This window comes from Balaenoptera musculus, chromosome 5, assembly GCF_009873245.2.
Source record: "Balaenoptera musculus isolate JJ_BM4_2016_0621 chromosome 5, mBalMus1.pri.v3, whole genome shotgun sequence".
Lineage (NCBI taxonomy): Eukaryota > Metazoa > Chordata > Mammalia > Artiodactyla > Balaenopteridae > Balaenoptera > Balaenoptera musculus.
The window spans coordinates 61,758,985-61,831,073 of NC_045789.1; positions in this window are offsets into that span (position 1 = coordinate 61,758,985).

The window sequence follows — 72,089 nt, forward strand, 5'->3', positions numbered from 1 at the left end:
ACAAAGTGAATCAGCCTTGTATACATACATCCCCATATCCCCTCCAGCTTGAGCCTCCCTCTCACCCTCCCTATCCCACCCCTCTAAGTGCTCACAAAGCACCAAGCTTGCCTCCCTGTGCTATGCAGCTCCTTCCCACTAGCTATCTATTTTACATTCGGTAGTGTATATATCTCAATACTAACTTAATCATTCTTTAAAGGTCTTATCTCCAAATGAAGTCCATTTGCTGACATGGGAGGTTAAGACATGAATTTTGGGGAAAAACAGTTCAGTCCCTAGCAGCAAGTTACTCAAACTCAGGGACCTAAATTTTCTCATCTCTCAGAGGAAGATTATATCATACAAACTGCATGGTATATGTAAGAATTTTTTTAAATTATGTACTGCTTTTCACATTGTGACCGTGGCTTAGTGCTTAATGAGTATTAGCATCTATATAAGTCAATATTACAAAAGGGAACAGGACACATTCAAGTTTAATTCAAGGTTTTATTTACAAAAGAATAATTGCAAAGGTGTTAGTAAAGTATAAGAGAAATCACAGGGGAAAATGGGTCTAGTAGCCCAAATCTGTTACCATCCTCAGCGATTAAGTCATGAAGAAAGGCAGAGGTTACTAAAACCTAAAAGGGGTCAATATCTTCAGCAGGGGAATAAATATGTTGACCTCAAGTTCTTTCTTCCTTCAGATTCCTTGCCAGAGTTTCCCAATGGTGGAACCCAAATGGAATCCAAAGATTATGGGAGCCCTTATGATAGGGTCCCTTTGTGTCAGTCCCCTGGGGCAGGGAGTAATGTGGAGAAGGAAGAAGAGTGTTTCTGTACAAGCAATTGGAAAAAGTAGGTAGCAAAGGATATTTGTCTATCAGGAGAGAGGTGAAGAGAAAGATATTCTTTTTTTTTGGCTGCGCCACACAGCTTGCAGGATCTCAGTTCCCCAACCAGGGATTGAGCCCGGCCACAGCAGTGGAAGCCTGGGAATCCTAACCACCAGGCTACCAGAGAACTCCCTGAGAAGGATATTCTTAGTATCTCTTATTTTCTCTCTCTCCCTCTCCACATATAGATATAGGTAAATATAGATATGAGTATAGATATGGTATATGTATAGGTATTGATTATATACAGATTTAAAGAAATGTAGTGATATAGATTTGTATGTAGATAGAGACATAATCCATATTATTATTTTTCTGAGCCACTTGAAAGTACATTTTAGACATCATGCTTCCTTACAAGGACATTCTCTTAAGTAACCACACTATAATAATACACAGGCAATTTAACATTGATACAATACTATTATCTAATATAGTCTATGCTTTTTTTGTTGTTTTTATTTTTTGCCAATTGCTCCAATAATGTCCTTTATAGCATTTTTTTCCCCTTTGATCCAGGACCCAATCAGGACTGTGCATTGAATTTAATTTCTCTGTTCAGTCTTTTTAAAATTTGAAACTGAGTAGATGTCTTGATTTTAATTTTGCAAATAGATTTATTTCCCAACTTACTACTCTGCATTTTAGCAACGAATGTTCTCTCTCAAGCAAAAATCTCTTGTTTTCACACATTTGAAAAAGTCTTAGATTTCCATTGCTGATGTACACGTTTTTGCAGTTTATATTATTTATGTCTTTTCATTTAGAAATGAGAAATTGAGGAAGAGTTCTATGTCTATCTTCTAGAAATCATGATGCTTGAAAATGATCATAATGATCTAGAACAAAAATGGTAATTCAGAATTTTTATATGAATGACAATTAATCATAATCAATAATGTATTTTGTCAAATCTGTTAAAAGAAGAAATTCCAATGAGTTTCAATGAATATTTGTTATACAAGTAAAGTCTGCAAGTTTTTTCTAAATGTCTATATTGTGTTAAAACTTATTTAGGATATAATCTAGAATGCAGAGGAATATTTATTTAACATCTCAAATTGCATAGGGGTCATATTTCTCTCATATAAAATATGAATGATTGGTCTTGGTCCATGTTATTTAAGAACTAAATCTTTTTTTCAATAAATATTGAATTCAAGCTTAACTGCAACCAAGCAAAACACAATTTTAGAGAATATTTAGTAACATTTGAAAGCCTGAAAGAAGTGATTTGTTTAAAGTAGAAGTTTTCTTATATTACTAAGTGTTAACTTTCACAGAAAAGCAATAAAAACAACCTGAATTCTGAAAAATATAGCTTTATAGACTTGCATTTTATGTTTTTCTCTTAAAGGACTGCTATCTTGTTCACATACATGCACACACACACATACATTTCAAAATATAATGGACTTATTTTTGCCTCTGGTACATTGGGCTTGACAAGAAACATACTGAGATATGGGCATTAATGTTCCAAGGGGACTCAGTAAGAAGACTTTTAGAATAAAATATATATGTACTCTTTTTAAAATCAAAACTCCATTAGATGAATCCTTATTTTTAAAGCCCTCAGAAAATAATTTTCTTTATCAAGTATATCTAAAAATATACTCATTTTGAAATATAAAAATGCAGACATTAGTTTTCAGAAATTAGCAAAAATATCTATTTAGAATAAACCTGTACACGTGTATAAGTTAATTTTTTTCATTTATAACTATACCAAAACTATATTCAAATAGGATTTGTAGTTAATCAAGATTTATCAAAAAGTTTATATTTCATTTTTTTTGTCAGAATGCAACCAGAGATAAAAATAAGATGGATGATAAAAACTGATGTGAAAAAAAGGATTAATGGCACAAGATTTAATCTATTGTGAGAATTAGTAAATTAGTTTACCCTGATAAGCAAGACAAAGGGTGTACTTTCCTTCTAAATCCCATCTATCTGACCTATTGGAAGAAACAAATTATCAGCAGTTCCATTACTCTCCTGAATTTTAAAAGCCCTTTGTGCTGAGGAATACCTATTAATTAAAATTTCTACTACCCAGAGAGGAAAACCTTTGGTCATTTTTGCAAAAAATATATCGCTGGTGAGACCTGGTTAAAGAATTTAAGAGATATTATCATCCACATAAAACAATTTACTACATTTGAGAAAGAAAGAAATAGGGGAGGGTTTCCAACATCCTTTGCCAGCCAAGTCTCCATAATTGTAAGTATTTTAAAAGTGAAGTGTGCATTGATTACTTTAAACCCATGAAAACAATTGTCAATATTTTTTACAGATTTAAATAAATATATGAGAATTTCTAAAATATATATGTGAATATACATGTGAATCTCTAAAACAGTAAACTAGGTTCTAAATATTTTATAATTCATATTTGTCACTTGTAAGATTGGCTGATTTTAAAATTAAAGTATCTTCAATAGTCTGAACATCAATGTTAACTAAACTGGCATCATACTGCTTCCATATTTAATCAAAATTTTAAATGTTTACGCCTCCATATTTACTGCACATGGAGTACCACACTTCCGTATTCAAAACAGTCACATTCTTACTTATGTTTTGACATTTATGTTGGTGTAGTCTACAATTTATAAATCAGATTAATATGGAAAATATAGAGCTCTATCCATGTCCCTTAGGAAAAGGGAATTTAAGTGGTCTTTCAAAGGCATCCAGCAGCATTTTGGTCAACAATTACATTGCCATTTGATATTAGATGTCTCTCACTCACATGAATGTGTGTACTGGGATGTTTCCATTCTACATGGAGCTATTATTCCAAGGGTAGCATAACCTCAGTTCTATCAGAGAAATAGACACAGAAGAAGGTATTCAATTCCTTCAAAAATTTCTGTTAGTTTTGATGGTTTTAATCTCCTATGATATCTTTACAAATATGGAACTGGATGTGTCTGTTGGATTTGCTTTAAGATGTATACTAAAGATAACCTAGCAGTATTTGTATTCGACCAGCCACTAAGTAAGCTTTTCAAGTCAACCAAGGAAAAATGTTTGTTGTATAAAATGAATTACTTTTTTGTAGGTTGAGCATTAATGCCATTTTATTTATGAGAGGAGAATAGCTCCCTTCTGCCTTAAAAAAAAAAAAAAAAGAAAGAAACTGAAATTTCTAAACATAACCGCACCCACAGATATTTATATCTCCTTATAATACATTTATCTTTAATTTGTTGTATGGATATATTACACAAAAATAATGAGTAACAACATGAGGGAGACTTTATTGTAAAATTGCTATGCAAACAACCCAGTTTCACAACAGCTTTTTCAAAGGCCAGAAACTGCTTACTCAAGGTCATACATGACATAAAGTAATGTCAATGGCTTCAAGTTTACTGTCTTATCAATCTAATGCTAAAGTTTTTAATCAGGTTTATTTCCCTGACCCCTCCTATCAATTGTTATGTGTTCACTTCTATCACTAGTCCAAGCCTTACTCCTCTGAAATAGATCCTTTTATTGAGTTGCTACAATATTGTATTTCAAATCATTTACACAATTTTTCATTTGTTAAAAAAAAAAATTCTACAATCACCGTCCTGAGCCTTCACTCTTTTTTCTTTTTCTTTTTTTTTTTTGGAATTTTTGAATTTTATTTTATTTACTTTTTATACAGCAGGGTCTTATTAGTTATCTATTTTATACATATTAGTGAATATATGTCAATCCCAATCTCCCAATTCATCCCAAGACGACCACCAGCACCCCCACTTTCCCCCCTTGGTGTCCATACATTTCTTCTCTACATCTGTGTCTCTGTTTCTGTCCTGCAAACCAGTTCATCTGTAATATTTTTCTAGATTCCACATATAGGCGTTAATATACGATATTTGTTTTTCTATTTCTGACTTACTTCACTCTGAATACAGTCTCTAGATCCTTCATGTCTCTACAAATGACCCAATTTTGGTCCTTTTTATGGCTGAGTAATATTCCATTGTATATATGTACCACATCTTCTTTATCCATTCATCTGTCGACGGGCATTTAGGTTGCTTCCATGACCTGGTTAATGTAAATAGTGCTCCAATGCACTATTTGGGGTTCATTGGGGTACATGCATTGGGGTGCATGTATCTTTTTGAATTATGGTTTTATCTGGGTATATGCCCAGTAGTGGGATTGCTGGGTCATATGGTAATTCTATTTTTAGTTTTTCAAGGAACCTCCACACTGTTCTCCATAGAGGCTGTAAAAATTTACATTCCTGCCAACAGTGCAAGAGGGTTTCCTTTTCTCCACACCCTCTCCAGCATTTGTTGTTTGTATATTTTCTGATGATGCCCATTGTAACTGGTGTGAGGTGATACCTCATTGTAGTTTTGATTTGCATTTCTCTAATAATTAGTGATGTTGAGCATATTTTCATGTGCTTCTTGGCCATCTGTATGTCTTCTTTGGAGAAATGTCTATTTAGGTCTTCTGCCCATTTTTGGATTGGGTTGTTTGTTTCTTTAATATTGAGCTGAATAAGCTGTTTATATATTTAGGAGATTAATCCTTTGTCCGTTGATTCATTTGTGTTGGAAGATTTTTAATCACAGTTTGAATTTCATTACTTGTGATTGGTCTGTTCATATTTTCTATTTCTTCCTGGTTCAGTCATGGAAGGTTATACCTTTCTAAGAATTTGTCCATTTCTTCCAGGTTCTCCATTTTATTGGCATAGAGTTGCTTCTAGCAGTCTCTTAATATGCTTTGTATTTGTGCATTGTCCATTGTAACTTCTCCTTTTCCATTTTGAGTTTTATTGATTTGAGTCCTTTCCATTCTTTTCTTGATGAGTCTGGCTAAAGGTTTATCAATTTTGTTTATCTTATCAACGAACCAGCTTTTAGTTTTATTGACCTTTGCTATTGTTTTCTTTGTTTCTATTTCATTTATTTATGCTCTGATCTGATTTCTTTCCTTCTACTAATTTTGGGTTTTGTTTGTTCTTCTTTCTCTAATTCCTTTAGATGTAAGCTTAGATTGTTTATTTGAGATTTTTCTTGGTTCCTGAGGTAGGCTTGTATTGCTATAAACTTCCCTCTAAGAACTGCTTTTGCTGCATCCCATAGGTTTTGGATCATCTTGATTTCATTGTCATTTGTCTCTAGGTACTTCTTGACTTCATCTTTGATTTCTTCAGTGATCTCTTGGTTATTTAGTAACGTATTGTTTAGCCTCCATGTGTTTGTGTTTTTTACATTTATTTCCCTGCAATTGATCTCTCCTCTCACAGTGTTGTGGTTGGAAAAGATGCTTGATATGATTTCAATTTTCTTAAATTTACTGAGGCTTGATTTGTGACTCAAGATGTGACCTATCCTGAAGAATGTTCTGTGCGCACTTGAGAGAAAGTGTAATCTGCGGTTTTTTGCATGGAATGTCCTATAAATATCAATTAAATCTATCTGTTCTTTTGTGTCATTTAAAGCTTGTGTTTCCTTATTAATTTTCTGTCTGGATGATCTGTCCATTGATTTAAGTGAGGTCTTAAAGTCCCGTACTATTATTGTGTTACTGTCAATTTCCTCTTTTATAGCTGTTAGCAGTTGCCTTAGGTATTGAGGTGCTCCTATGTTGGGTGCATAAATATTTACCACTGTTATATCTTCTTCTTGGATTGATCCCTTGATCATTATGTAGTGTCCTTCCTTGTCTCTTGTAACATTCTTTATTTTAAAGTCTAGTTTATCTTATGAGTATTGCTACTCCAGCTTTCTTTTGATTTCCATTTGCATGGAATATCTTTTTCCATCCCCTCACTTTCAGTCTGTATGTGTCCCTAGGTCTGAAGTGGGTCTCTTGTAGACAGCATATATATGGGTTTTGTTTTTGTATCCATTCAGCGAGCCTGTGTCTTTTGGTTGAAACATTTAATCCATTCATGTTTAAGGTAATTATCAATATGTATGTTCCTATTACCATTTTCTTAATTATTATGGGTTTGTTTTTGTAGGTCATTTTCTTCTGTTGTGTTTCCCACTTAGAGAAGTTCCTTTAGCATTTGTTGTATAGATGCTTTGGTGGTGCTGAATTCTCTTAGCTTTTGCTTGTCTATAAAGCTTTTGAGTTCTCCATCGAATCAGAATGAGATCCTTGCCGGCTAGACTAATATTGTTTTTAGGTTTTTCCCTTTCATCACTTTAAATATATTGTGCCACTCCCTTCTGGCTTGTAGAGTTTCTGCTGAGAAATCAGTTGTTAACCTTATGGGAGTTCCCCTATATGTTATTTGTCATTTTTCCCTTATTGCTTTCAATAATTTTTCTTTCTCTGTAATTTTTGTCAATTTGATTACTATGTGTCTTGGCTTGTTTCTCCTTGGGTTTATCCTTCCTGGGACTCTCTGCATTTCCTGGACTTGGGTGGCTATTTCCTTTCCCATGTTAGGGAAGTTTTCGACTATAATCTCTTCAAATATTTTCTCGGGTCCTTCCTCTCTCTCTTCTCCTTCTGGGACCCCTATAATGTGAATGTTGCTACATTTAATATTGTCCCAGAGGTCTCTTAGGCTGTCTTCATTTCTTTTCATTCTTTTTTCTTTATTCTGTTCTGCAGAAGTCAATCCAGCCATTCTGTCTTCCAGGTCACTTATCTGTTCTTCTGCCTCAGTTATTCTGCTATTGATTCCTTCTTGTGTATTTTTCATTTCAGTTATTGTATTGATCATCTCTGTTTGTTCTTTAATTCTTCTAGATGTTTGTTCTTTAATTCTTCTAGGTCTTTGTTAAACATTGTTGCATCTTCTCGATCTTTGCCTCCCTTCTTTTTCCAAGGTCCTGGAGTATCTTCACTATCATTATTCTGAATTCTTTTTCTGGAAGGTTGTCTATCTTCACTTCATTTAGTTGTTTTTCTCGGGTTTTATCTTGTTCCTTTATCTGGTACAAAGTACTCTGCCTTTTACTTTTGTCTGTCTTTCTGTGAATGTGGTTTTCCTGCCACAGGTTGCAGAATTGTAGTTCTTCTTGCTTCTGCTGTCTGCCCTCTGGTGGATGAGGTATCCTGAACTTTCACTCTTTTCCTAAATTTTCAACTAATGGAATTATTCTCCCCAACAATCTTCATTTAACTTATCAGCAAATTCCATTGATGCCCTCTGGAAAATGTTGAATGTATTTTTCTCAGTGTACCTCTATTGTCATGAGTCCCTTACTGGTTATTGCTAGTGTGATGGTTAATTTTATGGTCAACTTGACTGAGTCATGAGGTGCCCAGATATTTGATTAAATATTATTCTGGGTAAAACTGATGATGTTTTAGCATGAGATTACCATTTGAATAGGTGGATTAAGTAAAGCAGATTGCCTTCCCAAATTGTGTGGCCCTCATCCAATCAGCTGAAGGTCTGAATTGAACAAAAAGGCTGACTTTCTCTAAAGTAAAAGGGAACTCCTCCTGCCTGACTGGCTTGAATTGGAACATCAATTCTTTTCCTGCTGTCATCCTCAAATGAAGCATCAGCTCTTCTTGGGTCTCAAGCCTGCTGGCCTTTGGACTGAAACTTACACCACTGGCTCTCTTGGCTCTCTGGCCTTCAGACTTGGACTGGAACTCAGCTTGGCAACTGCACATATTGGGTGTTCTCAGCCTCTCTAATATGTTAGTCAAAATCTTATAACCTCTCTGTCGCTCTCTCTCACTCTCTCTCTCTCACCTTGCCTCCCTGCCTATCATCCCCTTCTGCTCCAATTCTTTTCTCTGAACTGTGGCCTGAGTTTTTTCCCACTCACCTTTCTGAATATTTTATTCCCTTGCTTGTATTTTTAGTTTTATTTATAATCATGCACTGGTATTGTAACAGAATATTATTTGGATATTGTAACAAGATAATATCTTCCTCATTAAGTTAATTAATTTACTCATTAATTTACTCATTCAGCAAATGTTTATTGCATGTTTACAATGTATCTTGCACTGTGCTAGATAAGTAGGTTATAGTAATGTACAAAGCAAAATTCTTTTCCCCATTGAACTTACATGTGAAGTGATAAACAATGAACTGTTTAATAAATTTAAATATACTATAATTTTATGTACAAATTAATATTATGAGGAAAAATAAAATGTGTAAAGGAATTAAGACTCATAGAAGATTGCCATTTTAGATAAAGTGGTTAGAAATGAGCTGCACAAGGAAATTATGACTGAGCAAAGATAGGATATATTCATATCAGTTTCTAAGGAAAGAATGACAATTCTAACTATAGGTACAACTAGTAAAATGTCTTTTTGATTAATTATAATAATAATAATGAAGAACAGTGGGGAATTATAATCATTACAATACTTAGAAAAGGGTCTTTTGGGGTTCTATATGGAAAAACAAAATGAAAGTGAGCCCATATTATACCCCATATTTCCAAATCGATTTCAAATATTTACAGCTAAATCTGTGAGGCCATACTTAAAAGAAAGTATAGGCAATTGTCTTCATGATGTTAATATAGCACACAATTTCTTAAACAAGTTACAGAAAGCACTAATTATAGTCGGTAATTGATAAATTTGACTACATTAAAATTAAGGCCTCTATTAAAAGAGACCATCAAATAATAGAGAAGCAAATGTTGAGCCTGATAATTGTGACTCATAAAACAACAAAGGTGCATATTCAGTATATATAAACATTATTACAAATCAATTAGAAAACAACAATTACCCAGTAGGAAAATGGGAAAATTACTTCAATGGGCATTCCACAATACAGAAAATCCAAATACCAAATAGCATATGAAAGTGCTTAACTTCACTAGTAATTGAGGAAATGAAAATTAAAATCAGAATGTTAAACATTACTCCACACTCAACAAACATTTAATGCCTGACAAAACCAAGTATGGGAGAAAATGTGGAATAATACAATGCTGTTGGAGTAGAAATTGATAATATTTATTTGTAAAACAGTTTGGCTCATTTCCTCAAGTTGAATACTCTGTATTTTACTAATTTAACTCTATGTTATGTAATCTACAGTACTGTATGTTTTTGTGTAGCAGGTTAAATGTTCAGAATGTTTATAACAGAATTATTCATAACTCCAACTGGAAACAAACCAAGTGTTTGGTAGAAGTGTGGATCAATAGGTTGTGGTATATTTACACAATGTTATGATTACAGTGAGGAAAATGAAAAAAATATGTATATCTGTCCTCAATAATATTGATGGAACTTAAAAATATAATTTTGCCACCAAAATCCAGAAAAAAGCAAAACAAAGCTGCGTGTGGTATTAATCTATTTACATATATATTTTTTAAAAGCATGAAACTTTATTGTTTATTGGGGCATAATTACATAAGCATAAAAAGTATAACAAAAAACATGGAGGTAATGGTCACAGATATCAGAGCTGTGGTAAGCTGTAGGAAAGAGGAAAGAAATTGTGACCAGGAAAACACATATGGAGGCTTTCTAGGGGTGCTGGCAATATTCTATTTCCTTATCTAAATAAATAGTTACACGAGTGTTAGTTTTATAAATTATTTAAGGTGTACATTTATGCTTAATGGATTTTATGTTGTATTCCACAATAAAATATTACAGACTGAATGTAAACCTCTTGTGCTGAATAAAACGGGGTGCCTTCAGATGGCTATGAGGAGAGAAGTAATATGACTTTCAATTAAATTAAGCAATATTTATTTATCGACTATAATGTTCTAGTTTCTTGTTAAAAGTCCAAAGAGAAAACCATCAGAATACCTTCTCTAATGGTATTTACACATGTGGGTGCATGAGTGACCCTAATATAATGTATATATAAACTATATGGTTTGTTACAAGATTCAAGATAGGATGATTGGGAGTAAATACAAGATGGGAGTTGCAGTTTGAAATGGGATAATCAGGGAAAAAAAGCCTTATCGAGTGGGTAATATTTGAGCAAATACTTGAAGGAAGTGGGGGAGGTAGCCATGTGGTGTCTATAGCCAGTGTAAAGACACTAATGCGTGAATAGAATAGTGGCCTCCCAACAGTATGCTCAAGTCCTAACCTCCAGTACCTATGAATGTGAAAGTATTTAGAAATAGAGTCTTTACAGTAGCAATTAAATTAAGACTCTCAAAATGAGATTATCCTGGAGTTAGAGTGGGCCCTAAATCCAATGACTGGTGTTTTTATAAGAGAAAGGAAAGGGAGATTTGGGGCATAGAGACACACAGGAAGAAGGCCATGTGAAGCTAGAGACAGATATTGGAGTTATGTAGCCCTAAACCGAAGTATGCCTGGAATCACCAGAAGCTGGAAGAGGCAAGAAAGGATTTTTCCCTAGAGTCTTTGGAATGAATGAAGCAGTCTGACACCTTAAGTTTGGCCCTCTAGCCTGTGAGAGAATTTCTTTTGTTCTAAGCCACAAAGTTTGTGGTAATTTTTTATAGCAGCCCTAGGAAACTAATACAAGGAGCATACTGGGAATGTTAATGTTAGTCTTCAATATTTTTCTTGATTTTTATTATTTACTCATCTCTTTAGATATTGAGGGTGGGGAATTGTTTGGCTTGTGAAAACTCTTAAGTTTTCACATTACATAAAAATTGTTCTGTAAATATCTAACAGTAAAATATGAAGTCTGGGTACACAGGAATAGTTTCCTATATATGTATGTATTTATTTATTTAATAATTAAACATGATATCATATAAAATTGAAAATTAAACACATTGAAATTACTGTTTTAGTTTTCCGTAATCTAACCCTAGCGAGATAATCATTTTGATATATTCTCTTCCAAATGTTGTACCGTAAACTCAATAATAAGGTGATAGTGAATATAAACCTTTAGTATTCTCCTTTTTAATTTAACTATGAACATTTTATCATACAACTTAGCAACCTACAAAACATGATTTTATTTTTAAAAATTTTTTTTAATTTTTTGGCCATGGCACACAACGTGCGGGATCTTAGTTCCCCAGCTAGAGATCGAACCCATTCCCCCTGCAGTGGAAGCACAGAGTCTTAACCACTGGACCACCAGGGAAGTCCCAACATGATTTTGAAATGGAAGCATAGTGTTTCATTCTTTGAATATAATTTATTTAGCTAATCCTCTAGTACTGAAATTTAGTTTTATTTAGCAGTTTTCTATTATAAATAATACTGTGATGATCCCCTTGTGTATAACTAACTCATTGTGTATATTTTTATCATTCCCTTGCAATGAATTCTTAGATTCAGAATTATTCTATCAAAAGAGACAACCATTTTAAAAGATCTTGTTTTATTTCATCAAATAGCTGTCCAGGAAGTGTATCAGTGGAAACTCACCCCAGGAGGAGTGCATGATGAGGCAGCACCATAATGGTTTTCAAGAATGGCCTTAGAGTCGTTGTTTTTCATTTTTGAAAGATAATTGGCTACTGAACTTTCTTATTTGTAAATTGGGGAAATAATATATAACTGACCAACATAGAATGGTTTAGAGGCTTAAAGATAATTTATGTAAAACATTTTAACTCGCTGCCAGAATGAGGAATCTCTTAAAAAGGGGGTTCCAGGGTATGCCTAAAAATTCACTGATCTGTGCCCCATATTACTTTAGATGCTTTGTGCCTTGCTGTTCCATGCCTGGCCCTTGGTTCTACACCACACCTTTCTACAGTATACATCGAGGGTGATATTCTGCTAGAAACTTTTCCAGTTACTCTCAAGTGCTGCTGCTTTTTCTCAGTTGGTATATTTTTTCCTTTGAGCCTGGGTTACTTATGCATTACCAGTAGAAATTCTTTCAAATCTGTGGAATGAAGATTGTAAACTTGCCCAGATTCTAGTAATATAGCACATTCCATAAACAAACCAATTGCTACTTTGTATTACCCTTTTTCATACTAATCATGTAATATATTGCATAGTAATCCTGACATTTTCAACAAATTTGTGCATAATTTCTATCCTCTGAATCTAGAAATTTACCATTCAGTATTTATTGCACAAATAAGTGCCAGGAAGTATTTTCACATATTTGGACAACTATGATCACTGTCTGTTTTTCAATATTGCATGCCATATGTGCCAAATAACTGGATATTTTGCATATATAAAAATAAGTATTTCACACTAGATTGTTAAGTAAAGCTACGTCTTTTTTTCCTGATAAGTACATTATTAATAAAATGAATGTACTACAGCAAATAGGGAGCATCCATATTTTAAAGAAAAGTCAAAAATAGTGTTTTCCACATCCTTGATTTTCTAAAAAGGTAGAAAAATTAATATCTGACTTTGATGACCAAATAGTTACCAGGTATTTCCTAAATTCTTATGGGTTAACCACAAATGTGTTAGATAACCACACACTAAAATCCAAAGAAAGACAAGAGCTTTGCCTGCTGTATGACGATGCTCTAAACCCAAGCACATTAAAAACAAACAAAAATCCAAAGCAATTTGTTCCTTTTCAGTAAAAGTACACAAACTTAAAATCAATCTGGTAAACAAAAGAAAAATATTTGTGATGGATTTGAAGGTTATAATAACAAAGCAGATTAAGTGTACCCAAAAGTACTGACCATTATCCATGTATTGAAATCTGAACTGTTTTCATTTTCTTAGCAAAATAAAAGACCCACCTTGATTTATAAACTCATCCCCCACAGATTAGCTACTAGAATCTTAAAGCACTGCCCTGATAATAACTTAGATAATATGAAATGAAAGAAAACAAAAAAATTGAAAGAAAAGAAAACTGAAAAGAAAGTGATCAAAAGTCAGAATGGCTTTCATGGAATTTTTTTTTTTTTTTAAGTGAGTAGAGGTAAGAAAGTGGATACAATCCCTGAACATTCCAGAAGTGTATTCCACAGAGTCCCCAGTGGAATTGTGCCCCAGTTGCCTATTGAGTAAATAGCTTATTAACATACTTTTTACAGCTTTTCTTCCCCTGCCTGACTCATTCTCTCAACTCACTCATTTCTGCTCCTCGATATCAACTTCCAGAAAAGTACTCCCACACAGCATACTCTCTCTCTGCCCTCCACATATACACACAAGAAAATAAATTAGTGTGCGTAGACAACAAAAAGCTTAGGGAAGACAAGCTCAGAAGTCATTCATTCTCTCCTGACTCAAATACTGAAAACCACATAAAAACAACATATATATCCATAAACTAAATAGTACCTGGGTACCAGAATTACAATTCTTCAATTGCATGCTCTTTATTCCTACATGTCTTTCTCCTTAAATATCTCTATCCATGCCAGTAGGTCTCAGTTTTATCCATTTTTAAAATCCATTCTCAAATACTCTATTCCTCATCCTGTCAACTAGATGTTAAACACTAGCCCTTTGAATTAATCGTATCTCTTTAAAATACTTAACCTTACTCAGCCCTGTATTGCAAACTTGAATCATCCATTCATTCAAGAGCTATTTATAAAACCTTGACACCTGACAAGAATAAAGTAGACTATGGGGATAAAGAATAAGCAAAGCAGACACATCCCAGGTTGCCATGGAGCTTATAGACTAATGAGAAAATATATATTACTTGCCATACCTTAAATGTCATTTTTGAAGAAGAAATATAAAGTTCTACGTGATAAGAAGAAAGCAACCAAATTTGTACATTATTATTAATACATATTTAGCTCCCTCTTTTCAGGGACTCTCATCAACATTACATCAAACAACTGCCATAGTGTGACCCATACAATAAGTAATTTATAAATATTTGAAATAGAAGTTGTTGAAGAGTTAAGAGACTATAAATTAAGGTAAGAGACTTACTGTATGCAAATGTATTATTTTCTTTCTATGATCTTATCAATAAACATATAGATGGTTTTGGCTGATCAGTTCAAGTGTTTTTGCTGTGTTGAGTTTTTAATTGCAGCTGAGATGGTGTAGAATAAACTAGTCTTTAAATTCTTAAGTTTTATATATGCATAAGTGTGCATTTTGTGTGTGTGCTACACTTCAAATTTAGTATAGATTTTGCCATTGATTTTTCAGAAATGGGCTATAGGAATTTCTATTTAAAAAGCTAAACCACATGTGTAATTGAAAATGTTGCATAGTCTCTACTGTATTCCTCATTAGATCTTCCTTTGAATTAAAATTGAGTTTGTAGGTTAGGTCAATACATCCCATACGAGTAATTAGGATTGTTTGGGCAACAGGTCAGAGTTCTAGACTCCAGTTGATATCATCCATCAAAATTATGTCTTCAATTCTTTTTTATGTGTTACTAGGAATACGAGAATCAAATTCTATAATGAAATTTCCACATATTAAAACGAACAGAAAAATAACCTGCTAGAAGATATATTCTCCTGAGTCCATTTTTGTTCATCGTCTTGTTTTATATTTTCTAAGCTACAATATTCAGAAATGAACAATAGTAATGTATTTCTCCTTGGGGTCTGGAAGCCAAATTATATGACTATTGCCATCACACAATCACAGAGTGGTAAGGGCCTGAATTAAATTGTTAATACCGGGAAATAAAGACAGATGGATTAGAGAGAGTGTGAGGAAAGGCTCAACAAAATTTCGTGGCTTACAGAGAAGCTGGTAAACCTGAAAGAAATGAAGCTAGGAGTATCTGACTTTTGATGTCTTGGAGAATGATGGTATACATTACTGATATTAGTAATAAATAAAGAGGAAAAAAGGTAGCAAACATTGAGTATATATTTAGCAAAACAGAAAGCTAATTCACCATAAAGAACGAAATGTCAATATTATTTGGAGATGTGTGAGGGAGCTCAAGAGTAAAGATTGAGGATAATTGTCTTGTGCTATTTGTCTGAAAGTAAGCAGGGAGTAGAAAGGGATACATGTGGTTATAAAAATAATCAAATAGTCATAATTTGATGTATATCTTAAACTGAGAGCTGTTGAATGGAGGCAAATTGATTTCCAAAGAAAATTTTTGAAATAGCATAATAGTACCAAGGTAGAATGCAATTAGATTGTATTTTATTCTGGTAAATGTTCTATTTATTTTAAAAATGAAGAACAAGGGAGAAACAGGAATGAAATTAGGAAGAAGTATATATAAGCTCAACTTTATCTGAAATATTAATTTCCTTAAAAGAGAATTTGAAGCAAATGTGGAGGTAAAATATTAAGATTTGATAAAGCTGTGTGAAAAGAATGTGGGTTTGTTACAGTATTCTTTATAACTTTCTGAATGCCTAAAATATTTCATAAAGAAATTTTTAAAATCTTGTAAAAGAATAAAGATTCAGAGAATGTTTAGGAGCCACTGGTTTAAAAAATAAAAAAAGACTGTAATAGGAAAATACAGTATAATGCCAATATTGTATATGTAAACATACCATACATACATATTCATATATAGATACTAAGTGATGAAACTGGCACTTTATCTCTGGGATCCTCCTCCCTGAAACCCATAACCCCAGTCTAATCATGAGAAAAACATCAGACAAATTCCAACTGAAAGACATTCTCAAAACACCTGATCAGTACTCTATAAAACTGTCAAGGTCATCAAAAACAAGGAAGTCTGAGAAACTGTCACAGCCAAGAGGAGTTGAAGGAGACATGACAACTAAATGCAATATGTTATCCTGGATGGGATCCTGGAATATAAAAAGGACTTCAGGTAAAAGCTAAGGAAATTAAATAAAGTATGGACTTTAGTTAATAATAATGTATCAATATTGGTTAATTAATTGTAGCACACAAACCATACTAATGTAAGATGTTAATAAGAGGGCAAATTGGGTGTAGGGTATATGGAAACTTTCTGTACTATATTCACAATTTTTTTGTAAATCTAAAATTATTCTAAAATTAAAAGTTTATTTTTAAAAAGTCAAAAAAAATCTGAATTTGAATTTTAGTCCAGGTATGAGTGTGCTGTGTAAAATTTAATACACTGATAAATTTCCTAAAAACAAAATATTAAGAAAAATTATCTTTGAAGTAAAGATATGATTTTCTCAATTTAGAAATTTCTTACAAATCTAACTGCTTTAATATGTCACTATGAAAAATGAAAAATGCTAGATATTGAGATAAATACTGCCTCATTTGTGAGCCACTGGTTAGGCAGGAGCCCAATGATTTGGAGTAATACTAACCATTCCTTGGCATTATTTATGAATGTCAGTGTTGATCATGAAGCCCCAGTCAGTGTTGATCATGAAGAAAGAGTTCCAATAGTTCTGCAAGACTTAACTTACACATCTGTAAAAATGTAGTCAATAGAAATACAACACTTTACAATAATCTCAACCAAAACATGGTTGATTTTTTAAATTGACTTTTTTAACATCAACTGAACATTTTCTAAATTTTGTACAATGTTTATTTTATATTGTTTATAATAAAAAAGAACAGATATAACAAATATCACTTACATATGATCTCAAAAAAATAAAAAACAATGACAGGGGAAATACCACTGTCATATTCCAAGATACACGTGGTATATGAATTATTTTGTTAATTTAGTTTGAAAAGTGTTGGGGTAAAATTACTATTTTATGAAGTAAAATATTTTATGAGTAAAGCTAATAAAATATAAATGGCATTGTTACGAGATAGCCAGCTCTTTCAGTAAACAATATTCACTGGTTTTATATGCTCAAATAAATATATTAAATATGTATTTATTTTACTTTTACCACCTGTATAAATTTAAGAAAAATATAAAGAAAGCAAATATTCTTCACAGTCCCTCAGCTCTGTTCTAACATACACTTCCATTTATAAAATTTACAAAATACATATTAATATTTGGTATAGAAACATATGCTGTTTTCCAAGAAAATTAAATTCTAAAAATGAAACGGCCAAACTTATTTCTCTCTCTGTCCATCTTCTTAAGTGAATTGCCTATAAATTCATAAAAATGATATTCATACCAAGCTGTGTGATGGTTCTATCAGGATTGTGCCTATAATTAAGTACTATCAATACATTATAAAAGAACTCTCCTTTTATTAGCTACTTAAAAAGCAGCTCTTTGTTTTCTGACCATCAGAAACTGATAGCAACCAGTAAACTACCTCATCTTTGTGTAGTTCTGTCCTGAGAAATCAGCTGCATAAAGGGATTATATCTAATTTGTACCTAATTATGTAAATATCAATTTGTAAACATATCCTTTCATTATATTTTTTACTTTTTCTAAGTTTTATATTATCTTCCAATTATTTGATTATACCAGTAAATAAAATTGATAATGAGCTCTTCAATTCATTAACTACTTAGGCAAATACCTAAATATTTTTTAAGATCTTCTTTTGTAACAGGCCATAGCAAAATGGTCTAAAATTCAAAAGGTGCAAAGGGATTAACAGTAAGAAAGTCTAGCTGCTGACCCTTTTCTATACCCACTCAGGACCCGACCTTTCTAGAGCAATAACTATGGCCAATTTATTAAAGCTCTTAACAGAGGTAGTCTATATGTTGACAAACTATACATTTTTAGCCTTTCTTTTACACACACAAATTATAGTACAGATTAATCCTTGAACAGTGCAGGTTTGAACTGCTTGGGTCCACTTATACCTGGATACTTTTCAGTAGTCAATACTATGGTACTGGTTGGTTGAATTTGCACGATGTGAAGGAACCCCGGAGGCGAGGAACCACGGAGACGGAGGAATCACGGATGCAGAAGAACCGCGAATAGGCAGGCCCAGATTATACAGAGGTTAACTCCCTCATTCAAGGGTCATCTGTACTCTATGCACTTGCTCTGTAGTGTTTTCATTTAAGTGTCTTCCAGATACATCTATATTAGCACAAATAAAGCTGCATCACTCATTTTCTGCACTGAATATATTTTTCTGGGTAGACATATATACCATGATTATCATTTGTGTTAGATATTATAGGACCTCCCATATTTATAGAGTGACCTTCCAAAATAAAAATTGTCTTACTATATACGATATATCCACTTTGTTGTTCAATATTTAACATATTTTATTTTTCTATCTTCACGTATGTATATTGGAAGTCATTTTACTTGATCTTAACTTTCTAGTTTTCAATTATTGAAATATTTCTAATTTGGGATGTGTAAGATCAAAATATCCTCATAATATTTCCAAAGTAAAAATGTTAAAATTACCACAAATTCAGCTTTTATTTTAGTTAGTAAATAATAGCAAAATAAATAATACTGGCAAAATTAATCTGTCGTTATTTGATGTAAAAATCTGAAGACAAAAAAGAAATTTTAAAACATATCTAGAGTAATGTAAACTGAGAAAGTGAACTAAATGCACTTAATTTTCAGACATGGAAGAATGAGAGAAGGAATGTAAACAGAAAGAAACAGGAAGGGGAAAAAAGGAAGGGAGGGAGGGAAGAAGAGAGAGAGAGGAAGTCTGAATTTGTAGGTTCCCAGAAAACACAAACATTTAGGAACATATCTGATACTTTAAGTTAAAGGAAGCCCCTAGGATTATGAGAAGTAATAACAAAATCAGCAAAAGCTATTAATCATATTTTCCTTTCAAATTCTTCAGTTTAGACCATTTATTACTTTTATTTATCAAAACAATAAATGGCAGCATATTTCTCTCCATAGATAGTGGGGAAACCATTTTTTCTTTATATATATAAAAGTTTCTTGTTATTTATTGTCATAATTGGCATAATAAAGACAATTATTATTTATATTTTAAATGTCTAAATAAGATGGAGTAATGCATATTGCCAACTGAACAGTATCTGCAAAATACAATTTTTATTCTCTAAGCCAAAGATCTGCTTTAATTTGGTATAACTAATTTCACAGACCAGAGAATATACAGCATTCTGATAGTTTACTGGCCTTTACTCTTTCTCCAGAGATTTTAAATATCAACCAAGTAACCATGGGAAGTAACCATGTGGAAGTACCATTTCTTCATATACCCATTCATTTATTCATTTGTTCTTCACATGTGCTGGGTCATGTAGAATACTTTGGTAACTAAAACATACAGGTACTCAGTGTTTGGAGGCTTAAAACCTAGGAAAACCTACCACTCAAAAATCCAAGTAATCTATCAAATTTTTACACTAATGCAGAAATTTTTCCCTAAAGTAGTTCTGGTAAAAAAAAAAAAAATTAATATAAAACTATTATCAACAAAAGAGAAAGAGAGACGTTAACAAAAAAATAAAAGAAATAGAATATAAACTTTCATTTTTAACTCTGTCATTTTAAAAACACAGCTGTGAAATCTACATTGAGATAGATATATCAGCTATTGCAGGAATTTTTAAAATAAAGTAAGTTATAATTGCTTTAAATATATATATCCTCACTATTAGCTTTAAAATTTCCTTGTCAAAAGACATGGTGTGATCATTAGGTAGTGTAAAATACCTTATCTATAGTTGTAACTAAAAAAATCCTGAGTTCTTAACTGGGTATATATCTTAACATTGTGAGATTGAAATCAAGCTGAAGGAAATATATTGGAAGATAAATGATGGGTGGGGAGAATGATGTGTCACACAATTGACAAGAAGGTAAGAACCCAAACTTGGAAACAGATAAGATTCAGGACAAATAACTTAAATAGAAAAAAAAAATTGAAAAAGAATAGATATATGTATAACTGAACCACTTTGCTGTACACCTGAAATTAACACAACATTGTTAATCAAGTATACTCCAATATAAAATAAAAATTAAAAGAAAAAAATGCCCTCATGGTCAGAAGCGTACCACTCAGACAGCATTACATGGATTTTTTCTTTTCTAAATTTCTCTGTCCATTTAGTAGTGATTCAAAATTCAAGAATGGAATATATAATTTGTATTTGGGTAATATACCTTTCTATTAACTTGAGAATATATTTTCCTGATCTGCACTTTCCAGAAAACCTTTTGGGGTACTCAGTTTACTGGATTATCCATAAATGTAATAATCATATATTTACTGCCTCTCTTGCATTATTCTATCATCTAATTCACCCGTCTGTTCCCTACAGATGTTCCTATAATTCTGTCTTTACCAGGATTAGTTTACCTTTTTTCTCCCCTTGAAATATCTCCTCAATCTCTGCAACTATGTCAATAAGTTCTCTGTGATAGCAACTCTCATGATCTCACTATCAGTTACTGCATCCAACATCTCAGTCTTATGAATGACAATAAATAACTCTAGCAAATGTTAATACTTGATGCCATATTGTTACTTATATGTTTGCCAAATAATTAAGATAAAGAAAAACTTGTTTAAATATTCTGAAACACAATATACTTGAACTTTTTTGGTATACTCTGGTTTTACTTGATGCCTAATAAATATAATGCTTCCATTTGTAAAAGAGGAATATATTTATGTATCCTCTGCCTCATTGTCCTTCACTTGACCAACATTCCCTCTAATTTTCAACTCAGGAAGGAATAAATTCTCCAAGAGTGAAGCTGTTTATCAAAGAAAAAGTTATAGGTGAGGTTTGCTGATGAATCTACTTGATTAACAGAAGTAACTTAGTTCCAGTTGCCAGCTCCCCAAAACCAATATTCACTTGAAAGAATTAAGAAAAAAAATAAGATAAATAAAAATAATGTATTTCTTAATTTCATTTCACCCAGGACCATATTTATTTGCTTGGATGTAAAAGAGCCAATCTTTGGAGAATTCAGATATTTTACTTCATTTTGTAATACTCATTCAGATATTTGTTATTTTCATAGACATAGATGATGTTTTAAATTATGAGTGACCATTAGCTTAAGCTAAGTCTGATATCATGCGATTTCTACTTAACTTTTTAAGAGACAACTCCTGATGTAAAGTTATTCTGAACCGGTTTTTAAAACTCATATAAATGAGAAATAATCTCTAGAATATTCCCTTAAATTTATTAAATTTCTTTCCTTAGCTTTCTAAGAAAGCATGATACTTGCCAAGGACTCAGCAAATGTTGCCTGTGACTGTTGCTTACAGATATGCTAGTCAACAATCTTGTCATTCTGAACACAGGGGTCTGGATCATAAAAGTCAAGTTCCTTTTCTAGACCACAGAAATATCAGTCACAATATTTTAGAAATATATGAATGTAGGTATGTGCAGACTATGAAACACGTATACTTTGTTGACAGAGCAGATATGAGGATTAATATTTATGAGTTGGTCTTAAAATTCTTAATCTCAAATGCTGGTGTACTCAGACTCACAAAATTCTAGATACTAACATATACAATTCTAAGGATTTCCTTTCCCAAGTGATGAGGTAGGAAGAAGAGCAATAAAAGGAGAATCTCAAGATAATCACATAATCATGTTAAGAGAGATTCATGGTCAGATCTAATCTTGTCAAAACTTGCTTAGAGGAAATAGTCACAAAATCATAGAAAAGCAGGCTCCACTGAGGTGTGCGTGGCTGCATTCAGCTTACAGAAAATGCATTAATTTATTTAATGACTTACTATATTAACATTTAATTAATTTATTATGAGTGTATTAATATATTAATATTAATATTAATAACTGGTACTAGTAAATAAATACTCATTAGTTTCTATGAATGTGCCAGGCCTTCTATTAGATAAAGAAATGCTGTATTGAACCAAAGAAACCAAATGTAGTTTTCTATGGAAATTACATTTTTATGACAAAAGACTGAGAGAAAACGAATGGCACACAGGCATGTGTGAAAACACACACATCATGTGGTGAAATGCAGATACGAATTATATGATATGCAAAGGTATACTCTGGGTGTGAAATATATAGTTGTATTAGGTATGTGTGTATATATATGTGATATATGTGTGTATGTGCCTATGTATGCATGCATACGTAATTTATATGTACATAGCATATATACCTATATCATGACGTGTATCAGGTAGTAGCAATTCTAGTGAAGAAAAATAGAGCAGGGTAAAGGGATAGTGGGTTGGGGTTTGCTATTTTACATAGAAGAGTCAGAGAAGTCTTTTTGTTATGATCTGATTTAATCACAGAATTGAGTGGAAGATGTTTCACATATGATAGGAGAACCATGTGTACAATGTTAAGTACTTTGTTTTTTGTCCTGAGTAATATAGGAAGTCATCAAGAGTTTGAAAAGAAAAATGGCATAGTTTGTAAAAGCCCTCTAGCTACAGTGTGAAGAATAGACTATTGGGGTAAATGGGCAAACAGGGAAACCATTTGGGAACCACTGTATAAATACTCCAGCCGAGGGATGCTGATAACTTGGGGAAAGCAGTAGCCTTATGAATTTTGTATCTGTGTGTTCTTTTTTTAAAGTCCAGAATCTTCACTGTACAGTAATGTGCTATAGCATCTTGTTTTACCTCACATGTGTTTCCTTTCATCCCTGTACTATGTCTGCCTCTCTATATAATTCCTTAAATATCTAATGTAGAAATACATTATCTTTATAAGCTACTATATGCCAAAGTATATTAGCTTATGATAGTTTAATAATATTATTTGGAATGTTAAATAAATACATAATAATTAAGAATATTTGGAGGTAAAAATAAAGGAAAAATGAAGATTATCTTTAATTCTATCATCTAAGCATTAGTATTCTTCTGTATACATACACATATGATTTTGATCACTATAAATGTAGAATTCTGGGTTCTGATTTTTCCACAGATCCATGTATATATTTATATATACCTACTTATATTTAAGCACCTCATATTTTGTTTTTACTTGAGTGACACAAATAAATGGAAAAATATATGATGCTCTTGGATTGGAAGAATTAATTTTGTTTAAAAGACCATACTCTCCAAGGCAATCCACAGATTCAGTGCAATCCCTATCAAAATACCAATGGCATTTTTCATAGAAGTAGAACAATTAATAATTCAGAACTTTGTATGGAAACACAAAACACTTCAAATAGCCAAAAGAATCTCAAGAAAGAAGAATAAATGTCCCTGATTTCAAATGACACTACAAAGCTACAATAATCAAAACAGTATGGTACTGGCACAAAAACAGACACATAGATCAATGGAATATAATAGAGAGCCCAGAAATAAACCTACACACTTGTGGTCAATTAATCTATGACAAAGGAGGCAGGAATATACAATTGGGAAAAGACAGCCTCTTCAATAAATGGTGCTGGGAAAACTGAACAGCTACGTGCAAAGGAACCAAGCTGGACTACTTTCTCATAACATATACAAAAATAAAATCTAAATGGATTAAATACTTACATTTAAATGTAAGATGTGAAATCATAAAACTCCTAGAAGAAAACAGAAGCAGTACAGTCTTTGACATCAGTCAAATTTCTGTTGCAAAAAAAATTCAATAATTTTTTTTTATATGTCTCCTCAGGCAGGGAAACAAAAGCAAAAATAAAAAATGGGATATCATCAAACTAAAAAGCTTGTGCACAGTGAGAGAAACTAGCAATAAAATGAAAAATGCCCTTAGTGAATGGTAGAAGATATTTGCAAATGATATATCTGATAATGGGTCAATACACAAAATATACAAAGAACTCATACAACTCAACATCAAACAAACAAACAACCTGATTAAAATATTGGAAGAGGATCTGAATAGTTATTTTTCCAAGGAAGGCATACAGATGGCTATCAGGTACATGAAAAGATGCTCAACATAATGAATCATCAGGGAAACACAAATCAAAAACACAGTGAGATATCATCTCACACAAATCAGAATGGCTATCATCAAAAAGACAACAAATAGCAAGTGCTGATGAGGATCTGGAGAAAAGGGAACCCTCATGCATTGTTTCTGGGAATGTAAACTGGTTCTGTCACTATTGAAAACAGTTATGGAGATTCCTCAAAATACTAAAAATAGAATTACCATATGATCCAGCCATTCCATTCCTGGGTATATATCTGAAGAAAATGAAAACACTAATTCAAAAAGATACATGCACCCCAATGTTCATAACAGCATTATTTACAATAGCCAAGATATGGAAGTAACCAAGTGTCCATCAACAGATGACTGGATAAGGAAAATGTGATATATATATACAACAGAATACTAATCAGCCATAATAAAGGATGAAATTTTGCCACTTGCAACAACATGGATGGAACTGGAGAGTTTTATGCTTAGTGAATTAAGTCAGAGAAAGACAAATACTGTATCACATCACTTATATGTGGAATCTAAAAAATAAAACAAATGAATGAATATAACAAAACAGAAACAAACTAGTGGTTACCAGTGAGGAGAGGGAAGGTGGAAAGGATAAGACAGGGTAGGGAATTAAGAGATACAAACCACTATGTATAAAATAAATAAGCTATAAGGATATATTGTACAGCATAGGGAATATAGTCAACATTTTATAATAACTTTAAATGGAGTATAATCTATAAAAAATTTGAATCACTATGTTGTACACCTGAAAATAATATAATATTGTAAATCAACTATACTTCAATAAAAATAAAAAATTTTAAATATATATCATATAGAGTATTTTCACTGCCCTAACAATCCTCTATACTCTGCCTATTCAATTCTCCCCCATCCCTCAACCTTGGCAACTACTAATCTTTTTACTGTCTCTATAGTTTTCTCTTTTAAAAAATGTCATATAGTTTGAATCATACAGTATGTAGCCTTTTTGAATTGGCTTCTTTCATTTAGTAATATGAACTTAAGTTTCCTCCATATCTTTTCATGGCTTAATAGCTCATTTCCTTTTAGTGCTGAATAATATTTCATTGTATGTATGTTCCACAGTTTATCCATTCATCTACTAAAGGACATCTTGACTGCTTCCGTGTTTGGCAATGATGAATAAAGCTGCTGTAAACATCTGTGTGAAGATATTTGAGTGGACTTAAGTTTTCAGCTCCTTTGGGTAAATACATGGTCTTTATCAAGATGACACAGTTGCCCTCTATTTCTAGTCTATGGAGAGTTTTATTATGAATAAATGTTGGATTGTGTCAAATACTTTCTCTGCATCTATTGATAAGATCATATGATTTTTCTTCTTCAGCCTGCTGATGTGAAGGATTACATTAATTGATTTTTACATTTTGAGCAGACTTCTGTGCTAGGATAAATCTACTTGGTTTTGGTGTACAATTCTTTTCTATTTTTTTGGATTCAATTTGCTAATATTTTACTGAGGATTTTTGCATCTATGTTAATGAGAGATATTGGTCTGCAGTTTTCTTTTCCTATAATACCTTTCTCTGAATTTATTATTAGGGTATTGCTGACCTCATAGAATGAGTTGGGAAGTATTCTCTCCTCTTATGTCCTCTGACAGGCACTGTAGAGAATCAGTATAATTTATTCCTTAAATGTTGGCAGAATTCACCAGTAAACCCATCTGGTTCTGATAATTTCTATTTTGGAAAGCTATTAATTATTGATTCAGTTTTGTTAATAGATATAGGCTTATTCTGATTCTCTATTTCTTCCTGTATAAGTTTTGGCATATTGTATCTCTCAATAAATTGATCCATTTGATCTAGGTTAGCAAACCCATGGGCATAAGGTTGTTCATAATATTCTTTTTTATCCTTTAAGTATCCATGAGATTTGTAGTGATAGCCCCTCTTTCCCTTCTGATATCAGTAATTTGTTTTTTCTCTCTTTTTGTGTTAGACTGACTAGAGGCTTATCAATTTTACTGGTCTTTCAGATAACCAGCTTTTGGTTTTGTTGATTTTTCTCTATTGATTTCCATTTTTCAATTTCATTGATTTCTGCTGTAATTCTTATTATATTCTTCTGCTTACTTTAGATTTAATATGCCCATCTTTTACTAGTTTCCTAAAGTATTAAATTAGATTGATATATGATCTTTCTTTTCTTTAATATGCATTCAACACCATAAATTTTGTTCTAAACACCCTTTTACTGCATCACACAATTTTTGATAAGTTGTACTTTTATTTTCATATATTTCAAAATATTTTGAACTTTCTCTTGACATTTCTTCATTGATCCATGTGTTTTCTAGAACTCTGTTTCTTGGTCTCCAAGTATTTTGGGATTTTCCAGCTATCTTTCTGTTATTGATATCTAGTTCAATTCTATTGTGGTCTGAGAACAGAGATTGTATAATTTCTATCCTTTTAAATTTTTAGATATGTTTTATGACCCAGAGTGTTTTTCACCTTGGTGCATGTTCCACAAGAGCTTCAGAAGAATGTGTTTTCTGCTGTTGTTGGATGATGTAATCTACAGATGTCAAGTATATCCTGATGACTGATGGTGATGTTGAGATTAACTATATCCTTACTGATTTTCTGTCTGATAGATTTATCCATTTCTGATAGATGGGTATTAAAGTTTCCAACTATAACAGTGGACTCATTTATTTCTCCTTGTTATTCTATCAAATTTTGATGGTCTGTTTTTAGTTGCATCCACTTTCCTTATTCTGAAGTCTTCTCTGTCTGCAGTGAATATAGCTACTTCAACTTTTGATTACTATTAGCATGGTATATCTTTTTGCACTCCTTTATTTTATTGGTATGTGTCTTTATGTTTAAAATGTGTTCATTGTAGAAAAGATATTGTTGGTTCTTATTTTTTAATTGACTCTGTCTTTTAATTGGTGTATTTACATCATTGATATTTTCAGGTGATTATTGATATAGATGCATTAATAACTACCATATTTGTTACTGTTCTCTATTTGTGTCCTTTTTCTTTGTTCACGTTGTGTCTTCCACAATTTTTCTGCTTTTTATGATTTTTAATTGATCATTTTATATGATTCCATTTTCTCACTTCTTTAGCATATCAACTACACTTTTTTTTTTAACCTTTTTTAGTGTTTGCCCTAGAGTTTGAACTATACATTTACAACCAATCCAAATCCATATTTCCTTCAAGGCAGGTGTACTGGCAACAAATTCCTTCAATTTACTTTTTCTGAGAAAGTCAATTTCTTCATCAGTTTTGAAGGATAATTTCACAGGGTACAGAATTCTAGGTTGGTGATATCTCAACCCTTTAAGTATTTCACTCAACTCTTCCTGCTTGCATGATTTCTGAGGAAAAGTCAGATATAATTCTTATCTTTGCTTCTCTATTCATTAGAATATATGATATTTTATATATTAAATAAAATATATTTTTTCCATTTTTATGCTTTCCAAATTTTTTCTTTTCTGTGATTTTCTATAGTTTGAATGTATGTCTAGGCTTTTCAACATGTAATTTTGAAAATCCACTTCACACTTTTGATAGTTTATCTGCAATTAAAAAACATTTTTTTTTTGAGATCATCTAATCTGAAAACTTATTATACAAATAATTCAAATGCATTCTCGGAAAACAATGATTTTCTAAAGAAAACAGAAGTAGAGTGAAAGAAATCTATAATCTGTTGACATCTAGTTTATTTTCCTTTCCACTAAAGGCAAACAGAATGTATTTCTCCATTTGAAAGTAAATTAGATAGTATACATGAAAGTATTATTTTACTTTATTTTTGAGAGATGTTAGGTAACACCTCTCATAAATAGCCAAAACTCCTTGCTTATTCTAGAAATAAACCTTACTCATCAATCTAGATATTAGTGTATTAAAAAAAAAAACTTGCAACATTATTCCATGTTATTCAGGGAAATTTGTTTGGTTTTACTAAGCTGTATCACCTTTATACTCATAAATATTATATGCATTAGTAGGTAATATCATCATTAAGAAACTAAGAAAATATTTTATTTATAGTTACTAATTTTTAAAATGTAATAGATAACCAGAACTGCAACTCATCACTTCATTATACATAGTCACACATATTTTTCTATGAAGGTATAACTTGTACATTATTTGTCTCCTTCAAGACTATTGTATTTCTTTTAGTACAGAGACAATATCTAATATATATAGTATTGAAACAAGAGGGAAGGGGGCAGGGCACAACCTTTAAAAGAATGGCATAGCTGTAGGACATGACAAAAACTGGTTAGAACTAACTAGATCCAAAATGGTGAAAGATTTGACTTCCAGTAGACCTTGAGCCTCAGTATATGCTCACTGTAACACATCAGCAAGCTAAATGACACACCTACAGGTGCCATGACAGTTCCAAGGCTGACCATAAAGGACAAAATGTGGGTGGTGGCCCAATTTCTGGAAATCCCCACCCCTTACCCAAAGTAGCTGGAAACTCCTCCCACTCATTAGCCTGTGAAATTAACACTCCTATAAAAACTAACAACCCCATACCCTGGAGCTCCTCTCACCTTCTGAGATGGCCCACACTCTGTCTGTGAAGTGTGTTTCTCTCTAAATAAATTTACTTCTTACCTATCACTTTTTCTCTCACTGAATTCTTTCTGCAGTGAGACATCAAGAACCTGAGCTTCATTAAGTCCTGAAACCAGGTGTGTGATCTCAGTTAAAAGACCATGGGTTCAAGTCCCAATCTGGGTTTTGGCTGGTTTCAAGTCCCAGTACGTGGGTTCAAGTCTCAATCTGAGTTACATGGTTTCAATATTAAGTACCCAATATTTGCTTATAAGTCCTCTTTTGGTGACAATGCTTTTGCTATTCCCATCATTACAATGAATTGGAAAATTTAATATGGCTTAACATATATTAGCTCAAAAAAGGGGGCTTCAGTTGATTTAAAATATCCAATTAATGTTTGTATTCTGATTCTCAGTCTTCCAGAATTAAATATTCATTCTCTTCATTTTCCTTTAAGGTAACCAAGTGATGTCTGCTTTTTGGGTAAAAATATAAATGATAACCTATTATTTCAAAACTCTCCATAAATATATGGTCTGCCTGCTGAGATTACTTTAGATTGGCATAAGGAAAGGACAAGTGATAGCAAGTCACTTATCTTTCATGATATGGATTGTCAATATTATTTGAGTTACATTAATTAGGGAATTTGAGGAATGTTCATTCATCTGCGTGGCTCATTTTGTTCTGTTCCTTCAGCAAAGGAGACAAACTTGGAAGATAGTGTCTATTTGTAAAAGAAGTAGGAAGTACTGAAACTTTTCAGGAAATATTCTTAATCTGAAGAATAAATTGTATTTATCTGCTGACAACAATTGTGTGTTCATGTGTGTTTGTGTGTATGTGTGTGTAGAGAGAGAAAGACAGAAAGGTACACATATATAGTTACATAATTATTTAGTCATATATATAACATAGATTAGTTTTTTATATATATATAGAGAGAAAGTTATACAAATATAGTTATATAATTATTTAATTATGTATATATTTATATACAAAGATATTATATGTATATATACATATATATATGCAAATGTGGAGACAATCATTTGCTGCTTTTCCTCAGACTCAAGTGTAAGCAGCAGAGGGAGATAAAGTTTGATTTTCTGCCACATTGTTTGTATATCTGATTGTCTTAACTTTGATTTTTTGTTATTGTTATTGCTGTTGTTAATTTGTTTATTTAACTTATTATACTCACTTTAATTTAGATGAAGCTGTTCTTAAGGTTTAGCCAATCAAAGCAGAACTTCTTTGATAATGCTTTTAGGGTTAGAGAATCAGTATTGATGTTTAAACTGAGCACATTTACAGAGCTTCTAAGGAATTTTATGCCTTCAAAGAATGCCACTGGAGACTTCAAAGTAATAATGGAAGTTATCAGAAATAACCACATCTTATGTTTGACAAAGGACAGATATTTACAATGATAATGGTGGGTTTCCTATGTTTCAAGTACTCTTTCAAAAACTCTACATGAATTGAGTCATTTCATCCTCACAAGAACCTTACAGTATAGTTGCCATCAATATTTTACAGGTAAAGAAGCAAACCGGAGGAATGAAATACTTGTCTAAGATCTCACAGCAAGCAAGTGCTTGAGCTTGATTTTGATTTCCATTTGACTCCACAGCCACCGCACTAGATCAATGTGATATCATCTCCTGTGTCCATATTCTGGGAAATATGACCATATGGCCACCCTACAGCTAGATGAGAGTGCAGTGCTTAATGTGCAGTGATGGAGGCTAAAGATTTGATAAAGACTCTGTTGAAGATATTGATTTCTTAAGACCATAGTATCTGAATTCTAAAATAATATTAATCAAAAATATGGCTTTGTTTAATAACATATTTTCAGATAACAAACATTATTATAAATATTGATTGTAAGATGGGTCCTATTCTTAGAAGCATTAAAATAAAAATAAATATAACTATCTGGTTACATTTTAATGGACAGATACAAATTATGGGTGATATGTATATAGGAATTTTTTTGTTTATCGAAAGTGACGTGTTATTCAATAATTTTTATATCTTTATGTCAGTATTATTACATAAAATAAGTTTGGGTTAAATTAAATGTCATGGGTAAAATATTTTTAAAAATGAATTTAATATCAGAATAGGTTTATTATTTGGGAGCTAAAAAATAAATACTGTATAATAAATATTATTGAATATTTAAAGTAATAACATATAATTCCCAGATTATCTTAAATGCAATTAATATTATCAATCATTAAATAAATGACATATAAAAAAGATAATATAAAGATTCTGGATAAAGTCTGGACAGGAAATTGAAGTAAGTAAAATGAACTTTGATATGAAAGTACAAAAATATAAATACAAAACACCTGAAAGGAATAACAAAAAATACCCCGCTAGACTGGGTATTAAACACATTTGAAGAGCCCCAAAATAATTATAAGCAATTGCTTGATGAACGATTATCAGAATATGTCCAAAAATTTGGAAAGAGTAAAAATGTGTGTTGAGAATCAGGCAAAGGATACATGTAAGTATAAATATCATTCATAAAGATAGTCTGCTTGCTGCATTTGCTAGAGTGTTCCCTAAGATTGTTACTTATAGTATCTAGGATCAACTCTATACTAGTTTACACAGAGACTTTTGGTTTAATGTTAAAACTATTTTGAAAGTTACTACTTGAAAATGGAAAACCAAAAGCTAACAAAGTAATGATTTTTTTAAGCTTCAAAGAATGGCTTGTTTATATGATTCTAGAACTAAGCTGCTTATATATTTATACAGAATTATCATATTCTATTGGAAGACGTATGAATGCAAAGGTGATATTTTCTTTTATATTCTGTTAAACACATACAGATAGAGTTCCTCAAATTTATCTTTTTGAAGTATAGTTATTGATTACCATAACTTAACCTTCTGTAAGACTAAAATACTGATTTCCAAAATTAAAATATTAGGCTTTACATAAAAATATTATGAGAACATATGACTCTGATGGAAAAGTTTACAAAAATTGTGACTTTAGTGACCCAATATTAGGTTTTGCAGGGAAAAATTAATTGATATTTCTCATTGGCCCATCACATTGAAATTTATTTCACTCTACTCAGTTACATATATATCCCTCACTAAAGACAAAGTATAATCATCACATCAAAATAATAATAATAAACTTGTGGACTAAATATCTGTTTGCTTTTATGGGATCACAGATAGTAAGATCAGAAATTAATTAAGCACTGTCCATGCTAAAAGAAAAGCTTTGGCTTTTCTAATATTTTCCTGGGGAAAAATGTGAACTTGTGGTTATTAGTGTACTGATTAAAAAAAGAGAGCAAGTGAATAGATGTCTCTCATATACCTTCAAGTCAAAAAAAAAATCTCTTTAGTAGGAGGATGTCTATAAAAACTAATGTGGGTTCTATTTTTGCTTACATATTGGACATGACTAGATTATTTCAAAGGAAACTTTGAGGAGGGTCTCTTGCATAACCTCAACAAAAAGTGAGGCAAACTTATCTCAGTTCTCTGGCTTCCTTTTAACATTCTTTGATATCTGAGATTTGGCCTGGAGAGAAGAGAACAAAAATATCTGTACATCTGCTTCCCCAACTTTCATCTCCTTCTTCTTTCAAAATGTCTTCAGGCCTGAAGGAGCAGACCTTCCTTTTCCCCTACAACATCTCCTCATTTATTTTTCCATCTTCAATACAGAATAAAAATGTATTGCTCATTTTAAAATTATATAGGCAACTTAAAGATTCTATTATGGATCAAGGAAATTAGTTTATAGTTGAAATAATTTTCTTAAGAATTCCAAGGCAAGGTAGTGACACTGGTATACACTACCAAGCATATAGGAAATAAATTATATCAATTCTACACAAAATAGGAGGGAACACTTTACAACTCATTTTATAGTACCAGTGTTATACCCTGATACCAGAACCAAATAAAGCTAAACTAGGAAAGAACACTAAAGGGTAGTATCCCTAAACAACATAAAAGCAAGATTTTTCAGCAAAATCCTATTAAGTCATATTCAGCAATATTACAAACAGATAATAAATCATGATAAAGTTAGGTTTGGATAAACATTAGAAAATCAATTAATGTAATTCAGTATATTGATGAACTATTAATGAAAAATCATACAATCATTTCAAAAGATACACAAAAAGATTTGACAAAACTCAACACCCATTTGTAAAAATAGTCTCATCAACTTCCTTAAATTAATAAAGGACATTGCTATGGGTTGAATTGAGTCTGTGTTTTAAGAAGACAAACACTGAATCAGGAAGAAATAGAGAAATTTGAACAAACAAATTACTAGTAAGCAGATTGAATCAGTAATGAAAAAACTCCCAACAAAGAAAAAGCCAGAACCCGATGGATTCACTGGTGAATTTTACCAAACATTTAAAGAAAAATTAACACCAATTTTTATCAAACTCATCTAAAAACACCAAAGAGGAGGGAACACTCCCAAACTCATTTTACAAAACCACCATTATGCTGATACCAGAGTGAGATAGGGACACTACAAGAAAAGAAAACCACAGACTAATATTCCTGATTAATATACATGCAAAAATTCTCAATAAAATACTTGCAAACCAAATTCAGCAGCACATTAAAAGGATCATATACCATGATGAAACAGGATTCACCCTTGAATGTAAGAATGGTTCAACATATGCAAATCAACAAATGTGATACATCACATAAATGGAATGAAAGATAAAAATCATATGATCATCTAAATAGATGCAGAAAAAGCATGTGACAAAATTCAATATCCATTCATGATATTTAAAAAACTCTTACAAATTAGTTATAGAAGAAATGTACTTAAACATATTAGAGGTCATATATTACAAGCCCACAGCTAAACCACATACTCAATGGTGAGAGGTTGAAAGCTTTTCCACTAGTATCAAGAACAAGACAAGAGTGCCCACTCTCACCACTTCTACATAGTACAAGTCCTAGTCAAAGCTATAGCTATCAGGCAAGAAAAAGAAATAACAGGTATCAGAATTGGAAAGGAAAAAGTAAAATTAACTTTATTTGTAGATGACATGTTTTTATATATAGAAAACCCCAAAAACTCCACCCAAAAAATTGTTAGATTAAATCAACATATTTAGTAAATTTTCTGTAGACAAAATAAACAAACAAAAATCAGTTGTGTTTCTTTACACTAAAAACAAATTATCTGAAAAAGAAATAAAGAAAATGATCCCATTAACAATAGCATCAAAAATGATAAAATACTGAGGGATAAAACTAACCAAGGAGGCAAAGATCTTTACATTGAAAACTACAAGACATTGAGGAAAGAAACTGATGACACAAATGAAAATCAAAGAACATGGGTTCATGGATTGGAAGAATAAATATTGTTAAAACATCCATATTACCTACAACCATCTATAGATTCAGTGCAATCCCTAGAAAGATCCCAATGGTATTTTTTTACAGAATGAGGAAAACAAAATCCTAAATTTTATATAGAACCACAAAAGACCCCAAGTAGCCAAAACAATCTACAGAAGGAAGAACAAAGCAGGAGGTATCACACTTTCTGATTTCAAGCTACACTATAAAGCTGATAATCAAAACAGTATGGTACTGGTATAAAAACAGACACAGGGATCAATGGAACAGAATCAAGAGCCCAGAAATAAACCCATGCTTACATGGTCAACTAGTATTTGACAAGGGAGCCAAGAATACTCAATGGTGAAAAGACAGTCTCTAAAATAAATGGTGCTGAGAATATTGGATATTCACATGCAAAAGAATGAAACTATACCTCTATCTTATACCACCTACAAAAATTAACTTGAAATGAATTTAAGATTTAAATATAAGACCTGAAATAGTAAAACTCTCTAGAAGAAAATATAGGTGAAAAACTCCTTGACATGGGATCTTGGTAATTATTTTTGTATGTAATCCTAAAGCACAAGCAACAAACTAAAAAATTTTAAAGTAGGACTATATTAAATTAAAAAGCTTCTGCAGAGCAAAAGAAACTATCAACAAAATGAAAACGACCTATGAAATAGGAGAAAATATTTGCAAATCACGTATGTAATAAGGGGTTAATATTCAAAACATATAAGGAACTGACTGCCCAAACCAAATAGAAAACACCCAGGGAAGGCGGAGATTGAATCTCAGCTATCAGCGGTTGGGGTGGGGCTTTGTTGAGTTCCTGAAGTCAGGGACCAAGGCAAGGCATGGAGATAGCCTTGTCCTTTCAGTGAGGCTAGAAGCAAGGTGGGGGGGGAGGGGGACGGTTCCACCTGCTAAACTCCACAGTCTCTATCCTAGAGAGTGAGAGGGGAGAAAAATCTTTATCAGTCATTACTCATTACTGCAAAGCGGTCACTAATACCAGGAAGTTACTATTCCAACTAGGAGGTATGTGTCTTAAAGGGGAAGAAAAGGAGTTACCTTTTTTTTAATTGAAGTATAGTTGATTTACAATGTTGTGTTCGTTTCTGGTATACAGCAAAGTGATTCAGCTATATTTATATATTCTTTTTCATATTCTTTTCCATTATGGTTTATTACAGGATATTGAATATAGTTCCCTGTGCTACACAGTAGGACCTTGTTGTTTATCCATTCTATATATAATAGTTTGCATATGCTAATCCCAAACTCCGAATCCATCCCTCCCCCACTCCACTTCCCTCTTGGCAACCACAAGTCTATTCTCTGTGTCTGTGAGTCTGTTTCTGTTTCATAGATAAGTTCAATTGTGTCATAATTTAGATTCTACATATAAGTGATATCATATGGTATTTGTCTTTCTCTTTCTGACTTACTTCACTTAATATGATAATCTCTAGTTGCATCCATGTGGCTGCAAATGGCATTATTTCATTCTTTTTTATGGCTGAGTAGTATTCCATTGTGTACATATACCACATCTTCTTTATCCATTCAGCTGTTGATGGACATTTAGGTTGTTTCCATGTCTTGGCTATTGTAAATAGTGCTGCTATGAATATAGCGGTGCATGTACCTTTTCGAATGGAAAGGAGTAACTTTAATTGACAGGTTGGCTTTTCTTCCTAACTCCACTGAGAGTGGGAACTTGAGCCCCAAGTTATCTCAAGCATATGCAAAATAAAGGAGCCACATTTTCAGGAAAGGCATGATTGTAGTGTGTACTTTTTCAATCTCATAAGGCACAATTTGTGTTAAAAATGGAAAAGTAGAATGAAAAAAAAATCTTAAACTTAATATAGAGGAAAAAACTCTTAATACTTGGTATATTTTCTTCAAGAAAATATACAATTTAATCCAAAAATTGGGGTCATGCTGTACATACAATTTCCTGTCCCAATTTTTATACTGCATGCTTTATTTTGTGGAGTCTACCAATTCTTCAAATATTCAATGGCTATACCTTGACTGCACTTTTCACCTTCCTCCTCCTAAAAATACAGCAACTACAAAAACAAACTCATATTGAAGTCCTAACCCTTACAGCCCCAGAACATAAGGTATTTACATTCTCCATATTTGGAGATAGGGTTTTTACAGGGCTAATTAATTTAAAATGAGGTAATTGGGGTGGTCTTTAATCTAACATGACTTGCCTTAATATAAGAAGAGGAAATTTGGAACAGAAACGTGCTGAGGGAAGACACCGAGAAAACACAGGGTGAATAAACCCCTCTACAAACCATGGAAATCATGTCAAAAGCTCGGCCTCTCTGCACCAGTGCTGAATCAAATCTCAGAGAAAGAGTTTTGGTTGAAGTAAAAAAGAACCGCTTTATTGCTTCGCCAGACAAAGGGGGACACAGCAGGCTCCTGCCCTCGAAAACTGTGTCCCAACTCAGGAGGATTCGATGAAGAGTTTTATAACAAGGGTTCAAGGGTGGGGTTGCTGACAAGATTAAGGTGGGTGCAGGGCCTGCACCCACCTTAATCTTGTCTAAGGTGGTCTTCTCCTAATCTTGATGAGTTTCTCTGGCCCCTTTAATCTTGCCTCAGGTGGTTTCTTGTTGCTCCTCCCTTGATTGGCAACTGTTTGAACCTGCCCTTGGAATTCAGGGAAGGTCATGGAGGCTGGAGTCTTGCCTACAAGAAATGAAGGACAAAAAGGCTTCCATGCTCAGGAGCCCCACAGGATACTTCTCCATTTCAGAAAGAAGTCTGAAACAGATCCTTCCCTCAACAACACTCTTGTAAGAACTAACCTTGCAAACACCTTGATCTGTGACTTCTTAGGCTCTGAAACTGTGAGAAAATAAATTTCTGCTGTTTTAGCTACCCAGTCTGTGGTACTTTCTTACTGCAGCCCTAGCAAACTATGCAGACACTTATGAAAAACCTGAATGATTTTCCCATAAGATCTGAAATGAGACAATATGTACTCTCAACATTTCTGTTTAACGTTATAATGGAGCACATCCCACCCCCAAGCTAGTGCAGTTAAAGCTAGAAAAAGATATAAAAGGCATATAGATAATAAGAGTAGAAGTAATATTCTACTTACAGATAATACAATTGGGTATAAAGGTGAAACAGGAGGGAAGGGGGCAGGGCACAACCTTTAAAAGAATGATATAGCCCAAGGACACGATGTAAACTGATTAGAACCAGATAGATCCAATATGGCGGACTTCCACTAGCTCTTGAGCCTCAGTATACACTCACTGTAACACATCAGTAAGCTAAATGACACATCCACAGGCACCATGACAGTTCCAAGGCCGACCATAAAGACCAAAAAGTGGGCAGTGGCCCAATTCCTGGAAATTCCCACCCCTTCCCCAAAATAGCTGGAATACTCTTCCCACTCATTAGTCTATGAAATAACCCACCCCTATAAAAACTGACAACCCCATACCCTGGTGCTGCTCTCACCTTCTGAGATGGCCCACACTCCGTCTGTGGAGTGTGTTTCTCTCTAAATAAATCTACTTCTTACTTATCACTTTTTCTCTCACTGAATCCTTCTTGTGATGAGACATCAAGAACCTGAGCTTCATTAAGTCCTGAGACCAGGTGTGTGATCTCAATTAAAAGACCGTGGGTTCAAGTCCCTGTCTGGGTTTTGGCTGGGTTCACGTCCCAGCCCATGGGTTCAAGTCCCAGTCTGAGATGCACAGTTTCACAGGCAGAATCTACAAAACAGCAGTTAGAACTAATACATGAATTTAATAGGGTCACAAGTCATAAATAAGGTCAATATAGAAAATTAACTGTATTTGCCAACACTGGCAATAAGCATTTGGAAATTATATCATTTACAATAACATAAAAATATACAATATGTGTGGATATATTTACCTAAATATGGGCAAGACATTGCTGAATCTGTGAAACATTGTTAAAAGATTAAAGAACATATACATATAAATGAAGAGATATACTACATTAATGGACCAAAAGACTTTATAGCGTTAAGATTATAATTCTCCAAAAATTGATACAGATTTAACTAAATCCCAATTAAAATCCAATTATGCTTTCATAGAAATTATCAAATATATTCTAAGATGTATATGTAAATGTAAGGGGACTAGAATAGCCTAAAAATTAAATTAAAAAGGACATATTGTAGAAGACTTACTCTTCCTGATTCAAGGCTCATTACACAAGTGTAGTCACAAAAAGTGTGGTACTGAAGAAGGATAGATATATAGAGGAGTGGGGACAAAATAGAGAGTTGAGAAATTAGCATGCACATATTAAGTTAAATGATTTTCGCCTAAGTACCAAAGTAATTCAATGGAAAAAATGATAGTTTTTTCAATAAAGTATACTGGAGAAATTGGAGAAGAAAAATTTTTAAAAAGAAATGCTTAAAACTGAAACTTTAAATGAATCATCGACCTACACATAAGTGGTAAACTTTAAAAGTTGCAGAAGAACACAGAAAAAAGCAAACATTTTGACTTTGAATTAGAAAAGATTAAAACAAGGTACAAAAAGAATGAACTGTAATTTAAAACACAGATAAACTAAACTTTATCAATACTAAAAATAGTTGCTTTTCAAAAGATAGTCTTAAGGAACTGAAGAACCCAGCACAACCATGAAACAATATTTATAAATATAAATGGGTAAAAAATGATATAGAGAACATATGAAAAACACTTAAATCCAATAAAGAGGAGACCCACCCACCCACACAAAAAGAGATTTGAAAACTTTAACAAACAAGATATATAAATGATAAATAAATACATAAATATGTAATCAAAATGTTTAATAATTAGGGAAATTCAAATTGAAAAGGTGATAAGATACCTCTACACATCTGAAAAATAATTAAAATTAAAATATCTATAACACTAAGTCTTACAGAAGATGCAGAGCAACTTAAATGCTCACAAACTGAAAGAAAATCAGAAAATATTTATAAAAGTCCACAATTGTTGTGACTGGGTTTCTTCCTGATATATGAAAATATCCATGTGCAATATTTTAACAGTGTCTTATTTGTTCAAGGATGATTATATCTATCAAGGAAAAATTACAAAGAGAAACAATTATGTTGCACAAAATTCATTTCAGAAAATAATAAATCACTGGCAATAGATAAGGTCATTTAAATATGTTGATAGGATGTTTGAACTGCTATTTTGTGAAAAATAGTGCCAAGTTAGTTTCTCACATACTACAGCAAATTAAATATCAAGTATATTAAGGAGTAAAATAATAATAACGAAAGGAGGAGGAAGAAGAGTACAAAGAATAAAATCTAGATGAAAATTCATGTGACTATTCAATCTTAAGATATAGAAAGTTTGCTAATCAAGCAACAGATAAAGTCCAAAGAGAAAAAAAAGCAAGAGATTTGACAGCATATAAATACATTCAAGATCAGCTTCCCCCCCAAAGTTTAATAATTATAAAAATATTAGTTTATAAAAGTTAGTTTATAATACTCTTGTCCCATATAAGCATTGGATATTGGTGCACCATAAATTTAGACATGATTGAAGGATTTTTGTAAATACTCTGATGTTCTGTAGTCTTTCAAATAATGGTAAGATCAAGATTTCCTGCATATTGGAAGAATCAAATATTTAAAATTCCTCAAATTAGACTATAGCTACATTGAATTATCTTTAGATAGCAGCACATAACATTTGATAATTCAAGGGGATTGTTTTTTACCATTTCCACTTACAAAATACCCAAGTATTAAGTAGGTAAACAGTAATATTAGATATTTCACACAATACCTATGAACCCATTTACTCTGTGAGGTCTTGGGAAGTAAGGGGAGACAGTACTTAGGATGACTTTTCTAACTATATTGCATTCTGTGTCATAAAGTTACAGAGCAAACATAAACAATGTTTTTACTGAATTCTAAAACCAGGCTTCCTTCCAATTTTCCTTCTTTACCAGGCTTCAAAACCATCTATTCAAATACTCAGTGCTTTTTTTGTAAGTTAAATATCTTCCGAATATTCATGAAATGAGCTTGAACAACATAAACTCAAATGCATAAATTAATTTGTGATTTATGTGAAGTACAAAATAGCAAATGTTTTCTAAATTAGGTCACTAGTCTCCAATGTAAACATATTAAAATGCTGAAAAACATCCATTTTATTCAAGGTAATGAAAAGGACATTGTTACTATATTTTGTATACAACTTGTTATAACTCAAAAATAGCTTCTTAGGGATGTCATCTGAAAGATAGTAAATTATGTTTCTATTTTTTTTATATATTGCAATTAAGCATAGCAAAAAATGTCTGATTTACTCAAAATAGGTTAGAAATTATTGTAGCAAGGTACAAGTACATATTTAGTGGAAGAAGTTATCTGGTGTTTTTTGTTTGTTTGTTTGCTTTTTAATGAGTGGTTATTACTATCTGCCACAAACACAGTAGTTAATCTCTTTTCTATTAAAACATCCTGAGCAAAGGATAAAGAGACCTAGCATTTATGAAGTGTTTTATATTTATCAGGCACCAGGATATATTTCATATAATTAAATATTGTTTATTCTGCATAACAATCTTACAATGAGACACTGATGTTCAGAAGAAAAGAGTTACAATCTGAACATCATGCATCTGGGAACTGATAAAGCTGAGGTGTTTGTTAAGCCATTCTCTGACTACAAATTTCACATTTTCCCCAATATGCATGCTAACTTCCCACACTAAGCCTCCACTATGCTAAAACTCATTCATATTAAAGTATTGGCATAAAGTTAGACAGCAGTACATTGGCCTAAGACAGGCATTTAGATCAATGCACCAGAAAAGAGAGTTCAGAAATAGATTCACATACATGATCAATTGCTGTAAAGAAAGATGTCAACTCAAGAGGAAAGGATTGTCTTTACAGCAAATGATGCTGAAAAAAATTGGATATCCATAAGCGATAAAATGATTCTTTAACCAACACCATAAAAGTTATACTAAAGTTGATCAGAGATCTGATTTAAGACCTGAAATTATAAAACTTCTGAAAGAAAATGTAGGAGAAATTTTTTGGTATCTTTGGTTTAGGAGAAAATTTCTTAGACTGTATGTGTAGAAATTATGAAACATAAAAATGGTAAATCAAACCTCATCAAAAGTTTTAAAAAAATTCTTTCTTAAGAGACAATCTTAAGAAAATGAAAATGAAAACCATAAATTGGGAGAAAATGTTTGTAAAACATATAGATGATTAATTACTCTTTGTAGGTGTATAAAGAAGTATCAAAACACTAATAGTGGATAAATGACCTTATATGTGATATCACATATAAGGTGATATGTATACATTGGACAAAATAATTTTATGCACACTTTACCCAAGATAAACACAAAGCCAATAAGCATATGCAAAGATGCCTAACATCATTTGCTGTAAGGAACACACAAATTAAAACCACTGAGTTCCTACTTCATACCTACTATTAGTGACTATAAAACGAAACAAAACAAACCAAACCAAAACAAAAACTCGACAACACCAAGTATCAGCCATGATTTGGAGCTACTGGAACTCTTATATATTTCTTATTTTTAAAAAATTGAATAACTTTGACATGTGATGTTGTGTAAGTTTAAGATGTACAGTGTGTTATTTATATATTGTAAAAAGATTGCTGATGTAACAATATTTATCACATTACAATTATTATTGTTTATATTCATTATACTGTACATTAGATCTCTATTGCTTATTTACTTCTCATTTCTTATATATTTCTAACTGGAATTCAAAATGGTACAGCCACTTTGGAGAACAGTGTGGCAATTTGTTATAGAGCTAAAAATATTTCCATCCAGCAATCTCAAAAGTCTTTTTAATAGAAAGGAAAACATGATCATACAAAAATATGTACTTTATTGTGCATAGTAGCATTATTCATAATAACCAAAAACTGGAAGCAACCAAACGTCTATCAACTCATGACCAGATAATTGCATTTGATACAATATAACTTAATAAAAAAGGAACAAACCACTAACACATGTATTGTCTTGAAATAATCTCAGGTGCTGAGTGTATGAAATTACATACTTTACAATTCCATTTTATGATTTAAAAAATTATAAAACTATAGTGACAGAAAGCAGAACTGTAGCTTTCAGGAGCTAAATATGTAGAGAGAAAACTGATTGTAAATGAGCATGAGGAAACTTCATGGGGTAAAGAAAATGTTCTTCATCATGAATGTCATGGTGTTTATACAACTGTATTCATTTGTCACAACACATTGAATTATATACTTGAAAGTAGTAAATTTTATTGTATATAAAACTATGCCTTTATATTCCTGATTAAAACAAATAGGATGAGGATGATTACTGTTCATAGCTAATTAAAAACACTGTTATGAGAGTTTGGTTAAGATAAGTTCAACTTCCTATAGAAATTTGAATTTTCTCCAAGTCCTGGAGACAAAGAACAAAACCCCAAAAAAGCTTCTCTTCTGTGAATCAGTGACTGACATACTTATTTTTATATATAAAGTCTCTACATACAAAGTCAAATACAAACTATTTTAAGTATAAAGAGAGATTTTTAAAATATTTGTTTAATTTGATGTCTAAATAAATGTTGTTCATAAAATGATGGAGACAGGGAAATTTTTAACCTAAGAGACTGTTGCTATGAAGTTGCTTCAATACAAAAGAAAAACTTCTAAAGTTTCAGAGGATATCACCACAGCTTGAGCTATATCCTATATTTTTTTTAATCATGTATCCATGACTGCATATTTTCAATTACACTTCTGGCAGGATGCTGGACTGGATATCATAAAAGGACTTCCTGCGACAATGCAATTAGAATATTGATATTCTACGAGATACTTTTAAATGTATTGCTGTGACATAGGAAAGAAGAAAATGTCAAGAAAAAGAAAGAGGCAGGTGAGAAGAAAGGAGACACAGAAATACAGAGGAGTGCAGGAGGGAGATGAAGAGGAGGAGAAATACTAAGTCAAAATTTGAATGGAGTGAGCAATAAACAAACACCCATTTTGGGATTGTACCTTGGTACAAATGCTGAAACCCATAACTAGAGCTTCAAAGTTAATACTCTGAAGAGTGGCCTGGAACTGGCCTTCCATATAAAACTAGGAAACTAAAGCAACACATATATCTAAGGGCAGTAGCAAGGATGTGAAAGAAGCAGGGGTGTTCATTCCTCCCTCACACTTACTGAGCTCACTCATTTGGCCTCTGCAGAAATTGGACAGCTTTGGTGAATGGCAGTCAATTATCAAAACAGGTGGTGACTCCAATTACAGCTGCTCTTCCAGATTTTGTCTCTTTTATGGAGCAAATCAACATAGCCCTAGCACATGGTATGCAGCTAATGAGCTGGCAATGGTTTTTTCTCTATGTCATTAAGCATAGACCACCAGAAGCAGTTTGGGTGGACAGCAGAAACATGTCACTGTCTTACTTAGGGCCATGCCAATTCTTCCTCTGTCACCATCCAGACTGGAGTGAGTCTGATTGTTTTACTATCTCACAGGACATCTTGGCTTCATGGATGGCCTCATGCTAAATGAATCTACAGAGAAGGAAGCAGCAAAAAGCCTTCCTATACCACATACATGACAGAAAGTGAATTACATCTCACCAAATTTAGAGACTTCCATCTCAGTAGAGTTTCTATGGATCCAGTGGTCTAAGTCATATTAAGATATTCCCTCATAATGGCAATTATGGTTGCGGTTGCCGAACTAACTAAACTTACTTAAAATCATTAAATGTACCCTCCAAAAGGATGAATTTTATGATACATAAATTAGACCACAATAAAGTTGTAAAAAATTATCCCCTCAGAGCAAAAGATGAACATTGTGACACCTATCATTAAGAAAGAGTCACTAGACTTAATGGGTCTTTATGGAATTTGCAGGCAACATATACAATGTCATTTCAATATGCTGTGTTGAATCACTTACAAAGTAGCCCATAGGCTACCAGTTTGGGGTGGGGCTCAGAATAAGAGACAGTTCTGAAATGGATCCAAAACACAGTGCAAGAAGTTCTAACATTCAGACACATGACCTTGAAGATACAAATGTCTGTAGCAGACAGTGAATTTAATATAGAACCTTTGCTAATGTCAATAAGAGAATCACAGCACAGAACTTTATGACATTCTTCTTGAGACAGCTGTTCTTTTGGAAAGCAGGCCAGAGTTGTTAATATGCTCTTGTGGAAACTTAACACCTGACCATGGAACCCAAAATGACCATGCTGAATAAGTTGTCTTCCATGAACTGAGTGGTAGCTGAGCCATCAAGCTACACAAGAGCACTTCCTGACTGAGGAATAATTTATCATATTTCATACATGAGTGATTGAGTTTGAATAAATATTAAAGATAGAAGTAAGTTCCCTAAACAGAATTTAGATTCTCATGCCACTCACATATCTGCATTGTCACTTGTTCCTTTATATACTTGTATATTGCTAACAATATTAACACTATACTCTATTAACAATAACAATAAACCCAGTGGTTTATGGTAATGAAGGTAAATACCATAAAATAAGATGGTAGAAATAAGACCAAGAATATCATTAATCAAAATAGAAGTAAATGATCTGAATTCACCATCTCAGAAGCACAGATTTTTATACTGCACATAAATAAATAAACCTAGCTAAATCCTTTTCAAAAATTATATACTACAAATATAAAAACATGGGAATATTAAGAGAAAAAGAAATTAAAATAAATTTTTAAAATCATGATTATATCCACCACCAGGCTAATAATAATAATAATATTGATTAGTTCTATTAACATCAGACAAAATATATAATTTTTAACTGTCATTAAAGACGAGGGAAACCAGTATATAATGATAAAAGCCTCAGTTTTCCAGGAAATTTTAAACATTCTAAACTGTTATTTTCTAATAATACAGTTAAATAACTGTTATTTTCTAATAATAACCTAAAAATAAATTATGTAACACTTTATGAAAAGGCAAGAGGGGATTGACAATTCCCAATCATATTTTCAGATTGTAACCTACCTTTCTCACTTAATGTAAATAATGTAAACTCACTCGATGAAGGCAGGGGTTTTGTCTCTCTACTCACAAATCCTCATTTGTCTTAGTCTGTTCAGGCTGCTCTAAACAAATACCACAGACTAGGTAGCTTATAAACAACAGAAATTTATTTCTCACAGTTCTGGAGACTAAGTCCAAGAACAAGAAGCCAGCATGAAGATTCTGGTGAAGGTTTACTTCCTCATCTCTGTGTCTTCAGGTTGTGGAAGGGAAGATGGATCTCTGTGGGGTTTCTTTTTTTTTTTTAACTTTTGATTTTATATTGGAGTATAGTTGATTAATAATGTTATGATAGTTTCAGGGTTAGAGCAAAGTGATTCCGTTTGTGGGATTTCGTTTATAACAGCATTAATCTCATTCATGAGAGCTCCACCCTCATGACCTAATCACCTCCCCAACCCCCCCCCCAACTAGTACCCTCATCTTTGAAGTTTAGGATTTCAGCGTATGAATTTTGGGAGGACACATTCTGACTATGGCATCATTTAATATCAAGAAGGACCTCAATATATCAGCTAAATAAACAAATTATTGATGGACCCAACAGACAAAAATACTATAAAAGTATAGAGTATATCAAATAAACTTGATTTAACAGACATATAGGGATGCTCGCATCCCACAATAAAAGAGTAAATAGTTTTTTCTAGTAAAATAGAATATTTACAAAAGTTGGCCATTAAGCAAATCTTTGAAAGTGATTTTCAAAATTCGCATCATACAGACCCCATGCATTGAAAACCATTAATTTAGAAATAAATGACAAAAGATACATTTAAAAATAAGAAAAAGAAACAACTGAATAAATGAGAGAAAATTAGAAAGAGAAAAATAACAAAAAAGTACATAAATTAATGTGCTAGGAAAAAAAGATTAAATTGATACAGATTATCAGCAGAAACAGCAGTTGGTTCTTTGAGAATGCTAAAAAACAGAAAATAAAACAGGTGTAAATACAAATGATTAGAAATTAAGAAGGAAATATAATTTAAAAGACATTTAGAATTGAATCCCAAGAATGTTATGGACATGCATTTGAAAATTTAAAAGAAATAGAAAAGTTCTAAAGAAATATGACTCACTACAATTTATATGAGAAGAAATAAATGTCAATACTCTCAGTCCTTTAAAAAAATAAAATACCAATAATTAAAAACTTCAGTCAAAGCAAAAAATAATAAAAACAAAAAATAGGTCAAAACTTTTTAAAATCAAATTCTATTAAACTTTCAAGAACTTATTATTCCAAGATTTATACAAAATTCTAGGAAACAGAAAGAAAGAAGATGTACCCTCTTTTTTAAGGTAAGCCCACTATGATATAGTTGCACTAATCCTAAACAAAGTATTAGAAACCAAATGCTACAATATATCAAACATTATACATTATGCCCAAGTTAGATTCATTCTAAGAACTCAGAGTTATTCTAATATTTAAAAATCTATTAATATAATTTACTATAGATTAAGAGATAAAAATAATGTGCTAACTAAAACATTGCATTAAAGAAAATCAACACGTCTTTATTATTAGAAACAAAAATCTTACAAACTAAGACAAGAAAACTTATTAAACCTGATCAATTGCATGTACAAAGAAATCTTATGATGATAAAATATTAGAATAACACCCCTTACAACCGGCAACAAGACAAAGATGTCCACTATCTTATCACACATTTACTGAATATCGTATTTAAGCTCTTCACTGAGAGAAAAAACAAATAATAGATGCATAATTCAACGTGGATACAAATGGTGTCATTATTTTCAGATATCAATATCTTTGCAGAAAATGCAGAGAATCTCCAAACAGATCATTAAAATTGATGGTTAAATTCAGATAAGCAGGTAGATATAACATCAAAAAATTATTTTACTTCAGTTGCAAACAGAAAATATGACAAAAAGTATAGTATTTTTAAGGAATACACACACACACAGAGATATTATACTACACAATATCTATATAGTAATATTCTAAGCAAATTAAACATAATGTTCATGTAAGAAAAATAACAACAAAATATGTGCAAAAATCCTTATTTTAAAATTTTGAAACTTTTTTGGAAGGCCTAATTGAATGAAGAGATAATGTTCATGGATAGTTTGGTTCTCCCCCAATTGATCAAGAAGACTTCTCATGGAATTTGACCATCTGTCTCTAAAATTTATATGTATGGCAAAATAACCAACTCAGGCAGCAAAATCACAGATTGTGCACAGCAAGAAATTTATTATAAAATTTAGGAGGACTCTTGCTGGCTACATTTCCTGCTCTCTTTAATGTGATTTGTAGAATCAGGGAAGACAAGATAAAGGGTAAAAGCTACGTTACGGAAGTTGGCTCATGAAATGTGGCTTTCAAAGCAATGTAAAAGAGAAACGAATTCAATCTGGGATTAACAGCTAACCAAGACATCTTTTGTTCTTTGGCATTTTAGAGGATGCTCATCCTTTAAATGTAACCACGTTTAAATATAAATAACACCAGCATATTGTAAATCTCAAGAAACAGAACAGTGCAAATATTTTACAGCCACAATCTGTAATAAGTAATGACTATGAACCTCTAGATCAAAATTATTGTCAGATCTGAATTTTTTTCTAAATTGCATTTCTTATACTAAATAATATCTCATTTACAAAATGGCTTTTGTTTGCTTAACACTTATATGGAATATATGTTTAATGCAATGTGATAGAAGGAGAAAAGTCACGTAACCTGAAAACCATCCCCATGTTTAATAAAGAATGTGGGGTTTTAATTACTATTTTACTTTATTTTTTCCTACTTTTTGGTTTCAAAATCAGGATAGATCAAGCCTCTTTTTAGGAGAAAAAAAACTAAATAAAAAACATGTTCATAATTTTACAGATATATGATAACTGAACACCAATGCACATACGTGTTATATTCCAAAGTATATATACATATAAAACACCTCTATATTATACATAAAACTCTTGATAATTTTCTTTTTTTTTATGAGAGATAAAGAAATTTCATAATGATATATTTTTATAGTGGAATACTTTATACAAGTGAACACAATAAAACTACATAAAAGCTATAGGGAAGAATCTCACAGATGTGATGCTGAACAAAGGAAGCCATACACAGAAGAATATGTAATGTATAATTCTATTTACAACAAGTTCAGAAACAGGGTAGTGGTTACCTTTGGAAAGGAGGTAATTGAGGCCTTGAGGAGAGGTTTCTGGTGTGTGGTTAACGTTTTATTTCAGTTACCCAGGAGTGTTTACTTTCTGATAATTCATTGAGCTTGTACACTTAGGATTTGTGCATTTATCTGTGTATTATACTTCAATTAAAAGGATTTTGAAAAATGATGGTAACTGAGCAAAGAACTATAAACCATTCTCCTTGCTTCTTAAAGCAGTTGATTATTCTACTCAGTAAGTAAGACCATGTAGATAATTTTTCAATATGTTTCAGATGAAACATACTAAGATTAAAAAGCCACCTTATTTGTGGGATACATATCAACTAGTAAAAGTGAAAACTTTCATTTAAAAGGCCCTATTAATTTCCATTTTAAAAGTACATTCATAAGAAAAGCTACCAGGTAAGCTACTTCTTCCTTGATCCCGCCTTCCTTTTTCAAGTGATTAATAAAATGTCCCCTGACATAAAGTAACATTTTTTACCTGGAGAAAGGGTACGCTTTCAGCAGGCATTTCCATGTTACACACAACAGTCCAAATTTTAGGTCTTATTTTGATTATGTGATATTACACTAGAGTCCATTAGATTATGTGATATTAGACTAGAGTCCATTATACTATGTCCATTAGTTATCTATGTGGGCTCTCTGTGATAAACAGAACCTCAAAATCATGAGAGCCAGCTATTTTTTTCTGTTGCATGGGCATATATGTGTGTATATATTTCTTTGTCATGAGACAGATAATAATATCCCACTTTGGGAAAGAAATATTCAAGGCCAATTAAGATGGTATTTGAATAAATACTTCTGCTAGATGATCTAAGCCTTATCACAGATTTCAGTTGAGTCAGTCATGAGCCTTTTTTAAACTTTTCCCAAGCTAAATGATATGATGATATAACTATAATGTCATAAATGATGATATAATGTGCATGCTTTAATTCGGTGATGGGAACTGAACTTCACATGCAATTAAATAAATCTAGATACAGACCTTATACCTTTCACAAAAATCAACTCAAAATGGATCATAAACCTAGGTGTAAAATGCAAACTATAAAATTTCTAGAAGACAACATTGGAGGAAATCTAGGTAACCTCAGTTTTGGGAATGACATTTTACTACAACACCAAAGTGCAGTATATAAAAGGAAAATTGGTAAGTTGGACTTCGTTTAAATTAAATACTTCTGCTTTTTCAAGAGACATCATTAAGACAATGAAAAGGCAAGCCACAGATTTGGAGTAAATATTTCCAAAAGACAGATCTAATAAAAGGCTCTAGTGGATAAAATTCCAAAAATGAAGGTTTTGATACCCATAAGAGTATGTACTCAATATATATATACTAGACCATGACCTACAGTAAGGGACTTACTTTATTATGATGTCTATAAAAAAATAGTTTATCTGCTTGATTCACAACATGGGATGGATCTGAATTTCCATTTTGAATACTTATTTTTGTTCAAAGTCTTCTACCAAATAACCCAGGTCCTTTGACTCCTGTAATTTCCTCAGAACTTTTTCCTACTTTCATGGGAAAATGTTAGAGAACTAACTGAGCATATTTCCCCCTTATTTTTCATTTTACAGATTGAGATTTGAGTAGGTTTCTGAAGCTCTAGGCTTTATATTTCTCATTTCAAATAACTGATCTCAGTGTATCCTCAGAACAATATGATATTATTTATGTGTGGGTGGATGTAAGTGTGCTTTCTTCACAGTTCTGACCTTCAAATCTGTTAGACATATTATTTACAGTACAAAATTCCTAGACAAATGTTGACAATAAATATCAATCAAGGGTCTGGAATTTCATAAATATCAAATATTTGATGTTATATGGAGTATAAAAACAAGAAAAAATAATCTATAGAAGTATAAAATTTAAAAATTAAAATGCATTGATATACTCAGTTAATACATAAAATGCAAAATGATGAATTGTGTTAGATAATTTTCTCTTTATTCAGTATGCTCCAAATAGAAATCATGGGCATGTGAAAAACAGGTGAAACAGTTTTAATTAGTTGTCTCAGTTGCTGGAGATGATCCTTTTACATTCTCTGGTATTCAAAAATTAAATTGCAATTGTCTCATCTCAAAGCACAAGAACATAAGCTTTCTAATGTTATCGTTACATTATTACCTTTAAGATGATTTAATACACAATTCATTGTTAATTTCCTTTTTGCTGCCCAACATCTGCTGATTCCCGTTTTGTGCATTCATGTTTTGGTTGTTCATTTGCTAAGCGGGACTCAGAAGAAGGAAATTGGCCAGGTTCTCTGCCTGTTCTGAATGAGGTTTTCACAGTATTTTAAGTGAACAAATACGGGTAAGCTGGGACAAAGTGAGAGAGTGGCATGGACATATATACACTACCAAATGTAAAATAGATGGCTAGTGGGAAGCAGCCGCATAGCACAGGGAGATCAGCTTGGTGCTTTGTGACCACCTAGAGGGGTGGGATAGGGAGGGTGGGAGGGAGATGCAAGAGGGAGGGTATATGGGGATATATGTATATGTACAGCTGATTCACTTTGTTATAAAGCAGAAACTTAACACACTATTGTAAAGCAATTCTACTCTAGTAAAGATGTTAAAAAAAAAATACTTATTGCATGCACATTTAAAATATAAATGATCATGATTATGAATGATATTTGATGACCTTTGTTCCTGTGCAAACAAACACAGGTGCGTGTATGCGCTTTTCTTTTCCTTAAGTGAAATCATCTCATATGACTTTGAAAGGGAACAAAGCTGATTTAAATAGCTCTGAATTTGAATGTGCTCTCAAATATTTACTAAACAATCATTATTAAGCATATACTTTGTGTGCAGTGTAATAAGTCTCTTGGAATGTAAATGTGAATAATATGTAATCCCTGCTCTTAACGAAAGTCTAATAGAGAAGACAAATATGTTGATAAGTGATTACAATAGGCTCTAATGCTATACTGTTATACTGTAGCTATGTTATAATGACCCTGGGAGCCTCTTATGAGATTGACTGGAGCTTGGACAATCCTTCACCAAGAATTGTGTTTGTGCTATTTATATAGTGTGAGTAGGTCTTCCTGAAAATAGAGTACAATTCCAAACAAAGAATATATGCTATATACTAATACCGGGGTTCATACTTAAGCACAGCTACCTCTTAGATGTAACTCAGGCATGTTTCCAGACAAGAAAATCTGTGTTCGTCAACATTATTGTATCAAAAATACGGATAATAATAATTCCTATCTCATATAAGGAGCTACCATGTATAGACAAGTTCCTGGCACATGAAATGTTAACTGCTTCATTATTATTATTATTATTATTATTATTATTATTTTGATGTAATTAAATGCAAAAGCCGCTGTTTTGCTGAAGGTTGCAAATATCTCAGTTCAGATATTTTTTCAGACTTTGGAAAGCCTTATATAGGCCGTTCAACCATCTTTCTGTTAGTTTTGTTGTATCCATGCATGTATCCCTTTTTTTAGTATCAGGAATACTATTCTGATTTTACATCTAAGAATTTAACTTGTACTCTGTTCTAATAAGTCTTTCACTAATTATTCTTTTTTCTTGAGTCCTTGCCATACTGAACCCAGATATGCTGTGCATTATACTAGGTTCTGAGAACACCATGGTAAGCAAAAAGATATAGTGTCTTTCTACTCATGGAACTTAGAATCTAGTTAATGATATACTTACATTTTAGTAATATTACAAAGAAATTAGAATAATATTATCACGGTCTACAATAGGTAGATATGACTTTGTGATTTCAGGGAATGTTCTGTTAGGAAGCTTAGGATGAGATCTGAAATACAATTTAGAGTTTATAAGGGAAAGGGGAGAGGGAGTATGAAGAGGTTAAGGACTTGAATGATAGTCATTGTGACTGCAGTGAGCAAACTAGGAGGAGCGTATCTTGAGATGGGTTGAAGAAGTTGGCCAATTTCACGTCATGCAGGCGTGCTGAGATCTTTAGATTTTATTATTATTTTTTGTTTGTTTGTTTTAAAAAAATTCTAAGAGTCCTGGGAAATCACTGAAATGGTGTGTGTGTGTGTGTGTGTGTGTGTGTGCGTGTGTCTGTGTCTGTGTATCTGGGGTGGAATGGATGATAAAATTAAATTTGAGTTTTCAAAAACTCAGTATACAATTTATACAAAATTTCAATCCCTCCATTTTTCTTGTCAGGTCTCTCCAGGAGCAATAAAGAACTTTAATCTGCTGATATTTCTCTTTGCATTTTTTTACTCCTCTGAGTGACCAGAATGCTTACAATTCCTAAGTGTTTGGCCAGTTTCCACCTGGAAGATATGCCCTCTCATACTGGCCATCCATAATATCTTCAAAAACACATCACTTTGTGTTTGTTATCATTCATTCTAGACACCAGTCTCTATCTGATTTCTTACATTTCCTCTCATCACTTAGTTTGGGTCCTGGCCCAAGTGGATTGGTTTGATTTTTGATATTCATATTTCTTCTTTTAATCCAGCTCTCCCACCACCCACTTAACTTCTTAGATACATTTTGGCACCTTGAAGAACCAGTGAAATCTGTGCTCAAATTTTAAGTACATATGCTCCTGCTATAAAGGATTTTTCCAATGTATATATGAAAACAGACATTTTAACCTACTTTGCTGTATCTTTTTTTAATCATTTGAAAGCAGGAATTGGAACAAGAATAACTACTGGGAATTAGCCTAAATTCATGGAAACACTTAATTTTTCTGGATCTGATTTTAACCCTAGGGCAATGCTTTTGACAGCATATGGTTTAGATTTGGCATAAGAGTGGAAGCATGCTGAAATCACTGCCTAGGGATTCACAGTCCTTTAATACAAAAGTGTTCCAGTTAGATTTGGTCAGAGATCACAGAAGCACATTTCCAGAGAATGCTACAAGACATAAAATGTACTAAAGAATACAGCAATGAAACCCCAGGACCACAATTCAGCAACCATTATTAGGCAAACTACCATATTTCAGGTAATGTATTACACATTGGGGACATAAAGATTTTAAGGTTTTGGTCCCCTATTACAATTACAACTTTGACCTAGTTCTTTCCTCAAACAACTCACATTTATAAAGGTATAAGAGATACCTAATAATAGAATGTGAAAGTACTAGCCAAGCAATTTTGCTAAAAAGCCTATGAGAATCTAGGGAACTAAGCTATTTGCTCAGGCAGTGGTGTGGAGGGAAGGTATTAAAGAGTAGGTGACATTTAGTCTGGAATGTAAAAATTGAGCATGATATTTCCAGGAGTGGGAGAATGACATTTCAGTTAAGTGGAAAGATAGATGCCAAAGTAGAGAGATGTGAAATTGTGTGGCCAAGAACATTATTCAAGAGTACTAAAAATTATGTGCAGCCATGCAATAAAGGATTTGAGAGTTAAAAAGACAGATTTGTGCCAGTTCACAGGTAATACATCATAAGGATTGATGCCTAGCCTCAAAATATTTTAAGTCCTGAGTGGATAAAGGTGATTTTGGTTTGCAAGTAATCCAACCTCTTTACAATCACAGAACTACATTCTAGAAGAAGATAACAGTATGCTAGACCTCAATTTACCTCTATAAGACAGTCAGAACACAATCCAAAATAAACAAACATACAAAGAGACAAGATGTAATTGATACCAAGACGGAAAATAAGCAGAAGATAGAGTTAGCAAATGTGGATTCTGAAGTATAGTATGTTAGGTATGTTAGAAAAAAAGACTAGTTAGAGAATTCCCACAGTCAAATGGAAACTATTTAAATATTTAATAAAAGTTCTTGATTTGAAAATTTTACAGGTGAATTTATACATGTAATAGATAGATTTAACACAGATTAGACACAACAAAAAGATAATCTGAAAATTGAAAAATACATAAGAAAGAAATATGCAAAGCAAGCACTGAAAGGCAAAAGTTAGAAGATCAGAGAAAAGTGAGAGAGATGAAGGAAATACAATTCATGGTATAACATACTGATAATCCGACTCCTCAAAAATAAGAGAGAGAAAATGAAAAAGAAACAATGTTTCAAAAGGTAATGGCTCAGAGTTTTCAAAAACACAAATGATGGCAAATTATAAAGTCAAGAACTATTATAAACTCAAACATATTTAGCATGTTATAGTAAAGCTGCTAAAATGCAAAAACATAGAAAATCTCAAAAGCAGTCAAAGGAAAAAAGGCATATTATCTGCAGGGTTAAAACATAAGACTAATATCTAACTTTTCAAGAAATAATGTGATTTCAGGAGATAAAAATTAAATATTTTTAAAAGCTGAAAGAGACTGTCAACCCAGAACTCTATGCCCAGTAAAAAGTATTCTTAAAAAATACAAAAATAAAAAACCCTGACTTCTGCTTACAGCTAAAATGAATTAAATTGCACTGGAATTTCTCTCCCATCTGAAACAACCAGAAAAACTAAACCAAATTTATCAAAAAACAATTTTTGAGATACTGAACATCAGGCAACAAAGGAGAAACACCCCAGAGAAACAGGAAACAAGGTAAGTCTTATGATTGTCCCACCTTACTATTTGAGACAATTTCCAGGCTGCAGCATAGGGAGATGCTGATCTCCCACATGCAGATCTAAGCAGACTCCTGGATTTTAGAAGACAGAGCTGAGGATTCTGGAGGGGGGAAGGTAATTAGAGGTTACTGGACAGAGTACCAGACAGGTGAAAGCTCACAAAAAGAATACCAATGATCCACAGAGGGTCCTTCTCAAATATTCAACAGAAAATTGCTAGTTCATGCATGTGAAAAAACTACTTGATATCAAAAAAAGAAAATATCCAAAAGTATTAGAAGAAACATATTTGGCACTAACACATGGTAGGTGCCTATTTTCCCCAGCCAGGTGGATAAAGCTCATAATTCATTGAGCATTGGGTAGAGTACAAAGAGAAGTCTTGCCTCAGTAGTGGGAAATATTTAGGTCAAGATTAAACACTGATTGACTCCTGCCAAACAAATCTTAAAAGCAAGACCTGAAAGGATCACACTGATTCCAAATTAAATAACTGTGTCCCAGAGAAAAAAACCCAAATATTTAGAAGGATACAAGAGTGTCTAGTGCTCTAGCATCCAACTAGGTAGAGTTCACAACCTAATCAAAGATTATTAGGCATGGGAAGAAGCAGCAAAATAAAACTCTAAAAGTCAATCAATCAACGTTTGATCAAGAACTAACACAGATGTTAGATTTAGTAGATAAGGATATTAAAATAGTTATTACAACCATATTCTACATGTTAAAAAGTAAAGTAGAAACTGAAATCATGTTTTAAAAGACCTGAAATAAAATTTCTGGAGATGAAAACTTTAATGACTGAGAAGAAAAATACACTGAATGAATTAAAGTCAGATAGGAAATTTCAGAAGAAAAAAGTAGTGAACTTGATGATATAGGAATAGAGATTATCCAAATTATCACACAGAGAAAAAAATTAACACTGAAGAGTATTAGTGAGCTGTAAGGCAATTTCAATTGGCTTGACACATGGGTAATTGGATTTCCCAAAAGATAGAAGAAGACAATAAAACATTCATTGAAGAAGTAATGCCCTATGGTTATCCAAATTAGATGAGAACTATGATTTCAGATCTAAGAAGTTCAACGCAGATAAGTATATCACTTGAAATGATATGTTAGCAGGTCTACAATAAACCTGAAAGCAACCAATTAAAAAAAAAGAATTTTTTACAAGCCCAAAATGGAGATAATTGGAATCGCTGAAAAAAAAAACTACAAAAGAAGGCAGAAATAGAGGAAAAAGGGGACAAAGAACAGATGGGGCAAAAAAGAAAACTAACAGAAAGATGATAGACTGAAATCTATCAATAATCACACTAAATGTAACTGGTCTAAACAGCCCAACTGAAAGTCAGATTGGATAAAAATGCAATACCCAACTATATGCTGCATATAAGAAACACACTTTAAATATAAAGGCAAAGGTAGTTTAAAATTAAAATGATAAAAAATATATACAATGTTAACTTTAATCAAAATAAAACTGAAATAGCTACAATTAATTTTAAAAACTAGATTTTAAAACAAATAATATTATCAGGAATAAAGAGAGATATTATAATGATGAAGGAGTCAATTCACCATTTCTATCATAGGCAAAAATTATCTGGCTATTTCATAGCACTAGACATGTCTCTACATTTACATGTTACATACGATATCTATTTATATAAATTATTTTAATTTTGTTTCTATTTAAATTAAGGATTAATCTATGGATTTTATTTTACTGTAGAAATGGAGCATTATAAAATATTTGCTATTAAATATTGGTGTTGGTGCAACAACATGGATGAACTTAAAAACACACTAAGTGAAAGAAGCTAGATTTAAAAAAAGAAACACTATGTGATTGCATTTATATAAAATTCAAGAAAAGATAAAATTAATACGGTGAAAAAAGTAGATCAAAGGTAGTTTGGGAAAAGTCATGTCAGGAGTGACTGCCTTGAATTATAAGCCTACTTTTCCAGATGCTGCCAATGTTCTATATCATGATTGTTGTGGAGATTGAATAGATATATGTACACATTTATCAAAACTCATTAAATAGTATGCTTAAATTATTTTCAGTAAATTATATCTCAATAAAATGTATTAAAACATTTATTATAGAACAAATAAAAGTACAGGTTGATTCTGACAAGGTTGAGAGCTATTGACTTAAATCTCCATACTCTCGAGCTTTTATTGAGCTCATTTCTTTCTCTCATCTATTTGTACTCTTTCTTCTATCACCAGATAGTTGGTAGAAACATCAGATTCCCCTTTTTTGTTTCTTTTTAATAACATAATCCATTTCATTGCCCACCAAGCAATGGCCAAACAACCCAAATGGCACATCAAGGTGTTTTGCTAATAAACAAGCACAATTCTCTGAGCTAAAGAAAATTCTGCCTCATGGTTTAAAATGGAAATATTTTGCCTCAAATGATGTAAAATAATCAAAGAGAATCAAAGTTGTCTTAACAATTTGGAGTTCTATTTTTTATATAGCTATACATACATCCAGAGAAATATGAATATGTCTATTTACTGCCATTTATGCATGGAGTTTATGAGAGAACACTGGTAAAGTAAAAAAAACTGAGGAGTTCTCTTTAATAGCATGAGAAGATATACTCTGTCCCCACCTCTCACTGTGATCAGTAACACTAATTTTCAAAACAGCTGTCAGAATAAGAAGGAAACACCATGTGCAGAGAGCCACACATGTGTTTAAAAGAGATCTTTATTCACTCACCCACAGACACTTTCAGCTCAGCAGTGTTCCTTTCTAGATTGAACTTCTCAAGAATATGATTATTAAATCAGAGTGACGTCCCAGGTTTTTAGCCTGGCATTTACAAGAACTGTTGAATATCTATGACTGAAAATAATTGCAAAATATATCAGAATGATTGCTGAGACAAGCTGGGCTGTAGGTGCCACCAGGTTACCACACATTCCAGATTAGTTTATACTTAGTCTTCAATGAAATTATTCTTGTGGGGAACAGATTAATATATATTTGATTAATGTTATCAGGAGTAAAAAATTCTGACATTCCAAATCAAATGCAACTTTTATTAAAATAATATAAAATATTAGCTACATCCTTTGTAAACAATTGATTGGTCAAGAAGAAGAAACGGATTGCAAGCTGATTATCTAATACATTGGGAAGCGCTCTCAGTAAGGCTGACATTGTTTTGGAAAACACCATGTGCTTGGAAGATAGAGCAGCTTCAGGCTTTGCATCTTTAAAGCTACTTCCTAGCAGAATTTAAGAAATCCTGGGATGCAACTTTTAGTATTTAAGGAAATTAGGATTCCCAGTTAACTGTTTTAGGTTTTATTGTTTGGTAGCATAAACCACTGAGCAGAAAGACAAAAAACAATATATATGTGCTGAAATCCTTCTATGTTAAAAGTATCAAGGGATATGTATTGCACTTATCTGTTTACCTGTGCTATATATTCTATTCCATGTAATGTATGTTTCACAGGGTCCATTAATGCCTGATGCATTTGATATATATATATATAAGTTGTCTCATTTAATGCTCTTAACAACACTGGGAATTAGGTAATAAAAGAATGTTCATTTTTCAACTAAAAAAACTGAGAATTATAAAATAGTTAATAAGCAGATTAGAAGCCTTCACAATTATGCTGGTAGGCTTGTATAAATTCTACGCTGTGCAAGTACAAAGAAAGTACAGCATATTGGTTAAATAGGCTTGTCAGCCAAGCCAAATGTTTAGTTTTTACAATTTCCAACAATTGAAATCATCATGACACTTCTTTTCACTTCTGAGATATCAGGGCCAGAGATGTTTAGTCAGGATGCTTAATACATCTAAACATTCATTAATAAAAATGAAATGCACCATTGCCAGAAACCATGATAAAAAGGTCAAATGGTGACCTGGAATTGGATACTACTGAATGTGTTGGCATTCTAGTGAGATTAGGGAGGTTAAAAAAAAACCAAAACACTCTATTTTTCCAACCATTAAAACTAGAATTACCCCTTTAAATGATAGTATAATTTATACCAAAAACCTATGAAGGCTCTCACTGGAATAAATTAATCTTGAAAATCAAATCCATATCCATTTAATTACTTAATCAATGACTTAATATTTTTAATGATATTTATTCCTGTTCCTGAATACTCAGAAGCTTCTGATATATTACTTCTCAGTTATATCTTGTTCTCTCAACACATATCAGTTACATGAAGGAGCGCTTTGTTCTTCTTACGAAGACTGATATAATGGGCTTTATTTGGGAATACCCCAAATTGAAAGGCCAGCAGGATGATACATCAGGCACTTACAACTTCTGTTGTCCGTCTCCACTGGAATTTATATTTTAATTCACTATATAATGATTCTAGAGGACACTCATAGTTTAATACTTTACAGGATTAATGAATATAGGTCACCTCTGATATCCATGATTGTTTTTTGTTGTTGTTGTTTTGTTTTAAGAGATGAAGTAGCATGCAGTCTATCCCAGATTATGTATTTTTGTCCATAAAGTCTGTATTTCCTGGAGACCTGACAATGTTTGTAGTCTCATTACGCAGCAAACATTATATGAATAATTCTTAAAGGAGGTGAAGCATATGACAAAAAAGTAATCCAAGTAGTCCTTAGCAATGGACACATTCACACGACCATACATATACCTATTTTATTCATTTTATCACTTTTATAGGGCTCAGTTATAAGTTGTAGGAATTTTGTGAAATAGTTTCTATCAGGTTATTTTAGCTCATAGTTATCGAACTTATAAGAAAGAGCTGATGGCTTTAAAAAAGAAACCATCAGACTTGGTAAATAATTATAAATGTATTTCATATGTATTCTCTGATTCTTGCCAAATCTCTGTGACATAATTGTTTCATTGTATTCATAACAGATGAGAAACCTGAGGCTAAGAGGCTGTACATTGTCCTTGGTCCAGTGTAATTAATATATAAAGAGTTGAACTTGAACCCAAGTCTTCTGTATCTATGGTCAGCACTTTATCCAATGAAACATAAATAGAAATAGAAGATAATTTCTTTCCTCCTTCCTCTCTTCCTTTCCTTCCTTCTCTTTCCTCTCTTTCTTCCTTCTCCTCCTCTCTTCCTCCTTGCTTTCCTTTTTTCCCTTTCTACATCAATCTACCCTTTAATAGGTGACTTTTTGTGGACATAAAATGATATTAACAGGTAAACTGTATTCTATATTGCAGTCATTGTTCGTTGGGAGATAACACTTCCATTCTAATGGTTGTTTTGTAGATGGAATCTGATATACCAGCTTGTCTAATTTTAAAACGTTTAAATTTCTTAACTGTTTACTATAAATTTATTCAGCTGTAAGATGCAATCAGAATGCTCAAAGTCATTTAAGTCACCAAAAATGGTATTTGCATTCACTGGCACATTGTCGATACTCAACAAAATACAACTTAGATTTTACACATTAGAGTTGCTTAAACACAACTAGTCAGCTTCATCAACCTGTACATATAGTAATCATATTGGAATATAAGAAAGCACTAACTGCCTCTTAAAGAATATAAATTGGATATAACAGAAAAGGAGCAAACTGAGGATTACAAATAGTACTATCAAACTACTATTATTGAGCTGTACAGACACCAAATGCCATTGATTTATTATATAAGCCTTGCATTTATATCAGTGAGAAAAGAGTAAAGAATAATAGCTGTATATATTTTCAAGTAAATAGATGGCACAAATATATACCACCTATATTGCCGCTGATGCACTGTATGTTTGACAACTCATTGAGTTCAGTGAAATATCAATTTCTATCACTAGTTAGCAATGAAAGTTTTCAGGCAGTGGCAAAATCATGCTTAACTATTGCAAACTGATTGAATAGATTCAATCAAATGTCTCATGCCCCTACTAGGAAAATAATCTACATGGAAAACTGTAGATTATTACGTATATATAGTTAACTATAATGTATTATTAGCTATAGTTAATTATAAACGTTTCATTGTTATGACTTTATCCTTAGTGTCCTAAAAATATGTCTCAGAACAGAAATGAAAAACAGACAAACTGCACAAAAGCATTCCATAATGATTTTGAAAATTAGAAAAATATCAAGCTGCATTTTCAAGTGTTAAATTTAAATATACTGCGAATTATAATGAAGTTACACTTGTCTAATGTGATTGTTTTCTGAGAATAATGAAAAAATACACCCCAATTAATATTGTTATTAGTGTGTAGGAATGGAATTGGGTTGTATGCCTTTAGAGATGCACTTCTGCTAGATTCTAATACTTCTATGAGTTTTTCTTCAAATTTTAACAATTTTCTGGCAATAAAGACAAAGTTGAGAGGGAGTCAGCTTATCTTTTGTCAGGTAGTGAGATAATGCAATATTTCTTTCTTTTTTAAAATTGAAATGTAAGGTATTTATTTACTTAACCATATCACTGATATCTCAGTGTTTCATGGTACACTGGTAATGTCTGAGTCCTTGGTCTCTGGGTATTTACTTTTAAATATGACACATTAAATAAGAAGACTCATATCAATATGTGTTTTTTAAAAAATTGTGCTACTTCAGGACAATTCCAGCCACAGATAATAGAAGTATGATCATGACTTAATGTGAGGGTGGAATAATTATTTCAATATGACATGCCGTCTTTAGAGAATAAGAGAGATCATTCAGTTCAGTCCTTTTCCAATTGTACTTCAGGGAAACCCTAGTTAGATATCTTATGGACACTGGGCGTCACCAGGGCTGAGGGTAAAGGGTGATGGGTATAAAGTAAAGTGGCAGGGCTCTGTTTTCTTTTACTCCCACTTCAGTCAGAATAGCTACACTTTATCCTTTTTTTTTTAATTGAGTTTTTATGAAATAACATTATATTTCAATAATTTTCTGGGGCTAAAACTCTGAAAATTCAGACTCAGTTAAATTACCATTACTATAAATGATATATAAGTAATTCTCATTTCTTAAGCTCTTTTCAAATACCACAAAGTATACTTTACACATATTGTCGTATTTAATTTTGTCACAATCCTGAAAAGATATATTATTCTTTCCATTTTACTAATAAAAAATGAGGATTAGAAAGGTTTAATAACTTGCTAAAAATTACACTGCAGTTCCAGCAGAGCTGGAGTTCTAATGCAGGTCTCTCTGATATGTAATTTTTGGTTATTAACCATTCTTCTATTACATACCATTCAAGTACGTAACCCGACAAGACATTTTATTAAGAATTACTATCTGATCATGGAATGGGAAATTCACAGTAATATATAATAGCACTTATATGACAGAGAAAACCTAATGATTAACAACTACTAATTATAGTACAAACGGGTGAAGCCTAGTGGCTCTGGAATAGGTCTGCATAAGTCTAAAACCCACCTTAGCCACTTAAAGCTGTATTCTAAGTTAATATATGTAAAACTTTTAAAGCATATATAGTACATATTAAGTGTTCCAAAAATATTACCTATTATTAAGAAAGTGTTTGTGGTGATTGTTGCTTTATGCTTGCTTTAATATAATTCCAAGTATCCATGAGTGGGGACACATAAGAGGAAATTTTCCCGATTATTCTTTGTTTGGCATTGCATGGGCATTTTATGACTACCAAAAAAAAAAACAGTCTCAAAGATTCTTCAAACAAGACTTGAATTTATAAGACTCTGAAGTTTTAACTCTTAAGACTTTTCTTTTATTATGGAAGACTTCATTTAATAGGTAATCGCTTTGAGTCCAGATCTAGAATACAAATGAAATCAGACTCCTCCCAACATTTCCTTCAATTGATTCACAAAGTGTTGATTCACAAAGTTTTATACAAATACGAAATACTAAAGTTGATTTTTCAACTGCTAATTTTAGTTCCCAGCATAAGTAATTCTTAGGATAAAGATAATCTAGAGATGATATCTGAAAAACACTTGTCTAGATATAAGAAAATTAATTTATGCTTATGAGTTGACCTAATATATACTGAATTATGATTTCTCCTTTGCTCAGAGCAATACTTGATGCATTTCTAAAGGTTCTGAATCACTTACATCCAGGTTTAGGTGTAGAAGTAAAGGGAAATAAGGATGAATTAGTTTGTGTTATTCAACTGGACAGGTGTCAAAGTTGCTACATGTTGATAGCATTGTAAAATTTCATCACTGTTAAAAAGTTTATCAGAAAAAGAGGCAGGGCTGGGGAGTCTGTGTAAGTGAAATTTAGTGAAACATTAGTTACATACAACCAGCTCTTGATAAGTGGGAGTAATGAGAGGGTGTGGGGAAAGGACAAATATAAACTCAAGTCATGGATAAAGGAAAACTACTAATCTCTTGATTATTGGGGGAAAGATTAGCTGATTCTAAACAATAATGTGGCTTCTATTGATGACTGTTGTTTACCAGCCATGTGGTCCAACAACTTTGGGCTGATCCACATTTGTTATCTGATGAGAGTAGAGGAGGGGAAGTAGGAGGTAATTGAAAATGAAGAATAAGCAGGTTATAATCAGCACTAATCAGTTGCTGCCTCATTGTTGAAGAATTCTCTGTGCATTAGTATAGCTAGTTTGCATTTCTTAGGCACTCTGTGGATAGAGAGTTTAACCTGTATAAGAATGCAAAATATTGAATTATTGATGTAAAACACATGGTAAGTTCTAGTCTTCTGAATTTCCAGGTACTCACACGTGGATATATTCTACTTTCTCTATACAGACTCCAGTAGTAAGTATAGACTCTAAAGTAATTCATCTTAAATTCCCTTTTTGTACATCGCATTTGTTAGATTAATATATAACAGGTAATTTTAAATAATATATAATATATAAGGCTTCCTCCTAGCCAAAAAGAAAGTTATTTTTTTATTTTTTTAAAAATTTATTTATTTATATTTGGTTGCGTTGGGTCTTCGTTGCTGCACACGGGCTTTCTCTAGATGCGGTGAGCGGGGGCTACTCTTTGTGGCAGTGCACGGGCTTCTCCTTGCAGTGGCTTCTCTTGTTGTGGAGCACGGGGCTCTAGGTGTGTGGGCTTCAGTAGTTGTGGTGCATGGGCTCAGTAGTTGTGGCGCATGGGCTTAGTTGCTCCACGGCGTGTGGGATCCTCCCAGACCAGGGCTCAAACCTGTGTCCCCTGCATTGGGAGGTGGATTCTTAACCACTGTGCCACCAGGGAAATCCCAAAAAGAAAGTTCTCTGTATTTTTTTCATTAAAACTTTTAACAAATTGTTAGGTCATTAAATCATGCATCAAAGAAGACATTTATTAACCTATTCAACAAATAATTATCATACCTCTACTCTGCTGCAGGGATCTATGTTACAAGCTGGAGACATAGGAATAAATAAAATAAATATGGTCCCAGTTTTGTATAGATTAATTCTACTGAGAGATGACATATCAACAAACTATGTAAACAGATGCATACAAATTGTAATAAGTACATTATGGGAGATATGCTGGAAATGAGTTTGAGAAAAATTAAGAACTTTCTTTGGATAGACTGATTAGGGAAAGACTTTCTAGGAAAGTTTCATTGATGCTGAGAACAAAAGGGTGAGATGGAGCCATAAAAGATCAGAGAAAGGAGAAAATCATATTCAGAAGCTCTGAGGATTTAAAGTGCTTTACATTTCTAAAACCTTAAAAAAAATACCAGTGAGTCGGAGCATAGAGAAATAGGTAAAAATTTTGCCCAATACCAAGTGGGAGAGTCAAAGACTAGATTCAAGTGCAATGGCAGACATTTAAGGATTTTACCCACGGAGTGACTCAATCAGATGTATACTTTAATGAAATAATTCTAGCTTCTGTGGTAAGAATGATTTTAAAGGGGGCAAAAAATTTAAATGGGAAATCAGTTGGGAAGTTATTGTTTTATTCTGGAGAGACATAATGACTCTGGGTCTTGCACATGACAGTGGAAGTGGGCAGTTGTGAAGTTGAAATTGTTTTCAGAGTTAGAATCTGTATAAACTACTGATGGGTTGGATGTGCAGAATCAGATAAAAAGACCTTCTATGTTTCCAGCTTTAGCACTGGAAATGCTGTTATTTACTGAGATGGTGAAGGCTTAGGTGTTAACAGGTACATCTTTATCCGTGTGTGTTTATGTGTTTACTTGAAAAATTGAAGAGTTTTATTTTGGACATACATTTTGACTTTTACAAGATCTGTAAGTAGAGATATCAAGTAGACAGCTGAATGTGAGTTTCTGGTGTTAAGATAACTCTGGGCAGGACACACATATTTTGAAATAGTCACTTTCAAGATGGTATTATGAGTGTGGATGAGATCACCTACGGAGGTGGTGGAAAAATGAATAAATGATAAGTTTTCAATTACTTTTTTGTCAAAGATAAAAATTAATCACTGCTCAAAGACGTAAAAGGCAATGGCTTATCAAGTGTTCCACATACAATGACCATTTATTGATTTAAACACCTTCTCCATCCTTTCCCAGAATATACAAGTTTTGATGCTTCCTAAAACCCTTACTTCTGATTTAGGGCAAAGATTAAGGGTACAAATACTACATACCAAATATACATCCAAAGTTATGGCCCAGAAATTTCTCCCCTACCAAACTTCTAAATATATCTTTTGTCCATATGAAACTGAAAATCTTTCAAAGACAAAATAAAAATGGATCTTATGTAGTACAAATGATCACTAGAACTGGTGTCTGGTGTGTTTCTGGTATGTTTTCTCAATTTAATCAAAGAAAAACACGGGTAAAAATTTATGTATTAGTTTACCACTAATTCAGATATTATGGATTTACATTTCACCTATGTTGATATATTTTAAAATATCTTGCAAGGTATTTAATGTTCATAATGGACTTCAATTCTTAAATTTTTCTGTTAAGGGCATTTTATATTCAAAAATGATTTATAATAGTTTTCTACAAGTAAATCTGTATAAAGTATTTAAGAATTAAAAATTTGTCTACTAGACAAATCTCTTTATATTTTAAAAATGAAGGTGTGGATCTAGTTCTCAAACTTTCCTGATCATGGAATTCATATGATACAGTTTAAAAAGAGTGATTTCAGATATCAGATCAGTATCTCCTACCAAGATCAAAAAAATCTCACATATTTTCATTTTCACATACCATACAGGTTTTAACCTTAACAAAAAGAAATTTCTCCTATTATAGGGCTATCTCATTTCTAATGTTTTTGATATATAAACTACCAAAGGGAGAGGACCCATCTGATATGGTAGAACGTTTATTGATTAAAGAATCCATATCCCAGTTCCAACATATTCTGAAAATTTGTTTGATACAAATTTTCCTGGCATTGAGTGGGAATACAGAAACAGGAAAAATAGAAAATTTTAATAAAGATTCTTAAAATTAAAGATCTTAGAGAAATTAAAGATCTTAGAGAAATTGTTGGAGGCATTCCATTTATCCTTTTATTTTACTAAAGCTAGAGATGGCCACTTTGAAGATATAATGTTAAAACACTTTTGTAGGGGCTTCCCTACTGGCTCAGTGGTTGAGAATCTGCCTACCAATGCAGGGGACACGGGTTCGAGCCCTGGTCTGGGAGGATCCCACATGCCGCGGAGCAACTAGGCCCATGAGCCACAACTACTGAGCCTGCGCGTCTGGAGCCTGTGCTCCACAACAGGAGAGGCTGCAATAGTGAGAGGCCCGCGCACCGTGATGAAGAGTGGCCCCCACTTGCCGCAAGTAGAAAGCCCTTGCACAGAAACGAAGACCCAACACAGCCAAAAATAAAAATAAATAAATAAATGTAAAAAAAAAAAAATTACCATTAAAACACTTTTGTAAAAGAGATCTTTTATGTGTGTGTGTGTATGCATGTACACATATTTAGTTTATAAATCCACTGAATATCAGATTAAATCCACTGGGACCTTGTTCTAATCTTTCTTTCCTAACGTTTTACATTGGTCCAAATAATGTTCATTTTTGTTTTTGCCATATGTGCAAATCACTTCTGTAGTTCGGTAGAGAAAAGAAAAAAATTAAATTAATAAATAACTAATTTATTTTTTTGCCAAGTATGCTCACCACTCAAATTGTAAATTATAAATGTAAAAAAGTGTGTGAAGTGAAACATATAAAAGAGTATAGATTCTCTGATATCTTCACACTTGGCCTGAAATGAAACGATTTCAACCTAATTGCAGTCACAGCCCACCTCCTTAAATGTGTTTTATACATCACTTCTACTGCTGATTATTCCCTAGGCATTAGCACACAGTATCACTAAATTTTCTGTCTCTAAAAATATAGATGCCTAGTGTAATCTCAAAAACTGTTAGAAAACAAAAAATAGGCTATTCAGCTGTCACCCTGACTTCTATGCTATTCTCTAAGAGAATAATTTTCTATTACTTGGCACAAGTATCTTACTCCCTAGAAATAAAATTTTCCTTGAAGTATGAGTATATGCTTTCTCTTGAAGTCAACAGGAGTTAAGAATTGTGTATTGAAGGGCATAACTTAGGTGGTGAATGCCACGTAACTTTGCCAACAATTAGTCTTCTGTGTGCCTTTGCTGCATTCCTATTCTCTAACATTTTTTCATATAAACTATTCCAAGCAAAAATTATATATATACAAGATAATATAATATAAAAACTGTACATAGCAGGTAGCTCTGTCAAATATTGTTTTATATTTTAGATGCCTTTATTTTTAAAAACATAGTAGATAACAGAATCAGTGGAAGTCTTCTCTGCATCCTTTCCAATCCCATTGGGGCCCATTTTCCTTTAAGCCAACTGCCATTATGAATTAAGTATTTAAATCTCCCAATTCTACATTTATATTTATAGTTATATATATATAATATATATATATATATACACATATACACAGTATACAGAACTGTTATATGTATGTTAAATTTTACATAAATCGTGTTATTTTTTTCTTTTATCTTCATTTTCTCACTTAATATTATGGAGTATTGTTTTCTTTGAAACCTGTAAGTCTAGTTTTTCTATCTTAAGTGTTGTGTAGTACTCAATTATATGAATATACAAAAATATATTTATCCATCATTTTGTTAATAAATATTTAGGTTATTTATAATTATTGCCATTTCAAACAATACTCCATATGGTACATATATATATATAATTTTCTATACCAATGGCCTCCAAACATTGACCATAACCTATAATAAAAATAATATATACTATATTATGACTCTTACATGCAAAAACTGAAACAATAGTAACTTCTAATATTCATGGTATAATAACTATCCTGATTGTTTGTGATATAGCCTGATATTTCTTTTGTATTTTATTTCATTTAGTTTAATTGCCTAAAATGCTGGTCATGATCCATTAATTTGATTTGAGGCCTTAAGTCACAGTTTGAAAAACACTGCTTTAAGAATAAACTTAGGAGAGAAATTGTCTGTTTTTTGAGTGCACATCAAAATAAAAATAATCTATTTACAGACAAATTCTCCCAATGTAAGGTAAGGTAAGGAAATTTTTTTTTTTTTTTGTATTTTCAAATTTTATTTTATTTATTTATTTTTTATACAGCAGGTTCTTATTAGGTATCTATTTTATACATATTAGTGTATATATGTCAATCCCAATCTCTCAAAAGGTAAGGAATTTTATTACCAAAAGGGACCCAGCTATTGAGAGAGAGAGACAGAGAGGACTTAATGTTAAATATGTGACCTATACAAACAAACAAAGTGGGACTACTGTTCACTTTCTGAATGAGCTGAAGTAAACTTTGAACTTTTATTACTTTAAACAAATTTTACAAAAATTTGAGAACTGATTACAAACAGAATTTTTTTCCCTGCCCTTGAAAATACCCTACCTAAATACTCTAAATTAAACCTGGAGACTTACTGAATCTACTCTCTAACCTCTCTTATTTCAAATGCTCTCCACCCACCAGCACTTTCTTTCTATTTATCTTAGCAAAAACATATTTTGTTTTGTTGATTTTCTTCCTGAAAACCACACTTGATCAGAATTTTATAGCTGTTAGCTTTCATTTCTCTTGCCAAATAATATTAATGCAGACATTTCCATTGTGTTCTACAATAACACTAAGAACATATTGCTGAGAACAGGAACGTTTTCATTAGATTAGTAGTTTTGTCCTTGAAATGGAACACACTGTAACATTTGGCTTTGTCATAAGGCAATACAACATGGAGCTCTAGTCACATTTTCTCTCTATGAACTTAAATCTCCACCAATTACAGACATAAGAAGTGTAATCGTCTACAAATATGTCTGACAAATATGTAATATGTAAAGTCTCTATATAACAATGCTATGCAGAATTACTTTAACTTACACTCACCTCTAGCAAATAGTAACTCCCAATCCCATAAACAGGGAATTATATGTACAACAGAGCCATAGAAAGGTATCGTCAGCATGCTGATCTCCTAGCTCCGAAATTTGAGAGTTTTCTAAGGCAATTATTTTAACATGTCTATCATATTGTGATTATATTTCTGGAGAACAGGTGGCATGTTGTGAAAAGTTATAGACCATACAGAGATATTTCAGTTAGGATAAAACAATGTATCATTTTCTTTAAATCTCTCAGTCCTTACTTATTTTAATTTGAAACAATTTGAATGAATACAACATTAGTTTCTCAGTTATGCGGCACTCAAGATGTACCATATTTCTCACCTGAAGGCATAAGCTTTAGTGATATCCTAATCATTTTCGCTGCAATGGATGCTTGTGCTATAAACCCCAGATTAAATAGTAGGTGGAGAATAAACAGCAGGAGCAGATGAATTTCTTAAAACAAATGATCTCTATTTGAATGCAAATATCCCCATTAATAAAGAATGAGAAAGGAAATATTTTAAAAATCAGTAATATATTAAAGTGAATTATTTCTGAGCAGGTTATTTTCCAGCAGCTCTTTAATTAGCTATTTCTTCATATGTTGGTAACTAATTATTACATATATTTTGTACGTATTTTTAATATCCATAAACTACGGATTTGATCTTTATTTCTTGTCAGTGTATTTGAAAATAATTTGCAGAAGCACATTTAAACTGCTGGGTTTCATGCTAAGTAGGAAAAAATGGATTGAAGACTTAATTTACTCTGCAAGCTAGAAGATAAATAATAGTCTTTTATATAATGCAGTGAGAATGAGGATTTGAAAAGCCTCTATCTAGCTACCTTTAAATATATATGAAGATACCAAATTTTGGTAGTTGATCATGGACAGCATTCTAGCTGGTTAATATGTAATGCCTGATTGATTGATATTTTCAAGATACTGTATTTTGGTTGAAATGTGGAGCTCTTATTTAAAATCATGCAAGAAAGTGGAAGTCATCACTTTGTTAACTGCATGTATTGTAGCGGAAGATAAAGAAGGAAATAATGGATTTAGGGGCCAAAATTTTAGTCACTTTGATGGTAGATGGTGTTAAGGTCTGTGAAATGAAAGTCATATGTTTATGGCAAGACAAGAGAAATTTAAACAAAATTTTTTTTCTGCCCTTTGGCCTCTTCTCTCCCCACACTGTGCGTTGTGTATCTGCATTATGCCTCTACCAAACCTTCCCCATCGGCAGAAATACCTGTTCAGCCATAAGAGCAACATTCTCCTTATGTCAACAAGACAACTCCTTAAAAGATATCATTCCTTCTTAACCTTGTAAGGGGTCATATGACCCACTATGAAGAGGCTCAAACGATTACGTAAATTGTCAATAATATGTCATCTGATGTATAGCCCCCCTCTCAAAAAAGCTTATATAACTGTGTCTTGACTTCTAACGGACGGAACAGTTCTCAGAGCTTTCTGAGATGCTATTCCTAGGTTATAATCCTCAAATTTGGCTCAAAGAAATTTTTCCATTTTTCTTTCTTAGATCAACTGATTAATTTTTTGTTGACAGGTACTTCTACAACCTAATTCTTCACAGCCTAAGCCCAGACCACATGCCTTGTCATTAGTGTGTGTCTTGATCTTGTCCTTTTCCAGCCTGTGCCCTTGTACAAGCTGTTCTTTCCTCCTAAACTGCTTTCTCACCTTGCCATGCAGGCAATCTTCTGCTCATCTCTAACACCCAGGGTCAAATGTAACCTTCTCATCATAGGTTTCTCTGCTTCCAGTGGCACAATTATTTCTACTGACTCAGTGATCAGTAGATGATTTAGTGATCAGTACTTCGACCATTCCTTTATTAGAAGATTTACATTTTACCTTATATCTATCTTTACTCCTACCACATATGGTTTTGAATTCTTGAAGTTCTCTTCCCTCTCTGGTTATTTGTCTTCAATCTCCTTTACCTGTTACCTTTCTCCACTTGGCTTTTGATAAATATTGCAGTTAGTTCTTCAAAATCCTATTTTTAACTCTTTATACTCTTTTCCTAGGTAATTTAACACATACACGTTTCTCAAATATATATCAATAGGTCCAAACTCTTTTTTGGAAACTAGATACATTTCCTTGAAGTTTCAAAAATACTTCTAATTCAACAAATCTTAAATCAAAACATAATTGTGCCCCCCAAATCTAATATTTCTCCATGTTTACTATCTCAGGGGGTGATATCACTTTACTGTCCAAGTCAGAAATTTGGATGTATTCTTTTAAATCTTCCTTTTTACTCTTATATGGCAAGTACTGTGAATTTATTTCCTGGTCATCTCTTTAATCTACACACATCTTGCC